The sequence below is a fragment of the Lissotriton helveticus genome, chromosome 5_1 (genome assembly GCF_964261635.1).
Source record: "Lissotriton helveticus chromosome 5_1, aLisHel1.1, whole genome shotgun sequence".
Classification (NCBI taxonomy): Eukaryota; Metazoa; Chordata; class Amphibia; order Caudata; family Salamandridae; genus Lissotriton; species Lissotriton helveticus.
In genome coordinates this window covers 1,506,290,217-1,506,362,305 of record NC_136065.1, presented here as the reverse complement: position 1 = coordinate 1,506,362,305, position 72,089 = coordinate 1,506,290,217, and positions in this window count along the sequence as shown.

Sequence of the window (72,089 nt, the reverse complement as noted above, 5' to 3'; positions counted from 1 at the left end):
ATGCGACGGCTCTGGCTGCGGCGCCAGGCGCTGCGACGATCTCAACCTTCGTAGCGGCGGGTTCTTGGAGATTCCTTCAAGACAGGAGACGCAGCACACTAGCAAAGTCCTTCCCCTCTCCTTGGCAGCAAAGCAACAGGTCAGTCCAGCAGAGCAACAGCAGGACAGTCTTCCATCTTCAGTTTCAGCTTTCTCCTTGGCAGAGGTTCCTTCTTGATTCCAGGATGATCTAATTTTCTGTTGTCAGGGGTCCTGTACTTATACCCCTAAAAGTCTTTGTTCTCTTTGTGCAAGTGTGCCCTGAGCCCGGTCTGAACCAGTTCTGGGTGTCTCCGGAGTACTTTGTTTTCCTGGCTTCTCCTTTCCTTTCAGAGTGAGGGGCAGGGTCGTCAGCCGCCCAGCAGGAGGTGGAGCCAGCATTGTGGAAGGCAGGCACAGCCCTATTCAGGCCCAGGTGCTAACTCCTCCCACCACTCCAGTTGCTAATGCAGTCACTCAGCCTAGGGCTGACTCAACCAGCCTCCTGGGGCATCCCCAGCCCCTGTCACTCTCAAACCAGACAGTCAATCCACAAAAAGGCCAAGGCACACAGAAAGGTCAGACAAGAGAACCGCAACTTTCTAAAAGTGCTGTTCTCAAACACAGGATTTAAAAACAACCTTTCCTAAAAGATGTGTTATTAAATTCTGAGTTCAGGGATACTAGATACTTAGGTCCTATCTTGTTCCTATGGGAAGAAATGCTGGAAGCCACTGTGGCCATCATCCCCCATGTTAATCTATGGAGCAAGATAGCCTTACAATAGTGAAAAACGAAAATGGCTGCCATTCACTATCAGAGCATGTCACCTGCACTAGTACATGCTCTACCTTTTACATACACTGCATCCTGCCCAGGGGGGTACCTGTCACAAAGCAAGGCAGATTGACTAACCTTGCAATCCTGATACAGCAGGAGCGATGTCGATGCTCTATTCGTCCCTCCCCGAATGCGGTACCTCTAGTGAGTATAAATAACAACACTCCTCTAAGAGGACCTCACACAGGGAAGGGGAAAAGTGGAGAAATAAAATATAAAGGCTGACAGCCAGAAACCATCCACAGCAAGGGATGACAGACTAGGCACCTTCCGTAGATCTGTATTAAGTTTCCTGCAGAAAAGACATAAGCAACACACGTCAATCCAACCCACCCCTATCTTCTATAATTAGTGAGTGAATTTGTATGTGTGTTCTATTTCACTTACTTGCATTGACTGCCACTAATATTCAAGAAAAGTCATGTGAAAAAAGATAAAAAGAAAGCAAGAAAAAAGAAAGCAAAAGAATACCCGTGAATTAAAGTTCTGGTGGGCTGTACAGTATAGCCATTCACAGGTAACTAGTCTTTTGAGTGGTAGCCAACTGGCTTTCAAATCATAGTCCTTCCCGCTTATAATACAGTTCAGGTTGGGAGATCCAATACGTGATATACAAGCAATAACTCTTGCTTTGTGACTCTCACGTGTTAACAGTTCTATCAGTGTAACTGCACAACACAGTGCTCGACAGGAACCTCCGTTCCGTAATCCCAACACAACGTACCGATTGTCAGAAGAGAAGATGTTCGAGAGAAAAGCGTCTCTCACCCGCTTTTCTTGTTCCTTCTCACGATACCTTCAAAAGCACTCCAAGCGCTAATTAATCCACAAACAATCCAGAGGAAAAAGCGCGGCTCCTTCTCAGCGCGGCTCCTTCTCAGCGCGGCTCCTTCTCAGCGCGGCTCCAAGGGAGGGGTTAAAAGTTCACAGTACGCCGTGCTCGACGACATCGGCACAGTCGCTATTGCTTCCTCTGTAAACATCGACGATCCTTCTCAGGCAAAACACGAAACAATCTAGAGTACACTACAGGTGACAAGCACCGGATGCATGGCAAGAAGGAATGATATAGAACACAGAAACAAAGTAGGAGAAAGGAAAGACAGACCTCCTATGTGAGCATTCTGGGAAACGTAGTTGTCCGGGAAATGAGCCTAATTCATGACAGAACCCCCTCACTACGACCGCCGTCCCGGCGGTCCACCAGGTTTAGTGGGATGCAAGACGTGGAACCGCCTCAACAGGCCAGGGCAATGTAAATTAGTGTGTGGTTCCCATGAACGTTCCTCGGGCCCATATCCTTTCCAATCTATCAAGTACTGCAAGACACCCCTTACTCTCCTGGAATCCAGCACAGCTCGCACCTCATATTCAGCCTCCCCCTCAATCTCCAAAGAACAAGGTCTACCAACCACCCTGGTACCCTGCATATATGGTTTCAATAGGGACACATGGAGCACAAGGTGGATGTGCCAGGAAGGAGGTAGTTGCATCTTCATAGCAACGGGATTAACCACTGCAACAATGGGATAGGGGCCAACAAATTTGGGCTGCAAGCGTGTATTCCCCTTCAACTTCAAATGTTTAGTACTCAACCACACCTTATCTCCCAACACATAACCTGGCTCTGGGGTTCTTTTCCTGTCTGCTTGTTGCTTATCACGGTTTCTGGCTGTCGCCAAATGCTCTTTAGCATCTTGCAAAACGGTAATAAGATGTGTATGATGCTGTTGAATAGAGGGAAGGGGAGACATACCAGGTTGTTCAAAAGGCATGGAGTTGGGATGAAAACCACTAAGGCAATAAAAAGGTGAGCATCCCAACGAAGAATGAGTAGCACTGTTGTAGGCGAACTCCGCCATCCACAACAACGTTCTCCACTCCTCATTCTGCTGTAATGTAAAACACCTTAAATACTGTTCCAACGTTTGATTCAGTCTTTCGGTTTTACCATCCATTTGCGGATGGTAACTTGTTGACAAACGGGCATCGATACACATCATATTACACAGAGCTTTCCAGAATTTGGAAGTAAACTGTGCACCCCTGTCTGTGATAAGAACAGAGGGAACACCATGTAACCGCACCACGTTCTGCAGAAATACTAAGGCCAGTTCTCCTGACGTGGGCAACTTAGTTAAAGCAATAAAGTGACCCATCTTGGTTAAATGGTCTATCACCACTAAAATGGTGTTGTTGCCGAAACTGATAGGCATTTCCACAATGAAATCCATGGAAACAGTGTGCCATGGTGCAGGGGGTATCGGTATAGGACGGAGTAAACCACTGCTTCGTTGGTGCGTTGTTTTCGCTTGAGTACATATAGGACATCTGACAATATACTCTTCAATGTCCTTTCGCATTGACTCCCACCAAAAGTGTCTGGAAGTAGTTTGGAATGTCTTTTGTACTCCCATATGTCCACTCAAAGAAGAATCATGAGTCCACTGTAGGACTAAAGTCTGTAATTCTTTTGTTGGTACATACAACTGCTTTTCTCTGAAAAGCAGTTTGTTCTTCCAAGTTCTTAGTAGCGGTTCTTTCAGTATCCAAGAATGGGCATCCAGGTTTTCGGTTTCTTCCTCCACTTGTTTTAGGAAATCAGCAGAGCAGGTGATTGCTGAGACCATTGGAACGAATGAGGACGTATGTAAGATGGAAGGAGGGTTCTCATTCTCCCTTTGTTGATGGCTGATACCTGATTCAGGTCGTGAAAGAGCATCGGCCTTGCCGTTTTGCGGGCCAGGGTGGTATTTAATCACAAAGTCAAAGTCAGAAAAGAAAAGAGACCATCTCAACTGGCGTGGTGTTAAAGCTTTTGCACTCTTCAAAAAGAGAAGATTCCGGTGATCAGTAAAGATCTCCACAGTATGTCTAGCTCCCATGAGATGATGACGCCATTCCTCACACGCTCTCTTTATGGCCAACAGTTCTTTATCGGTGATACTATAATTAATCTCACTTGCAGTCAGTTTCCGTGAAAAGTGTGCCACCGGGTGTAATTGGCCTGTATCAGGATTTCTCTGTGATAAGATGCCTCCAATAGCATAATATGATGCATCTGTCTCCATCACAAAGGGTTGGCTAGCATCCGGATGTCGCAAGATGGGCGCAGAGACAAAACAGTTCTTTAGAGCTTGAAAGGCCTCTTCAGCTGATTCTGTCCACAGGAATGCCACTCCTTCCTTTAAAAGATGGGTCAATGGCTGTATGGTTCTTGAGAAGTCTTGAATGAACCGACGATAAAAGTTTGCAAATCCCAGGAAACTTTGTAAGGCTTTTACACAGGAAGGGGATTCCCACTGGATGATGGCCTGAGTCTTTTTGTGGTCCATCCGCAAACCATTTGGTCCAATGACATATCCCAGAAACTCAACTTCCGTGGTATGAAAGAGGCATTTCTCCAATTTGGCATAGAGTTCATGTTGGTGCAACCTTTCCAGTACTTCCAGAACATGCCGTACATGATCCTCCGGGGTGGGAGAACAAATCAGAATATCATCTATATAGACAATACATGATACGTCAAGTAAACCCCTCAACACCTCATCCATGAAGAATTGAAACGCCGCAGGGGCATTACACAAGCCAAAAGGCATGACTTGGTACTCATAAAGCCCATATCTGGTGCGGAATGCTGTTTTCCACTCATCTCCACGGCGGACTCTCACCAAATGGTAAGCACCCCTCAGATCAAGTTTAGTAAATATCCGGGCATCTTTCAACTGAACCAACAAGACCGGTATCAGAGGGAGAGGGTACCTGTTCTTCTTGGTCACACGATTGATCGCTCTGTAGTCAATACAGGTGCGCAACCCTCCTTCCTTCTTCGGGATAAAGAAGAGAGGAGATGATGCCGGGGAAGTAGAGGGGCGGATGAATCCTGAGTCCAATAGCTTCTTCAGATATTGTTGAAGATAGATGTTTTCTTTCTCAGTCAGTGCATATATCCTACTGCAGGGAATACTAGCTCCAGGTTCCAACTCGATCACACAATCGTACTCTCTGTGTGGTGGTAACTTGCTAGCTTCCTTCTCACTAAAAACTACTCTGTACCGATTGTAGATCTCCGGATGAATAGTTACAGCATTTACGCTCGAGATTCTCCCTCCTTCTGCTAAGGAACTAGCAGGTGTTTCCATCCTTATTTCCTCATGTACACATTGCATGGTACAATGAACAGCACAGTAGTCCGAGCTAAGAATGATAGTACGGGCTGCCCATCGTACCACAGGATCATGTTGCGTTAGCCACGACATTCCCAGAATCAATTTAAACTGAGGAGCATCAATTAGATCAAAAAAAATATGCTCATAATGGTTTTGTCCCACTTGCATGATTAATTGGCGAGTATGATAACACACTGGGCCCGACGTCAAGTCTGATCCATCCACGGCCTTTACGACTTCAGGTGTTTCTTTCCGAATGCATGGAACTCCCAGCCTCTTGGCATATTGTAGATCTATAAAATTGCCTGTAGCACCAGAATCCAGCATTGCGTGTACCATCACAGGTGTTGTCTCTGGCCATTTGATCGTAACGCACAAGTTCATATGGGGTACTGAAGGTTGCATGGTGTTTGCAACAGCATGTAAGACCACTTTCTCCACATCCTGACTCAAACAAGGGGTCTCAGGCTTGTTTGAGCATTCTCGTTTCCCGAAGCACTGAAGAAATTTGCAACTACTGGAACATTTCTTGCCCCCTTGGTCTTGGATGTTCAATCCTTAATAAAGTGCCCGGCCTTTCCACAGTACATGCACAATTTCTGATTACGTCTTCTTGTTCGTTCTTCTTGACTTAATGGACCCCGCACTCCTCCTATTTGCATAGGTTCAGTTGTATCTGTAGGTACTGTACCCTCCGTAACAGCTCTGGATCTAAAGAAAGGAAGGCGCATTTCGTTTCGATGTTTATCTCCTTTGCGTTCTTGTAATCTATGATCCAGCTGTACTGTCAGATCAATTAACTCTGCACAAGTCGTCGGCATATTCACCACTTGGGCCAGCACATCCTTTAACTCACCCCTCAATCCTTGATAAAACAAGGAGACTCGTTTTTCAGGTGGCCAATCAGTTTCGACAACAAGACGGTTAAATGTAGTAATATAGGACAGAAGATCCTGTGAGCCCTGTCTGAGCATAATCAGTTCTCTATCTAGAGACAACATGTGAGCCTTGCGATCAAATAATTTACGCATTTCCTCGCAAAACTTATAAAAATTGTCTAAAACCGGATCTTTTCTCTCAATCAGAGGAAACGACCAACTAGCAGCATTACCACCTAAATAGGACAACATAAAAGCTGTTTTAGAATGGTCGTCCTGAAAGACAGCGGGTTTGCACATGAAATGCAATTTACACTGTCCCAAAAATGTACTATACTTTTTGGGATCCCCCAAAAACCTCTCTGGTGGTGCCAACGGTAGTTGCACAGGTTGGATAACCTGAATAGTCGACGGACCTTGCATTCCTGGTATCCCAGAGGTCTGAGTCTGTACAGGAGGGAATAAGGTCGCTTCTTTAATGTAATGGGCTCCCTTTACACCACTGGTACTAGCCCTAGCTGCTCCTGCCACCTCCTGTCTAAGTATACTCATATCGTGCCTCAATCCTTGATTCTCCCCTCTAATGGCTTCTACTTCCACCCTTAAAGCGGAAATAGCGTCCAACACGGACACCAAAACCGTATCCGTATCCATCGCTCAGGCTGTGTGACTACGTGGGCTTGTCACTCTGTCACAAAGCAAGGCAGATTGACTAACCTTGCAATCCTGATACAGCAGGAGCGATGTCGATGCTCTATTCGTCCCTCCCCGAATGCGGTACCTCTAGTGAGTATAAATAACAACACTCCTCTAAGAGGACCTCACACAGGGAAGGGGAAAAGTGGAGAAATAAAATATAAAGGCTGATAGCCAGAAACCATCCACAGCAAGGGATGACAGACTAGGCACCTTCCGTAGATCTGTATTAAGTTTCCTGCAGAAAAGACATAAGCAACACACGTCAATCCAACCCACCCCTATCTTCTATAATTAGTGAGTGAATTTGTATGTGTGTTCTATTTCACTTACTTGCATTGACTGCCACTAATATTCAAGAAAAGTCATGTGAAAAAAGATAAAAATAAAGCAAGAAAAAAGAAAGCAAAAGAATTCCCGTGAATTAAAGTTCTGGTGGGCTGTACAGTATAGCCATTCACAGGTAACTAGTCTTTTGAGTGGTAGCCAACTGGCTTTCAAATCATAGTCCTTCCCGCTTATAATACAGTTCAGGTTGGGAGATCCAATACGTGATATACAAGCAATAACTCTTGCTTCGTGACTCTCACGTGTTAACAGTTCTATCAGTGTAACTGCACAACACAGTGCTCGACAGGAACCTCCGTTCCGTAATCCCAACACAACGTACCGATTGTCAGAAGAGAAGATGTTCAAGAGAAAAGCGTCTCTCACCCGCTTTTCTTGTTCCTTCTCACGATACCTTCAAAAGCACTCCAAGCGCTAATTAATCCACAAACAATCCAGAGGAAAAAGCGCGGCTCTTTCTCAGCGCGGCTCCTTCTCAGCGCGGCTCCTTCTCAGCGCGGCTCCTTCTCAGCGCGGCTCCAAGGAAGGGGTCAAAGTTCACAGTACGCCGTGCTCGACGACATCGGCACAGTCGCTATTGCTTCCTCTGTAAACATCGACGATCCTTCTCAGGCAAAACACGAAACAATCTAGAGTACACTACAGGTGACAAGCACCGGATGCATGGCAAGAAGGAATGATATAGAACACAGAAACAAAGTAGGAGAAAGGAAAGACAGACCTCCTATGTGAGCATTCTGGGAAACGTAGTTGTCTGGGAAATGAGCCTAATTCATGACAGTACCTTGGGCCTTGCATAGGGGTGACTGATGTGCACAAAAAGGGAAGGGTTAGGCCTGGTCAGTGGGGACTATGACCAGGAGGACATGGCAGTTTCTAAACTGCACTCAGGCACTGCAGTGGCAGGCCTTAGACCCCATTTTAGAGCTACTCCTGTTGGTGTCACAATCAGTGCTGCAGGCCCACTAGTAGCATTTGTCATCACCAGCCCTGGCACACCCAGTGCACTTTACTAGGGACTTCAAGGTGATACAAATATGCCAATCAGGTATATCCAATCACAATATCAATTTACATAGGGAGCACTTACACTCTGGCACTGATCAGCAGTGGCAGAGTGTCCAAAGCATCTAAACCAGCAAAAATGAAATCCAACACAGCATCAAAAATACAGGAGGTAGAGGCAAAAAGATAGGGGAAAACCACACCAAAGATGCCAGGTCTAACAACTCCTTTGTGACACTTCTCAATGTTTACATTTGATCGCAATTTAATGCATCCTCACACAAATCAAAAATCTTTGCCAAAGGGCTAAAGATATTCAACAACCTATCCTGACAACACCTAAGGCCCTTGTTCAACCCCTTCCCTTGGTCCCACCCTGACTTATTAAAACTATTCCATAATTTTTGGGTCCAGCTCAGGTGTAGAAGCAACCTTATTACCCATGGATGATCTTCGGCACGCAGATCGCAGCCAGTTTCTTACTTCCTTAGGCACCCCCTGCTTAACACAATACTCCACATACTCACCAGCAAGGTTAGCTGGAGTCCACTCAGGGAACAATGGATGTTGACTAAGATGAGCATTAAACATAACCTCACCCAAAGTATCCATTAATCCTTCTGTTTCCCTCTTTTTTTTTTACCTATTTCCCTTCCTATCGTCTTCTGCAACACCTCATCCTGATCAGACTTCTCCAAATCTGAGGAACCACTCATCTCCATGTCGCCACTACCGGGTGACTCATCACAAGCCACAGCCTTGTGACTCTTCTAAGTGGCCTTTATAGCCTGTCCTCCAACTTCATATGAGTTGCCTTTTCTTCTTTCCTTGAGGAACATCATGTCCTTTCATTATAGGGTTTTTATCCCTGTTTCCATTTAAATGCTTTCTTTTTTATGTCACTTTACATCCTTCTTCAGACATAACTGCTTTCACATCAAGCTGATGTACTGACCAAAAATCCTCATCCTTGGTCCTATGTAATATATTCCTCAACGTAAACAGGAGTCTCTCCAAACAATTGTCTAACGTCTTGCCTAACTGCGATGCTAAAGCTAAAAAAGCTTTGTCTACGCATGCTTCCATCAAACCCTGTTCCTCTTTAGTGTTATGCTACATCCTTCACAGCTTCCTTAATCAAATAAAAAGCAACTAATTATTTTGAACACCACTCCGCAGAATAACTGTCTTCAAAACCTTTGTGCTCACACTCTCCCTGATGGCGTTGATAGCCGATTCAACATTACAAGCATCTCAAAATATTGCGGCTACAATCTCCTATCTACTTTATATGGTCCAACCAAACCAAAATGGCTGCTGGTGTCAGTCCAACACCACCTAAGGCAAGACTAATAGCCCACATGAGTTTTGCAAAAGAACTAACTTCACGTACCGGAGAGAAAAGGTTATGCGCATCTCGCTGATACCCCTCAAAGCGTACAGATATGGTGAGAGATAAGCTGCGTAATTAAATTAGGCCTGTGTGCAAAGATCTGTATGCACAGCACTGTTTGTAAAGGTTTGATTTACTGCCTTGCAAACGAAGGCTCGTACAAGCAGCGCTGTTTCTAAATTAAACTGAATAAACAGCTTGCGCTTAGCTCTCACGCATGCCTTACCTATTCCCTAAACCACATCACCTAAATCAAACCATCTTGTCTTTACTGAAAAACTTTCCCTAGCCCATTTTTGTTGGCTTAAAAAATATATTTTGTAAAAACTTCTACTGTTTAAATTTGATCTCAAGCACCCTCCTTTACTGATATAAATCACAACATTCACTCATTATAAAGTGACCTCTCTCAACTTATCTATATCTCCAAATTAAATTCTTTCTTTAGAAATATTACAAATATTAAATAAATCCTCATTACACCCTATTAAATGTGCTCCCCTATGCAAAGTACTTATCAGTGCATGAGTTGCAACAAAGAAGGAACATTGCTGCTTGTTTGGGTGATTTATACTTGATTAGAATGTTATGAAGATTCTATTTTTACTGTTAAAGTTCTAGATGCTGCTGCTAATAAGAGGTATGCATAATATTGGCTTCTGTGCCTTGCCAAAAAATATAAGACTTCGTTATGTACAACAGAATGCTTGGCCTCTCCGATTTTCCACTCAGGCTCTCAAATGCAGATAAATTCACTCAGCATGATCCCCTTTCTAGTTGCGGCTGCCCAGGCAATTTGCAGTTCCTTTGTGCAAAAGGCATCTTACGCTACATTTATCACCACCTGCCTGTGGCTACAATTCAGCCCACTCCAAGCTACTGAGCCGAGGTACAGAGAGGGGCTACGAGCTTATTATTCCAAACAATAATGGGAGTTCATGGCAACAAGAGCTGAGGAAAGATTCATTCCCAACACCCTGTCTTCTTAGGATTATTAGAAACGGCAGAAGAGGAGTTACATTTGCAGAAACGGGGGTGGAGAGCAAACACATTGAAAGTAGTTCTATCTGTACCAAGAACCTAGCAAATGAATCGATAAAACATATTATTGAAAAAGGTGTAACTGGCAATTTTGAATGCCTCCCACCCACCTTTAATTGCATAAGATATCAAGCCATACGTATGTAAAAACAATTCCATCGGGCTTTGCAAGTGTAACCTGTGATGGTGATGAGTTTTCTATAGTACACATGATCATAAGGGGTCATGTCAATTGCATAACATACTATATTGTCACTTCCTCACATAGGACAGTGAAAACCTACATATATATATGTGTGTGTGTGTATATATATACATATATATATATATATATATATATTACCTACTGGCGGTTGCCAGTAGGTAGTTATAGTTAGGACCTAGTTTCCATAGGAAATCCACAACATTCTATTTGGAATAACTTTAGTGCCGGTGGACAACCCTTCGTGAATTTCTGCAAGAAAATGGCCTGCTCGGTTCTGCTCCTTCTCTGAAAGTTTGAGGGTGATTCGTCAAGTGGGGGCTGAGAAAAAAGGGGGTCCCAAAACGTGTTTTCCCCATGCAATTTTCCATAGGGACTACAGCCCGACCGGCTGAACGGAATTACATGAAATTTGGTAGAGAGGTAGAGTTCTGTTCGCAGATTGTGCTTTTTGTTAAATGGTGTAAATCCGTTCAGTAGTTTCTGAGAAAATTGCAAGTAAAATCATCGCAATATCTAGAGTCGGAGTTCAGTACGTGTACTGAAATCTGTTCAATTACAAGCGCGAGCTGAATGCTGATTGGCTGTGAACTGTCTGTCAACACTCGAAACCAGGAAGTGTTGGTGGCCATCTTGTGCCTCGCTAGAACCGAGTCACAAGAAAACAGTAAAACAAAGTTGAGAAATAAGGGAAGGGGGTAGGGTAGAGATATTCTGACCCTCTAGGCTTGGTCAGGGGGTCGTACATGGATGTTTAGGCTCTATTTTTTTTTAAAGAAAAATCGTGGTGTACGCGTATGTAAATACCTACAATTACGAGCAGGAGCTGCATGCTGATTGGCTGTCAATACTCCAAACCAGGAAGTGTTGGCAGCCATGTTGTGTTTCGGGAGAGCAGAGTCACAAGAAAACAGTAAAACAAAGTGAAGAAATAAGGAAAGGGGGCAGGGTAGAAACATTCTGAGCCTATAGTCTTGTTCAGGGGGTGGTACATGGATCTTTAGGATCAATTTTTTTTTTTTTTTTTGGCGAGATACTCGTGCAGTACTTGTACGCGGTGGAAAAGGTGAAAAAAAATGTAGCGGTGGAAAAGGTGAAAAAAAAGTAGAAGTCCGTTTTGTTCATTAGGTCCCGGGGGGTAAATTACGGGGGCAATTTTTCTGCAAAATGGGGGCTTGTAAGGTGCCCCGAGCACTGGGGAATGGCACTCCTCTGGTTTTATTTTGAAGAATGCGGGGGGAGGGGTTACGGTCCTACTCCCCGCAGTCTTGGTGAGCGGCACCCCGCGGGTCTTTTTAAAAAAAAAAAAATGTTTTGAGCTCTCTCTCTCTCTCCCCGTTCACCTCGCGGGAAACGCCACCTTTCTGGGGCAGTGATATGTAAAATGACCCTCCAGCTCCGGGTATCTGCATTGTCTGGAGTGTTTTATTAATGTTGGGAGGGTGGGCTTGATAATACGTCCTTGTAAATTCCCATATGTTCTGGTGCTAACATGGGGTTCTATGGGAAATAACAAGGCCGTATTATCAAGCTCATTATCGCCGTTTTTTCGGCAGTTTCTTGCCAATAAAACGGCGATAATTGTAACACCGGTCCTTGATAATATGCACCTAAGTTTACTGGTAAAAAAAAAGAGCAATGGGCCATATTATCAACAAAAGGTAATACATTATCGTCGCTTTTATTGGCAGGAAAATGCCGATAAAGCGGAGATAATGGGCTTGATAATATGTACTTGTGAATAACCATAGCAGCCTAGTTTAGGATCAGAATCTGGGCTGCTATGGGAATTTACAAGGGCTATGTTTTTTGTTAATGTTTGGAGGGTGGGCTTGATAATACGTCCTCTTAAATTTCCATAGAATGCTATGTTCTGGTGTTAACATGGGCTTCTATGGGAAATAAGAAGGCCGTATTATCAAGCTCATTATCGTCATTGTATCGGCAGTATCCTGGCAATAAAATGGCGATAATTTTAACACCGGTCCTTGATGATATGCACCTAAGTTTATTGGTAAAAAAAAGAGCCATATTATCAACAAAAGGCGATACATTATCGTCGCTTTTATCGGCAGGAAACTGCCGATAAAACGGTGATAATGGGCTTGATATTATGCCCTTGTGAATAACCATAGCAGCCCAGGTTAACACCAGAACCTGGGCTGCTATGGGAAGTTAAAAGGGCCAATTATCAAGCATTTTATCGCCGATAAAAGCGACGATAATGTATCGCCTTTTCTATGTAAAGCTTTCCTTTTTTTTGGTGTAGCAGTTGTACTCTCTTCGCATGGTCAGCGTTGTTTCGAAGTTCACGTTTTCTTTTTCTTCAAGTTCAACAAGCAAACCTTTCTTTATATCAGTTAGTAAATCTGTCGCTTTCTTTTCCCGGTTCGTGTGATTCATCCGGTGCTGTACTTTTGTACAGTATTAATAGACATATTTTTTATATATTTATTTAAAAGGCAGTGCCGAGGCGCCAAACGTTGATTACGTACTCCGTCCACCGCCATTTTAGTAGTTTCTCACCATTGTATTTATTATATCAGTTAGTTAGAACTCAGTAGTTTTCAATCCTAGTCTTGAATATCTTACTATAGTATTTCAACATTATTTTTATTGTGGACCGTCATACCCCTCCCCCACAAAATAAAAGAAGTATGTAGTTTTTTCTAATTAACTTTACTTAAACAATACAAATAAACCAAACTCAATTATAACTATAGTAGAACTGGCAAAATAACTTAAACAATGTTATAAAGAAATTGTGAAATGGATTCCAAAATGTGTTCGATTGGTAATCTGCAAAAGAAAAAGAAAATTAGAGTTTAGAATTATGTAGATGTGAGTAAATGAGCTGAAGCATTAGAAGTTGTGGTAACTCTACAGTTTTACGTGTGAGGTGTGACTCATATATTCCTGTTCTGTTATAGTGCCGCGTTCAAGTGGTGTCTATAGGGAAGTGCCTATTGCGTTACTGACGCCCGTTATGGCGACTTATTTCTTATGCATTCCTATGAAGGATTTGTAGATCTAGGTCTCTGTGCTTACCGTTGTATAAACCTATCTGCTGTCACTGCTCGGAAGTAATTATAGATTTTGCAGAGAAGCTGCTGTACACTACGCACTCTGGGCCATAATATCAAGCCTGGGTGACAAAATTATTGCAACTGTATCGGCAGGAAAGTGACGCTAAAGTGGCGATAATGAGTTTGATAATATGCTCTATGGAATCTATGGAATTTCAATCGAAGGTCATGTCAGATGTCCTTCACATGTAACATGAGTTTCGATTGGAATTCCATAGAGCATATTGTCAAACCTGGCGATAATTTTGTCGCCAAGGGTTGATAATATGGCCCTCTCTCGTTCACAAATAAAGCTAACACTACAGTTTTACGAGTGCAGTGTGCCTGGTACATTTTATTTGTTATAGTGTCGCGTTCAAGTGGTGTCTATATGGAAGTGCCTACTGCGTTACTGACACCCGTTATGCCGAATTATTTCTAATGCATTCCTATGAAGGATTTGTAGATCTAGGCCTCTGTGCTTATCGTTGTGTAAACTTTGCGCCCAAACACATTAGGGAGTGGAGTTCACAACTTAAGTTGGGCTGATCTTCTACACGTCCAAGCAGACAGCAGTGTCTGAGTTTAAGAGAGAAAGAGAAATGATGTCACAGAGTGAGAGAGAGAGAAAACAACATTAAAACTGTGTCGCAGAGTCTGGAGTTGAGATTTTTTGTTGAACCAGACGCAGATTTATTAGCTCCTTTCTTCACTTTACCCATGTTAAAAGTGACTCTAAAGTGGCGTAATAAGGTTGATGATCTGTTTGTCAGACTGTTGTAACCTATCTGTTGTCACTGCTCGGAGGTCATTATAGATTTTACAGAGAAGCTGCTGTATATTACGCACTCTGGGCCATAATATCAAGCCTGGGTGACAAAATTATCGCCACTTTATCGGCAGGAAAGTGTCGCTAAAGTGGCGATAATGAGTTTGATAATATGCTCTATGGGGTACAGCGCCGCCTCCTAAAAGTGACTGAGTGAAATGTATAACATTTCCTTCTGTCACTTTTGAGCTTATGCTGCGTTAAAACCTTGCACATGCTTGAAGCAGGTGTAAGGATTGATACAGCTTTGTGAGCATAGGGCCCCAGAGCATTGCTGGAGTTGTGTTATACTTGCAACCAAAGTCAAGCAATAATTAATCCAAACATTACTTTGCAAAGAAAAGAAAATATAATCTAAAAAATTAAATACATATAAATATTTATATTAAAAATATAAGAAATTAGTATAAAAAAGACATAATAATTAATACATTTATAACTTATCATTTACAAAACCTTTGAAATTCTCTGAAAAACCATAGGTTTCACAAACGTTATAGTTAGGAATTAGAATTTAAAAAACCTTGCAAATTCATTGAAAAAACCATAGGTTTCACACACGTTATAGTTAGGAATTAGCATTTAAAAAACCATGCAAATTCATTGAAAAAACCCTAGTTTTCGCACGTTATAGTTAGCTCAACATTTCTCTCATACAAAACCTTTGAAATTCCTCCGTTATAGTTAGCTAAGCTAATTATAACTTGCGCGCACGCAATGCACTGCTGATGACGTTACATATAACATCACTCATGACATGGTAAGTGACATCACTCATGACATCACTGATGACATCTCAAATGACATCTCTGCTGAGAGGTCGAATTTAATAAAATCTGCCTAGCCTGAGTACGCTGTTGGGTCCATCTCTTCATTGCGCCGCCAGGAGGTTTTGAAGATTGTTTTTTGCATATATATATATATATATATATATATATATATATATTCACTGAAAAAACCATAGGTTATAGACCATATATAGTTAGGAATTAGCATTTAAAAAACCTTATTTTACTCACACAAAACCATTGAAATTCCATATATAGTTAGTTGCACTAACTATATATCGCGCACCCGCAATCCACTGCTGATCATGTCACATATTACATCATTCATGACATGGTCAGTGACATCACTGATGACATAAAATATATGTATAAAACTGTTCAGAAAAATTCAAAAAAAGTAAAAAAATGTTCAGAAAAATAATAAAAAAAATATAAAACAACAAAAACAATTTAAAAAAAAGTTCTTTTCAGAACTACCTCCCCGTTATTAAAAAATTGGTACAATATTTGCAACTGTGCCAACCTCTATTTCTCTTAGTTCGCTTCCCAGTTCGCTCCCCGGTACGCGAACCGGAAGCGAACCCAAAAATGTTTTTTAAAAAAAAGAACAGTAAGTATAAGGGAAGGAAACAGACACTTATGTTAAAAGAAAGACAGCTATAAGGGAGTAAACTAGAGATACTATTACCCATAATCCACTGCTGATGATGTCACATATTACATCATTCATGACATGCTCAGTGACATCATCAGCAGAGGATTGCGGGTAACAGTATCCCTAGTTTATTCCCTATAGCTGTGTTTCTTTTAACATAACTGTCTGTTTCCTTCCCTTATACTTACTGTTCTTTTTAAAAAAAAAAATTTAGATCAGTCAGAAACAGTGAAAGTAATGAAATATAAAAGACTACGTAGAATATGAGCACTGTATGCAACAACGTTGACACTTACAGAAGCCTCACCTTCTCCATGCCTCCTACACAGTTCTACATGTACATCATAAATGCAAACAGAACAGAATTAATTATACATGTTAAATGGTTTATTTTTGCTGTTCTCAGAATGTATCAAATTTCACTAAAACAGTGACTTGAAGGTATTCATCATATAACAGCGGGGAAAAAAAACACAATCAAAATGATTGTGTTTAAAAAACCCATACAACATTAGAAATCAGAATTCAGAACTCCTTAAAGTTAACTTACTTTCCATGACGGCCAAGGATGTCCTATGAACAGCTTACACTCTGTTGTGCTGTTATTATTTTCAACCCGCCACTTTCTGAAAGAAAACCTCCATCGTTTTCAAAAACATGTTACATCCAATAAATGACTTCTTGCTCTCTACCACAAGATTCCACAATGCCAAATCTTGTCAGAGCCATGTATAACTCTTGGATTTCTTGTTAGCCAATCCCGTCTTTTCGCATTTCCACAACTTTCAGAATTAAAATGTTGAAGATCATTTACACAATCCTGGACTAGTAATATCTTCCCCTTCTTGCTCAATCATGTTCTACATTTCCTATCACACTGATACTGCTTACTATGAAGCAGACTTACACTACCTTTATGACTAGTACAATTATTTAATTCTCTACATCACTTTTAATCACAAAGCAATGTAAAACAGTAGACAGCATTGCAGACTTACATTCCCTCTACTCCATGTTTTGATTCGCTGCTTCAATTAGCTTATAAAAAGAAATAGTTTTTCTGAACTCATTCAAAGTGCACATATTTCTCAATAACGTCCAGTGTTATGGTAAAAAGTTATGTCTCTGTACTACACTTATCTTCAAGGCCAAATAGTGTAGGAGCCATGAGAACTTCTTGAAATTCCTCAGAGCACATCCCGAGATTCTTTCCCTAAAATTTTGGTTTTAAAAACACCAGGTAAGAGTTTTTAAGGTCATATGGCAATTTTTTTTTGAAAATTAAAACAGAATCATTGCAGAATGACCAGCCATTTCTACACTTTAAATAAGCTGTATAATGTCCTGATGTTATTGAAGAACCATCATGATATATAATTGCTACAGTTACAAAAGTCCTTCCTGATATTGACAACTGTGAAGCCACAACATTTTTAATTAAAGTTGTCAATTTTGTTCCATCAGGCCTACATCGTTGGAACATTAAAATGACATACTGGCCATATGTTCGTATAAATAATGTGGACATCATTTCAGATTTACATTGGCTACACTCCATGTTGTGATCAGCTGCTTTTACTAGCTTATTAAAGGAGACTGATTTACTGTCTGGCAAAGTTAAATATATAAATCTTTCTGAGTCTACACTAGTAGTACTTGATACCCTACAGTTCTCGCAGTCATGCTGCCATTGATAAGAAAGCCCAAACAGGTGATCTACATCTACACCTTCATCATGCAATACATCAAGCATATACATTAAAAACTCCTGACAATCTTGCTGACTATTTTGAGAGAATTGTGTTTGGCCTGAACATCTGTCTAACAGATTTCGAATTTCAGACACACTTTCTATGTTTGTTCTATCAGTGCTACATTTCTCTAACACAGAATTTAACAAACTGCAAAATCTTTGATCAGAATTGACCACAATCTCTTCTTTTACATTTTGTAGAGAAAACAAAACATTAATCACTACATTAGCATAGCAGTTGACACCAGAACTGTTTTCAAATTGAAAACCAACAACATCTTCAACAGAATCCTTTTTGTTTCTGCTTATAATTTCAGGTTCATCGACTTTTCGTCTTTTTGCTACAACCTCCCCAGTATTGGTCACATTTCTTCGTTTCCGGCCTACCACACGTTTCTCAAACAAAGGATACTGAGGCAAATGTGGCGCATACTCTCTTCTCAACCTATTGTATTCCTTAACACAATCTAGATCCGCACAAATGTTTGTGACATCACTCTCAATCAAGTACAATCCCGATAAAGTCCTAACTCGTGACAATGCCACATATGCCATACCCTCCTTGAACACAGAACTGCCAATATTCACCAATGCACAGTCTACACTTAAACCTTGCGATTTATGGATTGTCACCGCATATGCCAAGCAAACAGGAAACTGCTTACGACGAACATATAAGTCTTTTACAAGCAAAAATCTAGCAGAACAACGAGCAATTAGCTGTACTTCCTCAATGCCATCAAATTTAATTTTTAAAAATTCAATTCCATCTCTATTTCTGTATTTCACAAAATCAACAACATTACCCATTGATCCATTTACCAGACCTCTTTCAACATGTAAATTCCTTCTTAAAATTATACGGCAGTTCAAGCACACATTCAGAGTCTTTTCAAAACCCGCAGTTTTAGATATACTCTTCTCTAATGAATCCAATTTTGTTTTCAGATTCTCAGACAAAATAATTGTTGATCCCATATGCTCTACTCTGTCAATAGCTTCCAATTTCACAATCTCTTGCTTTTCTAAATGCAACATTTTGTTGTTGAATTTGGCACATTCTGCAAGAGTTGGCATCAAACATATTCCAGATTTTTTCTCAGTAACTTTCTGAAAAATATTCTCAGGCACAACATCTTCGTCTGGATATAAATTTGTTAGTAATCGTGCATGTAAAGCTTCTTTCCCATGCTCGGTCACTTTTCCAATTCTAACATCTTGTAGAATAGTCTTGTAAACTTCATCCTTTGCCTGACGCATATTTTCATGCAGTTCAGCATAATTGAAGTTTAACCATATATTGACGTTGCCAATACTCCCTAAGCACTTCCTGGTATCTTCATGCGTGAGCATTTTGAACACAGGTTGCCCTTTCACTGGTGTCAGCTGCAGAAGATCTCCGAAAACAATGATGTGTTTGCCACCAAATAACACATCATACTCTGTTTTGAGAACTTCTTGCATTCTCAAATGCACAAAGGCAAGCATGACATTGGAAACCATGCTTACTTCGTCAATGATAAGAAGTTTCATTTTCCTCAAGACTCTTGAAACTTCAAAACAAGCATCTCCAGATAGCTTGTGATATTCTAATTTGTTGTCATGCTCCACTGGCAGCATCAGTAAACGATGTAAAGTAATCCCTTTAATGTTATGTGCTGCCAGTCCAGTTGGAGCGGTGACAACACAAGACAGCGATGACTCTGTCCTTTCCTGCAAATAACATGAAATTGCTTTAATAAGGAAACTTTTTCCAGTTCCCGCTTCTCCACTCACGTACAGTCGGACAGGCTTCAACGACGTACATGAGCACTCTTTCTTGTCATGACTTAATCCATGATCAATTTGCATGGTAAGTTCGTCATATATTTTCCTCTGCTCAACGTTGAGTTGTCTTTCCAACTCTTCTAAGTTAACCGCATCCTCCTGAGCATGTGCCATGGCTCTTTCCACTTCATTCATAGCAGTGGCAGCTTCATTTTCGATAAGAGGTCCTCCTAGTGGATCCTGACTCAATGAAGCAGAACTCTGACTGTCCTGAGAACTGTCTCTGGCAATCTCGGCTGCAATCGTTGCTTCCTGCTCAATTTCCACATTCAACATTTCTACATATTTGGGAAAAGCAGGACATTCTATGGTCTCCTTGGCAGCATTGAATGAGTCTTCGTAACAAAGGAAATCTCCAAGCAGTTCCTCTTCTGCACGCCAAGGCTTAAAAAGTTGCAAAAGTGCTAAATAGAAAAACTCCTTTTTTTCAGGAGATTCGCCACTCAATTTTCGATGGTTTATCAAGTGGCATTTTCTTTGCTTGACCAGACATCCCTCACTTCCTATTACAGCATACACTCCTTTCTCAGTATCTTCTTTGATGTTCCTCTTGAATATGTAATTTTGCAGAACCTCATACAGACAAACATTCTCGAGGTGACTGCTTCGATTTGGATAATATGTATCCAACATGTTGCTCTTCAAAATGTCGGTACTGTTTGGCTCCTTTTCCGCCAAATACTCAATTTCCCGCACAGGTTTCAGAACTCGATTACGCGTTGCAGCAAGACCAACACTCGCCCAAACGATACTCCTGGACTTGGCATAGAGACTTGCTGAAGACAACCGGTCAGAACATTCGTAAGCTCCGATTTCTCGATGCGACAACATCTTCAGACTGAAACTGTACAACTTCTTGCTGAGGCTCTTTTCATGGGAAATGTCCTCCCACATATCCTTCAATTCTGTCTTCTCTTTTTTGGTGATGTAAGATGTCACATACCGAGCCACAGCCATACAGTTATCAGCCACAAACTGTATATCCATGTTAGCATTCCACATGGACAAAATCACCGGGTTGTAGTCGTTAATGTACTTAGACTCTTCGTTCCTCTTCAAATTGTATGTGTTTTTAGGTGATTTCTTCATCACATTATGTCGCAGCGAAGACATCAAACTGTTCACTCTTCCTTTAGAAATCACCGATCGTGGAAAGCCGAAACGACATTTGGTGTAGAACTTGTCTTTGTTCCGGAATTTACGACGACAGTACTTTCCACATCGATGGCTTTGGAAACGTAGAACTTTTTCTCTTAGGCTTTTTTTCTCCTTTGCGTTTGGAACAGCACACGTAGAATACTGTTCTATGAAACTCATCACTGAGTCGTCTGCATCCGTTCCAAATTTAGGTGCATCCTTGATCCACAGCAACATATGTATATGAGGAGCACCTCTTTCTTGGTACTCCTTCCTCCAGAAGAAATCCAACACCTCTCCAAGAGGTGGATTCTTCTTATTCATGATGAAAGACATCATACCTTCAAATCTATGATTGAAGTACCTACATACATTGACTGGATCCAAAGAGCACAGTTCTCCGGGTGTCTTGAATTCGATGTTTTCTACGTTAGCATTTGCCTCTCGTAGAAATTCAAGTAAGTCTTCCCAGCCATACTCAGCACAGCTCAAAGTGAGGAACCATGTGGGAGTTCCTAAGTTCCTTAGCATACATTTTAAATCACCATGACGACGGTACCAGTACTCATTAGTACCACGCTGACACGCCATGAGATTAATCAGGTGAGAATCCAAAATACTGTCTTGGACATTGACTTTATCCATAAAGTCACTTGCCGAGATGTTTTGCATGTGTATACCACTTTTCAAGATGTGGTTCACTGCATATGACAGTCCAGACAGATCGCTTTCAAACAGGAGATGAAACAAATAAGGAATGCATTGTCGAAACCTAGGATCTCCTGCATACAATCGCAAAGTCCGGTATTCAGAAGCAGGAATTTGATGAGGTCGCTCATCATATCTTCCTCCCTGACCTGTTGGAAAAAGCTGTGGGAAACACCGAGCTTCCAAACTTTCCTCCCAAACACTAATGGGACTCCCTTTCGCTTGTTTCATTTGAAACAACTCAATAGCATTCCCCATGACTTCCTTGGAATGCAAAGGATGAACACTATAATGTTCATATATTTCTTCACTAGTACAGGGTTCTACTTTCTCAATTTGACCAGCACACAAATCGTTATCCTCTTCCTCACTTACTTCCTCTTCTGCAACATATACATTTTTATAGTACTTATTATATTTTTTCAAATACAATGTTGCCCTTTTGACTTTCCTAACATCTACTAAATCTTGCCATATTTTCTTATTCTTTGTCGGAACCCCATTAACTAAGATAACAAGAGGTTCCTCTTCCACTTTTTCTACTCCAATTGTGTTAATGTTTTTCTTCAAATCTAGAGGCAAATAAACAACTCTTCCCTTTAATCCTCTCTGTAAATCTGATGGAGGCAATTTCCCTGTCTTTGGCTCCATTCTTACAATAGCCTGAAAGGGATGGATACTTTGAATCAAAATAGATTCATAAGTATTTAAATCCTTCAATTCAGAAGGAATCTCAACCAATTCCAGATTATTATGAACTGCTCTAGCAGGCATCTGGTTTTGATTTAATTTGTTACAACAATAAGTACACACACGTTGATCCAATCCCAAATCAAAACAATTTTCTACCATCAAGTATGTTGTAAAATCCTTCCATTCACTATTATTTTCCCTTTCACTTTTTCCATATAAATCCACTAACTTAGTCTGATTCTTATAATAAGTGCGTCGACAACACACACAAGTGAAATTTGGCCTCTCACTTGATTTCACCTCAAACGTCGCAATTTCCCTCTGGAAATTATCTGTACTGGAAACCTGTACACTATCTTCCACATTACTCTCTTCTTCTTGGTCAATTTCAACATTCTCCTCTTTACTTCCAAAGTAACAAAACTCAATTTCTTCACATATATTCTTCACATCTATTTCAGAACCATGCAAAAGAGCAGCGCATAATTGTTTAAGCATAATTGCTGGACTCTTAGCATAATACAACATTCTAACTAATTTCCTCACTTTATTATGATGCACTGTTAGCATCCTGAAATGATGAAAAACACTCTGGCATACTCTCCTGGAAAGACAAGCCAGTGAATGACCATGCAAACCTATCACTTCTCTCACTCTGCAAGGATCTAATTCTTGCAACAACTTCATTTTCTGCTTCAAACTGTTCTTACTAAATGACCGTATAAAATCACAAAGCAAATTGATGGAATCCTGTCGTACACTGCAAATACTACTACACTTCCAGGTGTACACAGGACCCTTAGGACGTCTCCCTAAAACCTCATTACCTAACACCTCTTCTATCTCTGTTCTCACAAGTTTTTCTTGTTCAACTGGACAACCATCTTTCACTTCATAAGCTCGACCACTGGTGTCAACTGCATGCACCAAATCATTATCCTGGAAATAACTCTCCTCATTAAAAAATGCCTCAGAGCTTGAACTATGCATCCATTCTCCAGAAAAAACTTCACAAAAATTACTACGATTAACTATTCTCTTCCATCTACTATTTCTTTTGAAATCATAAATTACCTTGTTTAGCTTCCTAATTCTATTGATTGTCAAAATAAATAACTTACGTTTAATTTCAAATGCCTGATCAATAACTTTCTCAACTATTTTTTTTCTCTTATAAAAAACCACTTTCTGCTGACCTTTCTTAATATTTTTTAACAAATTCCCAATTATCCTGTTGCGGAACATTCGTTTACGAATATCCCTAAACTCTTGTTTCCTTCTACTTTCATGCATAGAGTTATCTCTTACTCTAGCAGTAACATTTCTCATTGGCCTTTCCTTACCATTTGAATTCTTTCTCCTTCTCTGAACTGAAACATTTTCTGTAGTAATATTTTTTTTACTACACATATTTCTTATGACTGTTTTTCGACTCTTACCCGGTGCTTTCTTGGCGACTTGACAAATCTTTTTGTTAGAGGACTGCTGCATTATTCCATGGTCCTGCTGTCTTTGACGTTTTGCAGCCTTTCTTACTCTTTCTTTGCTAGGCATCCTAAAATCTTGAAATAATCTGCAGTTGAATCTGTGGTAAAATATAATAAAAAATGTTATTAACCACTATTACCCAACAGTAAATTAATAACAGTCATCAAAAACTTAACACACTACTTAAGTATATAATATACTGAAGCCTATCTCCAATTTTTCACTGAACAAGACTCATCTCTTCTTAACCTTGGATAAACCTCACCTACTCTGTGTCCCCTGCACATAATTAAATGTAAAGGGGCAGATTTATATTAACTAGCACATCCCCAGGGATGCACCAGTTAACGTGCACCACTGCTCTGCCACCCACGGTGTGCCGCATTTACAATCAGATAGGACAAAGCTACATCAAAACCCTGCGCCTGCTTGAAGCAGGCATAGATCTTGACGCAGGTAGGCTGAAAGCTAAAGCAACAACTAAGTATCGTGTGCAGAAGTTACAAAAAAGGAAAAATGGCGTTTAAACCAGTAATGAGCCCATGCTAACGTAACACAGAGTAAAAATATCCAGGATCTACATCAGTTTGGGGTTCACGAACCTGGCAGGTACAAGGCACTGAGGCTTTCCACCGTGCATGTCTCATCCCAAATCATATGTTGTTTGTGAATGAAACAATTTCCCAGACCAAATGCTTTGGATTGGCTACTTCTAAAAAATTAAACACCCCTACTATCCCGGAGTTAGAGGAATATGATGGTTGGAGTAATTTTACTCGTTGTCCATTAAAGATTTACAGGCCCTACTCCGTAATTCTTCCTTTAACATTTCCAGTATAAATCCAAAAGGTTGACTGCTTTGGCAACGTGCCTTATCCACGGTTTAATAACGCTACCTTTTGCTTTATATAAGTTTTCAAATTGTATGAAATATATACCAATAGGTCGTTATTAACCTTTAGGTAGTGGTTTTCTTCATGAGGTCTGGTCGCTTCCATACACATACAGATTTTCAAAGATGATCAAGAACTTTATCTGAATGGGGAGGAATGCACTGAGACGCCAGATCATTCACTAATGTGTAGGCACATACAGTTACACGGTTCATGCAACAAACACCGACCAAATATGGCTTGCGTGTTGCAAGGCACACCAGTTCCTGCTATCATCCCCACGTTCAAGTTCTTGGAAAATGGTAGTTATTTGATGCTCAATAATGAAGATTGTTCTGGGTTAATTAAAAGTATTCATTTTATCGTAACAGTAAATGAACGGGTTATTTGCTGCAGAAATGTTCTATTTCCTCCCACACATGAACATAGGGAGTTTTCAATCTGGCCACAAATACCAACCTTGGGAGCACATTTCAACGGCATGGCAAGAATAAGAGCTCTTTTGTCTCAGAGAGAGGTGGCCTTGAGTTCGGCCCGTGAAACTTTCGTGCTTCACATAGCGAACACCCGTACAGAGGTGCAGACCCTTTAAAATACAGATTCGACTTTGCATTTCAGCAAGATTACCCATTCATTTCCATGCAGCAGGAGGCCCATAGGAATGAAGGTGCAATTTGCGATTAGCAATTACCTCATCGCAAATTACGAATTTTTCCGACGGTGCAGGGGTGTCTCAAGAACACCCTGCTGCACCCCTGAAAAAGAAATTTGGGGTCATATGGCGCACATAAATTTTGAAAACATTCCTTTACCTCAAAAACGATTTTCAACTCATAATTTGAAAACACTGCACATGGGGAAATGACTTAAAATGTCCTTAAGACACATAAAAGCATTTTTTGATTGCCTTTGCAGCATATTTCAGTCACCTTTAACATGCCTATGTAACGGAAACTTTCAAAATCTAAATTTGCCATGCACAGGTGGGAGCATATTTACAAGCAATTTGCTCCACAGACAAACTTCTTACATTGAAATGGGAAAAATAACATCAGAGACTCTCAATTACCTTATAAAGAAGCAGACACCATTATGTCCTTCTCATCAATATTAAAACCATTGCTTTTTCTCAAAAACGATTTACAAGTCATAATTTGAAAACACTCCACAACTCCTATGCACATAAAAGCCCTGTCAGTACTAATACTTCACATTTTCTCCAATTACAATTTCTCAAAGAAACAAAATCTATTTGTGAAACACTTGAGACAAAGCAACATTTGAAAAACACAACTTTCTTCATAATTTTCTCCTTAAAGCACACTATTTTCTATCTAAATTAAAGAAATTTTTTCTCACCTTAGCAAATACTTTGAGTTTCAAAACAGTCTCAGAAACACACCAATTTGTCTTCAGCAGAGCAAAAGGTATGCACTCCAGAGTCTGCAGCTATCAAAAGCACAGAAATGCTGTAATTCCTCACACAGATCTCTCATGTCACCCAATCAAAACTCTTCCCTCACTTTTTTTCAAAGCAAAACCCTTCCCCCCTCTGCCCCCTCTCTGCTTTTTCTGCATAGCAACCACCTCTTGCAAGACCTCTCACTCAACAATGTTGCAATTGAACTCTGAACTCTCAGTGCACCTGCATATCCAGAGCATTCTTTCATTTAATGATTTTTTCTTCGCCACTCAAAATACATCTTTCAACGAACTCATCCATGCACACTAACTTTCTGTTTTCAGCAATCAAAATCCACCAATCACTCTTACTGCTTCATTAACACAGAAACTCCTCAGTTTTTTTCATTTTACACTCTCATTTTTTCAACTGCCATTTCATTGCCACACTTCATCTGACTGCAGGAGAACCTTCTCTCGCCATGTTTTCTGTCTGGATTGTTGGACATAGCTACATCTATTGGGCTCAAAGGTACGCTGAAAACAGGAATTTACCTAACCTCAATTTACAAGATGTGGAAATTAAGTGGTTTGGCCACAGAGGATTAAAATGTCACCAATTGATACCATTGGTGAAAACCTTTATGCATTTGCCAAAACCTGACCTGTTAATTGTGCACTGTGGAGGTAATGATTTGGGCACTTTGACTGGGGTAGGTCTGGAAATGCTTTTAAAGGACACCTTTGAGCAATTGATGGCACTTTTTCCTCAGACTGCCTTGGTATATTCAAATATATGCCAAAGACAGAAATGGAGGTGGTCGAATCAATTTTGTCCACAAATTGAGAAATCGAGGAAGCATGTAAACAAATCTGTTTCAGCTTACATGAGAGACCATGGAATGGGCTCCCTGTACAACAATAACTTGCGTTACTACATGCAAGATATCTACAGAGCAGATGGAGTTCACTTCTCAGATGAGGGCAACAGAGTTTTCACTCTGAATTTAAGACTGTGCATTGGTACCTACTTATAAGTACCTAAATGTACCATAAACCCAAAAGCTCTTCTCAGAGCTACCCTACATCTGATCACTCACAATTATTATTTTACTCTAACTTTTTTCACTAATTTTCAAGAAAGTACGCTCCCCAGACCGCTTCCCGGTTCGCGAACCGGGCGCACTCCACGCAAAAAAACTAAAAACTAAAAAAACTGTATATTTTTTTTTTGCCCTGCGAGACCCTTTCAAAGCCTCCACATCAAACCTAGGGGGTCAGGGAGGATCTACTATGCCCCCTATGGTCATTTGCCCCTTCGCTTTGGCCTCCTCTTGTCTCTCGATCCTACCGAGAGACAAGATGGCGGCCGCTACGGACTGTTTGGAATGTTGACAGACGCCGGAGAACCAATCAGCTTCGCAAACCTCCGTAACGCGAAAAGTACGCGAAGCGGAGCGCTGTTACAGATATATATCTTTTTTTGAACGTTAATTTCTCAAAATCCACTAGAGCACATATATTGAGACCTAGCAAAGGCACATCGGGCTACCAGTCCCTACAATTTTGCCAAGTTTCGTGCAAATCCATTCAGCCGTTCGATTATTATTATTTTTTTTTTTTTTGCCCCGCGGGGCCCTTTTAAAACCTCCACATCAAACGTAGGGGGTCACCGAGGATCTACTATTCCCCCTTATGGTCATTTGCCCCTTCGCTTTGGCCTCCTCTTGTCTCTCGATCCTACCGAGAGACAAGATGGCGGCCGCTACGGACTGTTTGGAATGTTGACAGACGCCGGAGAACCAATCAGCTTCGCTTCACAAAGCTCCGTTGCGCGAAAAGTACGCGTCCTGGGCCGCTGCCAGGTCCGCTGTTACAGATATATATCTTTTTTTAAACGTTAATTTCTCAAAATCCACTGGAGCACATATATTGAGACCTACAAAAGGCACATCGGGCTACCAGTCCCTACAATTTTGCCAAGTTTCGTGCAAATCCATTCAGCCGTTCGGGCTAAAAGTGAGGCCAACCGCCCTATGGAAATTAACATGGGAAAAACGCGTTTTGGGACCCCCCTTTTTTCTCGGCCCCCCCTTGACGAACCCCCCCAAAATTTTCAGGGGCTGCTCAGAAACAAAATGTGCCATTTTCCTGAAAATTTCAGCCAATTCCGTCCACAAACGCCAAAGTTATTAGACATAGAATTTTCAAAAATCCCATAGAGAAAAAATCCTAACTATATATACCTACTGGCGACCGCCAGTAGGTAATATATATATATATATATATATATATGGAAATATATATAGTTAGTTGGACTCACTATAACTTGCGCGTGCAATGCACTGCTGATGACGTCACATATTACATCACTCATGACATGTAAATGGTCAGTGACATCACTGATGACATCTCAAATGACATCACTGATGACATCTCAAATGACATCACTGATGACATTATCCATGTAAATGTGCGTTCCTGTAAATTAAAAATGTGTTTAACATATTGTAGAATGAGTGTATGTATGAGTGTTTGGATAATGGATTTAGTAGGTGCGTGACTGACTGTATGAGTGGGAGATTAAATGTGTCTTACTGAATGCATGGGCTAGTGACTAAACTGTTAGAATATGTGCATCATTATGTCTGTTGTTGTGTAAGGTGCTGCATTTATTGATTAGTAGCTATACGACTGGCTATATGGGTTAATGATTGGTAACCCAAGTATTTGTATGTGAGGGTGAGTGTGAGTGGAGGTGGCAGGAAAGTGTGTGACTCTGTGCTTAGATGTGTGAGTAGTTGATTCACTTGGTGTATGGGTTCAAGAGTGCATGAGGAAACAGCTGTATAGGTGTTTTACTGTGTGCATGGGTGTGTTGGTGACTGAATGGATATCTCAGTGCTACATGTCCAAGTAAGTACATATGTAAAACACAGTGCATGTGAGAGTTGTCAAATATAAATGACTATATATAACAGCCTGTGATTGAAGTGACTGTATCTATCAATATGTACTTGTATCAGTGATTGTAAAAGACAGTAAGTATGTGTTAGTCTATGTTTAAATAAGTAAGGTTTTGTGTCTATAACTGTATAGTTGTGGAAATGGGAGTGTGATTGATTCTTTACATGACTGACTAGGTGTGTGAGTAACTCCATGGATGAGTGGTAGTGTGTGAGTCTCTGTATAGGTGTATGAGTGCATATGTTAGTCTTGTATTGATGAGTGACTGTATGTATGAAAGATTGTATGGGTGAATGAATGGATGTGTGTGTAGACCTAGAAATCAGTGAGTGCGTATGTGGTAAGTGGTATTACTGTGTCAATGGTTTCAGGAATGGTAGTTTGTATTTAACACTGGGTGTATCATAGGTTAGATTAGAGTGTGAGGAGGTGTATTGTATTATCGCATGGATGATGTCATCAGTGATATCATCAGTGATGTCATTTGAGATGTCATCAGTGATGTTATTTGAGATGTCATCAGTGATGTCATCAGTGATGTCACTGACCATGTCATGAGTGATGTAATATGTGACGTCATCAGCAGTGCATTGCACGCGCAAGTTATAGTGAGTCCAACTAACTATAACATGGGAATTTCAATGGTTTTATGCGAGTAAAATTTCCAGCTAACTATAACTGGTGTGAAACCTATGGTTTTTTCAGTGAATTTAATAGGTTTTTTAAACGCTAATTCCTAACTATAACTGGTGTGAAACCTATGTTTTTTCAGTGAATTTCATAGGTTTTTTAAATGGTAATTCCTAACTATAACTGGTGTGAAACCTATTGTTTTTTCAGTGAATTTCATAGGTTTTGTAAATACTAATTCCTAACTATATATAGGCCCTCAAACCTATGTTTTTTTCAGTGAATTTGAAAAGTTTTTTAATAGCAAATCTCTATAGGTATGAAATATAATATTTTTTATAATGAATTTTATATTGTATATTTATGTAATACTATTTTTTTTCTGTATATTATTCCCTTTTTTTAAATTTTTTTGCCTTGGTGCGCGCCCGGTGCACGTACCGGTGAGCGCACCGGTAAGCGTAGTGTTACGGCGCGCCCCGGTGCGCGTACCGGTGAGCGTCCCGTTAGCGCTATTGCCGCGAACGAAAACATCATTGTGACGTATCGCGTAGTCGCGTGATGCGTCTTATGACGCACGGCGTAAGCGCACCCGGAAGCGCCCGAGCGCATACGATCGCGCAACGTAAGCGCCCCCGGGCGTGCGTCCTGGGCGCGTAGCTTAAGCGCGTCAGGTCATGTGACCTGAAAATAACACTTTTCATTGGTTCAGAACACTTTTGGTTTCCAAATGATGAAAGCCTGGGTCATGTGACCTGAAAATAACACTTTTCATTGGTTCAGAACAGTTTTGTTTTCCAAATGATGAAAGCCCCCACCTTTTTTCTTCATTCTCACTTTGTTCTTTGAGTGAGGAAGACCTGTTTCTATTCATTGAAAAATGGCTACAGTAGCAGCAGCAGCTGGAGCAGCTGGAGCATCAGCACCACCACCACCACCACCACCACCACAAGGACCACCACAACACCACATTGGTGGTGAAGAAGAAGAGGAGGAGGAGGAAGAGGAGGAGGAGAGAAGGCACTTCCTGCCTGAAGACAATCCCCCTTATAAACCAAGAGAGCACATTGTGTGGGAGTTTTTTAAATTCCCAAGATGCCAGAAGAAAGTCAATGCGGCAAAAGTGACTTGTCTGATCTGTGGGACTGAACTTTCCAGGGGGAACCCTACAAAAAAATATTCTTTTGGTAATTACACCATGATTCGCCAGGATCCTAACAACTATTCTGCGGCAGAGGTGAGAGAACTGTCCAGAAACCTTCCCCAATCTTCCAGAACCTCAACAAGCAAAGAACCCACTCCATCGGGTCCAGAGACACGGGAGATGGTCCCTAACATCCAAACCAAGTTTGGTGGATACAAAATCGTTTGTATATTTTGTGGAAAAACAATTACCTATGGTCAGCAAAGTATTACACTCATCAACCATGCTGGTGATAACCACAAGTGCCCAAAGAAACCTTAATTTTTTCCAGATTTTTTTTTTGCTCCAGTTGAGCCGTTTACAATTCCCTGTTTTTGGTTTCTCTCCATAAAAAATACAAAAGAAATATAAAATTGTTCATAAAAGCCAAAAAAAGTAAAAAAAAATTCAAAAAAACAATTAAAAAAATATAAAACAACAAAAAGAATAAAAAAACAGTTCTTTTTAGAACTACCTCCAATTTATAAAAAAAAACTACATTTTTAAAAAACTCTGTCATTCTTTTTTCTCCAGGGTACGCGCACCGGTACGCGTACCGTGGTGCGCACCCAAAAACATTTTTACAAATATAAAGAAGGAGTGAGCATGAGGGAAGGACACAGAGAGAGTGATGTTAAGAGAAAGAGAGCTAGAGGGAGCAACACAGAGGGACTGTGTATTACATAGTAAGACAGAGAGAAGGTGTAATAGGGTGTAAGTGAGAAAAGGAAAATGAATAAGGGCGCGAAAGAAGGGAAGAGAGAGGAAGAAGACTAAAGTAGAGGTACTGGGAGAATGTGAGTGGGTCTTTAAACTAAAGGGAAGGACAGTAAAGGATGGGGAATGAGGGGTAGTGACGGAACCAGAGTAAAGGAACAGCGGTGAGGGAGGGTAAGAAAAGAGCAGTGAGTGTAAGTAAAGCGGGGTGAAAGAGGGTGGATAAAAGTGAATAAGGGTAAGACATAGGGAGTGACAGAGAGAAAGGACAGAGAGAGTAAAGGAAGGAGTGACTGAAAGGGACTGAGTGAAGCAGCAAAGAAAGGTAAGTGAGGGAGTGTGGGTGAGTTGTAGGGAGTGAGCATGACGAAAGAGTAGTGACAGAGTGAGGGGACAGAGACAGTGAGGGTAAGAAAGACAGAGTGAGGGAACGGGAGTGAGGAACTGTGAGGAGAGACGGACTGAGAGAAGGAGTGAGAGGAGTGGAGTAAGTGAGTAAGGGAAAGGGAATGAGAGAGGGAGCGAAGGAAGGGAACAGAGGGTAAGGGAAGTAAAGCAGGGGGACTGAAAGAAGTTTAATGTGGTAGGAGAGTGAAGGAAAGAGGAGTAAACATGTAGGATAAGAATAAGTGAGGGAAGCAGAGTAAGGAAACAGGAGTGAGGTAGGGTGAGAGAATAGTAGTGAGGTTAAAGCAAAGGGTGATGACAAACTACATTTTTTTAGTCACACTTACCATATAATTAATGTAAATTTAATTACTGTTTTTACTACACTTTGTATCTGTGAAAGAGAGAAGAAAAAATAAGTTATAATTAATAAAATATATATTTTAAAATAGAAGAGACAGGTCAAGAGTTTAAAAAACATAAAAGTGTACTAAGAAATAAAGTGAGAGTGAAGGACACAGAAAGGGAAATAAACTAATGTAGAAGGACAAAAAGAGGAAAAAAGAAATAGAAGGAGAGCAAATTACTAAGAGTAAGGCAGATACATTCAGTGACAGAGAGGAAGAGAAGAAGAGAGAAATGAACTGAAGGTAAGAAAGATACTAAAAGAATGTGAGTTAGCAAAACTAAATCAGGAAAGAGGAGTAAGTAAAAAAGGAATGACTGAGAGGGAAAGGAGTCTGATTGAGGATGCATTTACAAGAATGAGGAATGGAAGATGACTGAGAGTGAGTAAAGGGGAGTTACAGAGTGAAGGGATGAAGGGAGAGAGGATAATATAGAAGGATTGAGGGAAAAGAAGTGAGGAAGTTAGTAGACACAGGGACTAAGGGAAGGACTGAGTGAAGTGGAGTACAATGAGTGAGGAAAGGAAAATGAGTAAGGGAGCAAAAGAAGGAAAGATAGGGGCAGTGGTACTGAGAGAATGTGATTCGGTGATGAAAGTAAAGAGAAGGACACTGAAAGATAGGAAATGAGGGGTAGTAATGGAACCGGACTAAAAGAAATGGGGTGAAGAACGATGAGAGAGGAGCAGTGAAGTTGTTGTAAGAGAAATGATAGAAGGTAGATAAACACAAGTGAGCATATCACAAGGAGAGTGAGGGACTGAGGACATAGAGGTAGTGAACGGAAAATAGAGAGAAGAGGTCAAAAGAAAGGAGCAAAGAAAGACAAGTGAGGGAGAGTGGGTGAGTTATAGTGACAGAGTGCGACAAAAGAGGTAAGTGGGTAAAGAGGAATTACTAAAAGAGCAAAGGAGGAAAAGACGGAAAAAGGAAGTAAAGCAGAGAGACTGAAAGCTGAAAAGTGGTGCAAGGGAGAGAGGGGATGCAGATAGTTGAAATGGAAATGAGGGGTTGTGAAAGAAGTGGAGTAAACGAATGGGGGTGAAACAGAGGGAGAGAAAGGCAGTGTGAGTAAGTAAAGAGAGCTGAAAGAGAGTGGAAAAAGGAAAGTGAGTGTAAGACAATGGGAATACAATATAAATTACACAATACAAACTCTAGAATAATTTGTACAACATGTTAGATAGTTTATTTTTGCTGTTCTCAGAACATATTGAATTTCACTAAAAACAGTGAGTTCAAACTATTCATCATATAACAGCGGAGAAAAAAACACAATCTAAAAGATTGTGTTTAAAAAAAACATATAAACTTACAAATCACATATGTACACTAATCTTTGATTTACTTACTTTTCCTTTAGGCCAAATAGTACATCATGAAGGTCCTTTTTGTTGGAAAGTACTCTGCTTTTCTCTAAAACTTCCATTTCATCGACTTTCTATAAGAAAAGCTCCAAGAACTTCTGAAATATTTTTCAATGTTTTCATTTCCTCCTTGTGTTCAGTCATGACTCTTTGCTCAATCCTTCACTTTTCCTTAAGGCCAAATAGTGTCAGATGTATCAGTATGTTTTCAAATTACTCAAAACAAACTCTGAAATTACCGTTTTCCCGACGTTCTGAAAGAAAAGCTCATAGAACATTTTCATAATGTTTAAATATTCATATTTCCATCTCTGGCTCACTCATATTCAACATTTCCTATAATACTGATATCACTTACTATGAGATCCACTTACAGTACCTATATGACAACTCAATTTTTTATATTATCTTGATCACTTTTACTCTGAATATAATTTTAAACAGTAAACTATTTTTTATTACCTGCTCCCGTCTTCATAGGCCAATTACCTTTACTTAAATTTTGGTTCTAAAAACACTAGGTATGAATTTTTTAAGTCAAAAGGCAAACGTTGTTTGAAAGTCAAATGAGTATCATTACACAGCTGCCACCCTTTTTGACATTTTAAATAGCATGTGTAATGCCCTGATGTTGTTGAAGGGCCATCATGATAAATAATAGCTACAGTTGCAAGGTTCTTCCTGAAATTGATAACTGAGAAGCCACGAAATTTTTAATAGAAGTTGTCAATTTAGTTCCATCAGGTCTACATCGTTGGAACATTAAAATGACATACTGACCATAAGTTTGTATAAATAATGTGGACAGCATTGCACACTTACATTGGGTACACACCATATTGTGATCAGCTGCTTTAACTAGATTATTAAAAGACACTGATTTGCAGTCTGGTAACTTCAAATATATAAATCTTTCAGTGTCTATTCTAGTAATACTTGATAAACTACAATTGTGTCAGTCATGCTGCCATTGATAAGAAAGGCCAAAAAGATTTTCTACATCTACACCTTCATCTTCCAATACACCAAACATATACATAAAAAGTTCCTGACAATCCTGCTGAATATTCTGTGAAAATTGATTTTGACCAGAACATATGTCTAAAAGATTTCGAATTTCTGAAACACTTTCTATTTTTGCTCTATCACTGCTACATTTCTCAAACACAGAATTCAATAAACAGCAGAATGTTTGATCCCGATTTTCAACAATCTGTTCTTGTAGATTTTGAAGAAAAAAAACAACATTAACCACTACATTAGCATAGCAGTTGACACCAGAACTGTTTTCAAACTGAAATCCAACAACATCTTCAACAGAATCCTTTTTCTTTCTGCTTACAATTACAGTTTCATCTACTTTTTGTCTTTTTGCTACTACCTCACTGCAATTATTCTCATTTCTTCTTTTTCGGCCTACCACACATTTTCCAAACAGAGGATATTGAGGCAAATGTGGAGCATACTCTCTCCTTAACCTATTGTATTCTTTAACACAATCTAGATCTGCACAAATCTTTGTCTCATCACACTCAACCAAGTACAATCCTGATAAAGTTCTGACTCGTGATAATGCCACATATGCCATACCCTCTTTAAAAACAGAACTTCCAATGTTCACCAAAGCACTATCTACACTTAAACCTTGAGATTTATGAATTGTCACCGCATATGCCAAACAAACAGGAAACTGTTTTCGGCGAACATATAAGTCTTTTACAAGCAAAAATGTAGCAGAACAACGGCTGATTTGTTGTACTTCCCTCAATGCCATCAAATTTAATTTTTAAAAATTCAATTCCATCTCTATTTCTGTAATTCAGAAATTCAACAACATGACCCATTGATCCATTTACCAGACCTCTATCAACATTTAAATTCCTTCTCAAAATGATACGACAATTTAAACACACATTCAGAGTCTTTTCAAAACCAGCAGTTTTAGATATACTCTTCTCTAATGAATCCAATTTTGATTTCAAATTTTCTGACAAAATAATTTTTGCTCCCATATGCTCTATTTTATCTATAGCTTCCAGTTTCACAATCTCTTCATTTTCTAACTTTAACATTTTGTTGTTGAAGAAGGAACATTCTTGCAGAGTTGGCATCAAACATATCCCAGATTTGTTCTCAGTAAATTTCTTAAAAATATTCTCTGGAAGAATGTTTTCATTTGGATACAAATTTGAAATTAATCGTGCATGTAATGCTTCTTTCCCATGCTCACTTACTTTTCCGATTCTTACATCTTGTAGAATATTTTTATAATCTTCATCCTTTGCCTGTCGCATATTTTGAAGTAGTTCTGCATATTTGAAATGTAACCATATATTAACATTTCCAATGCTTCCTAGGCACTTCCTGGTATCTTCATGCGTGAGCATTTTAAACACTGGTTGTCCTTTCACTGGAGTCAACTGCAGTAGATCTCCAAAAACAATAATGTGTTTCCCTCCAAATAACACATCATACTCTGTTCTAAGGATTTCTTGCATTCTCAAATGCACAAAAGCAAGCCTTAGATTTGAGACCATGCTTACTTCATCAATGATAAGAAGTTTCATTTTCTTCAGGACTCTGGAAACTTCAGAACAAGCATCTCCAGATAGCTTGTGGTATTGCAATTTATTATCATGCTCAACTGGTAGCATCAGTAAACGATGTAAAGTAATCCCTTTAATGTTATGTGCTGCCAGCCCACTTGGAGCGGTAACAACACAAGACAGCGGTGATTCAGTCCTTTTCTGCAGATCAGTTGCAATTGCTTTAATCAGAAAACTTTTTCCAGTTCCCGCTTCTCCACTCACGTACAGTCGGACAGGCTTAAATGATGTACATGAGCACTCTTTTTTCTCATGACTGAATCCATGTTCAACCTGTTCTGTGACTTCGTCATATATCTGTTTCTGCTCAACGTTTAGTTGTTTCACCAAATCTTCTAAATTAACTACATCCTCTTGAGCTTGTTCCATAGCTCTTTCCACTTCATCCATGGCAGTGGCAGCTTCATTTTGGATAATTGGTCCTCCTAGTGGATCCTGACTCAATGAAGTAGAACTCTGACTGTCTTGAGAACTGTCTCTAGCAATCTCTACAGCAATTGTGGCTTCTTGCTCTATTTCTTCGTTCAACATTTGCAGATAATTTGGAAAAACAGGACATTCTATGGTATCCTTGGTTGCATTAAAAGAATCTTCGTAACAGAGAAAATCTCCAAGTAGTTCCTCTCCTGTATGCAATGGCTTAAAGAGTTGCAAAAGAGCTAAATAGTAAAATTCCCTTTTGTCTGGAGATTCGCAACTCAATTTTCGATGATTAATCAAATGGCCTTTTCTCTGCTTCACTAGACATCCTTCACACCCAATGACAGCATATATTTCATTATTGATATCTTCTGTGATGTTCCTCTTATAACTATAGTTTTGCAGAACTTCATACAAACAACTGTTCTCAAGATGACTACTTCTATTTGGATAGTATGTATCCAACATGTTTGTCTTCAAAATATCTGTACTGTCTGGTTCTTTCTCCGCCAAATACTCAATTTCTTGTACAGATTTCAAAACTCGGTTTTGTGTTGCAGCAAGACCTAGACTCGCCCAAATGATTGTTCGAGATTTGGCATAGAGACTTGCTGATGATAACCGATCAGAACATTCATATGCTCCAATTTCTCGATGCGAGATCATCTTCAGACTGAAACTGTATAATTTTTCACTTATACTCTTTTCATGTGAAATGTCCCCCCACATTTCCTTCAGTTCTGTCTTTTCTTTTTTTGTGATGTAAGACGTCACATATCGAGCCACAGCTATAGAGTTGTCAGCAACGAACTGAATATCCATGTTAGCATTCCACATGGACAAAATCACTGGGTTGTAGTCGTTGATGTACTTGAACTCTTCGTTTCTTTTTAAATTGTATGTATTTTTTGGTGATTTCCTCGTCACAGTATGTCGCAGAGAAGACATCAAATTGTTTACTCTTCCTTTAGAAATCACTGGTTGTGGAAACCCAAATCGACATTTTGTGTAGAACTTGTCCTTGTTTCTGAATTTTCGACGACAGTACTTTCCACAACGATGGGATTCAAAGCATAAAACTTGTTGTCTTAAACTGTTTTCTTCGGTAGTTTTCGGAACAGCACATGTTGAATACTCTCCAATGAAGCCCATCACTGTCTCATCCGAATCTGTTCCAAATTTGGGTGCATCTTTAATCCACAACAACATATGTATGTGAGGAGCACCTCTCGCTTGATACTCCTTTCTCCAAAAGAAATCCAAAACCTCTCCAAGGGGAGGATTTTTTTTGTTGGTAATAAAAGACATCATAGTTTCAAATCTATGATTGAAATATCTGCATACATTCACTGGATCCAAAGAACACAGTTCTCCAGGTGTTTTGAATTCTATATTTTGTATGTTTGCGTTTGCCTCTTGTAGAAATTGAAGTAAGTCGTCCCATGCATACTCAGCACAGCTAAGAGTGAGGAACCATGTCGGAGTTCCTAAGTTTCTTAGCATATATTTCAATTCCCCATGACGACGGAACCAATACTCGTTTGTACCACGTTGATATGCCATGAGATTGATTAGCTCAGATTCCAAAATACTGTCTTGCAGATTGACTTTCTCCATAAAGTTACTCGCCGAAACATTTTGCAGATGTGGTCCACTTTTCAGTATATGGTTCACTGCATAAGAAAGCCCAGACAAGTCACTTTCATACAGTAGATGAAACAAATACGGAATGCATTGACGAAACCTTGGATCTTCAGCATATAATCTTAAAGTCCGGTATTCAGATGCAGGAATTTGAAGTGGTCGATCGTCATATCGTCCACCTTGACCTGTTGGAAATAACTGTGGAAAACAACGAGCTTCCAAACTTTCTTCCCACACACTAATGGGACTTCCTTTTGCTGCTTTCATTTGAAACAAGTCAATTGCATTCCCCATTACTTCTTTGGAATGCAAAGGATGAACAGTATAATGTTCATATATTTCTTCACTTCTAGACACATCAACTTTTTCAATTTGGCCGGCTGAACAATCACTGTCTTCTTATGCAACTGTTTCCTCTGCTCCAACACATACATGTTTGTAGTACCCAAATTTTGACCAAATACAACGTTGCCTTTTTGACTTTCCTAACATCCACTAAATCTTGCCAGATTTTCTTACTCTTTGTCGGAACCTCATTAACTAGTATAACCAGAGGTTCCTCTTCCACTTTTTCTACACCAATTGTATCAATATTTTTCTTGAAATCTAGAGGCAAATAAACAACTTTTCCCTTTTAATCCTCTCTGTAAATCTGAAGGAGGCAATTTCCCTATCTTAGGCTCCATGCGAACAATAGCCTGAAAAGGATGCACACATTGAATCAGAATAGACTCATAGGTATTTAAATCCATCAATTCAGAAGGAATGTCTACCAACTCCAGATTATTATGAACAGCTCTAGCAGGCATTCTGTTTTCATTTAATTTATTATAACAATATTTACTAATACGTTGATCGGAACCCAAATCAAAACAATTTTCTACCACTCATTATTATTTACCTTTTCGCTTTTTACATATAAATCAACTGATCTAGTCTGATGCTTATAATGAGTTCGTCGACAACACACACATCTAAAATTTGGCCTTTCACTTGATTTCACCTTAAACTTGGAAATTTCCTGGTCAAACTTTTCTGTACTTGAAATCTGTACATTGTCTTCCATATTACCTTCTATTACTGTGTCAATTTCTACACTGTCCTCTTTTTCACCAAAGTAACTTAACTCAATTTCTTCACAAATGTTCTTCACATCTAATTCAGTTCCATGCAAAAGAGCACTGTTTAACTGTTTAAGCTTAAGTGCTGGACTTTTTGCATAATACCACATCCTCACTAATTTCCTCATTTTAGTATGATGCACTGCTAACATCCTAAAATGATGAAAAACACTCTGACTTACTTTTCTAGAAAGACAAGCCAGTGAATGCCCATGCAAACCTGTGTTTTCTCTCACTCTGCAAGGATCTAAGTCTTGCAACATCTTCATTTTCTGTTTTAGACTTTTCTTACTATATGTCCGTACGAAATTACGAAGCAAATCAATTGAATCCTGTCGCACACTACAAATACTACTACACTTCCAAGTGTACACAGGACTCTTAGTACGTCTCCCTAAAACTTCATCAGCTAACACCACCTCTGCATCTTTAGACACAAGTTTCTCTTTTTCAATCGGACAACCGTCTTTCACCTCATATGCTCGACCACTGGTGTCAACTGCATGCACCAAAACATTCTCCTGGAAGTAACTCTCCTCATTAAAAAATGGCTCACAACTTGAACTATGCATCCATTCTCCAGAAAAAACTTTACAAAAATTAGTCCGATTAATTATTCTTTTACATCTACTGATTTGATTTGAAAACATCAATTGCCTTGTTAAGTATCCTAATTCTGTTGATTACTAAAATAAATAAATTTTTCTTAACAATCTTCTCTACACTTTTCTTTTTCTTGTAAAAAGCAGCTCTCTGTTTACCTTTCTTAATATTTTTGAACAAATTTAAAACTACCCTATTGCGAAACATTCGTCTACGAATGTCCCTAAATTGGTTTTGCCTTCTATTCCTATACATACTGTTCTCTCCTGCGCCAGTATTAACATTTTTGGGGGGCCTCTCCTTCTTTTTCAAATTTGCTCTCTCCTTCTGTATATTCACATTTCCATGAACATTTTTTTTTAATCTACATATGTTCCGAAAAAAAGACTTAGTTGTCTTACCAGGAGCTTTTTTGGTGTTTTTGAAGTATTTGTTATAGGGGTGTGCTTTAATTCCGTTGCTGTTTTTGATTTTTTCTGCTTGGAATCTTTCCTTCTCCTCTGCCTTGAGGGCATATTTCCTTACTATTGAAATCTTGATTTCAATCTGTGGTAAACAAAATAAATAACACATTATAGACCACAATTACCAAACAACAAAGCAATGACAATAAGCAAACGATATAAACACTAGTTTACAACATATCTAAGTTTATACCACAGCAACTATGTAACTAGGAGTAAGACAGAGAAAAAGAGCTAGAGGGAGTAACACAAAGACACAGAGACAAAGAAACAGGTAGAGGGAGTAAAACATAGAGAAGGAGTAAGACAGACAGAGTGTATAATATGTTGTAAGACAGAGAAAGGATGTAATAGGGAGAGGGAGTAAGTCAATGAAAGTGAGAAAGGGAGTAAGTCAGAAAAAGGGTGTAACAGGGTGGAAGACAGGGAAATGGTGTAAGAGGATGTAAGACAGAGAGGGGGTGTTAGAAGGGGAGAGGATGTAAAAGAAACTAAAACAGAGAGAGGCTGTAAAAGGGAGAGTGAGAGAGTAAGTTTGAGAGAGGGTGTAAGAGGAAGTAAATCAGAGAGAGGATGTAACAAGGAGTAAGTCAGACCGAGGGTGTAATAGGAAGAGAGGAAGAGAATAAAAAAGTTAGAAAGAGGGAGAAAGGGTGTAAAACAGACAAAAGGTGTAATAGGGAGTAAGTCTGGGAGAGAATGTTACAAAGAGAAAGGTTGTAAGACGGAGTAAATCAGTAAGAAGATGTAAGAGAAAGTATGACTTACAAATTGCTGTAAAAAAGAGAGAGAGGGAATAAATTAGAGACAGGGTGTAAGAGAAAGTAAGTCAAAGAGAGAGTGTAAGAGAGTGTAACACAGAGTCAGGATGTAAAAAGAGACTAATACATTGTTGATAATGCTTGGTAAAGAAATGTTGGTGCATAAAGGAATTGTATTTTCTAAATGAGTGAGGTTTCAGTAGTGTAATGAAATGCTTATACATATGACCTGTGCTCTGTTTTGTAAATGTTATTTAAAAAAATAATTCGGGCACATGAATTGGTTTTACATTATTGACAAGGATTAGATAGTATCTGCATGATTAAAAAATATATTAGTACATTTCACAATCATGTCACCTGTGTTTCCTCAGATTAGTAAACAGATTGTGCAGATGAGGTAAGGCCTGTCCAGGGGTGCAGAGGAGGTAAGTCCTGTGTCCAAGAGTGCTGTGGACAGGACTCACCTCCTCTGACCCCTAGACAAGCCTCACCTCCTCCGTGTCCCCTGGACAGGCCTCAATCTATTGAGTAAAATAGATAGTAACAGGATGCAAATGAGGTGAGACCTGACCAGGAGTACAGATGAGGTCAGGCCTGTCCTGGGGAGCAGAGGTGTTGAGGCCTGTGTCTAAGAGGGCAGTGGAATGGACTTCATGAAGCCTCTCCCCCACTGCACTCTTAGACACAGGCCTCACCTCCTTTACACCCCTGGACAGGCCTCTCTCCCACTACACTCTTGAACACAGGCCTCCTCTCCTCTGCACCCGTGGACAAGCCTCACCTCATCTGCAACCCTGAACAGGCCTCACCTCATCTGCACCCCTGGACAGGCCTTACCTCATCTACACCCCTGGACAGGCCTCACCTCATCTGCACCCTGTTACCATCTATTATACCCAATAGATTGAGGCCTGTCCAGGGGGCACGGAGGAGGTGAGGCTTGTCCAAGTGTCAGAGGAGGTGAGTCCTCTCCACTGCACTCTTGGATACAGGCCTCCCCTCCTCTGCACCCCTATACATGCCTCACCTCATCGGCACAATCTACTTCCTAATCTGAGGAAACACAGGTGACATGATTGTGGTGTGAAAGGTTCAAATATATCTATTTAATCTTGCAGACACTATTCATTCCTTCTCAAAAATGTAAAATCTATTCATTTGCCCCAAAATCGTTTTTCCAATAACATTTAAGAAACAGAGCGCTCGTCCTATGTACAAGCATTCCATTTCACTAGTGAAACATTACTATTTTACAAAATACAATTCCTCTACCTTGCAAATGTTGATATCAAGCATTATCAAAAAAAATTACACAAACCAACAAGAAAGAAGCTCAATCTGCTTCCTAATCTGAGGTAACACAGGTGACATCATTGTGAAAGGTTCAAATATATTTCTTTAATTATGTAGACACTATTTATTCCTTCTCAAAAATGTAAACTCCATTCATTTCCCCAAAATAGTTTTCCACATCACATTTAAGAAACACAGCACAGGTCATATGTACAAGCATTCCATGTCACTACCGAAACTTCACAATTTTACAAAATACATTTCCTCTATGCAGCAAAGACTTTTTACCAAGCATTATCAAAAAACATGACACAAAGCAACATTAAAAAACCACATTTTGCTTTCAAATCTTCTCCATAGAGTATACAAGTCTCTATCTATATTAAATGAATCATTACTCACCTTTACAAATGCTTTGGGAGATTGAGAACAGTGTCAGACACACACACCAATATTTCTTTAGCAGAGCAAAAGGTATGCACTCCAGGCACTGCAACCATGAATGGCACAGAAAACCTCTAATTCTACACACATATCCCTCATGTTAACCAATTAAAACTCTTCCCTCTCTATTTTCAAACCAACACCCTTCACCCCCTCAGCCCTTTCTACCTGTTACCATAGCAACTCCCTCCTCACTGAGCTCTCAGGGTTAAAAGTTTATTCTATAATGTCGCAAATGAACTCAGCAAGGATGTTTGACCTCTCAATACACCAACTTATCCAGTGCAATGTTTCTTTAAATGACTTTTTCTTAACCATACAAATTACTTTCACAGAACAGAACCATGCACCCTAACTTTCAGTTTTCAACTATCTGAATCCACCAATCATTGCTTGTGATTCAAGAGCACTGAAACTCCACATTTTTTTGTTTACAAACTCCTACTGTTCCAACTGCCATGTCATTCCCACACTTCATCTGACTGCACCAGGACCTCCTCTCACCATGTATTCTGTCTGGATTATTGGACATAGCTACATCCACTGGGCTCAAAGGTATGCAGCTATCAGAAATTTTCACAACCTTGATTTACCAAATGTAGACATCAAGTGGATTGGCCAAAGAGGATTGAGATGTCATCAATTGATACCATTGGTGAAAACCTTTTACCATCTGCCACACCCTAACCTCATAATTTTGCACTGTGGTGGAAATGACCTAGGTACTTTGACTGGGGTAGGTCTGGAAATGCTTTTAAAGGACACCTTTGGGCAATTGATGACACTTTTTCCACAAACTGCCTTGGTATATTCCAATACATGCCAAAGACAGAAATGGAAGTGGTCCAACCAATTTTGTCCACAATTTGAGAAAGCACGGAAACATGTAAATAAATCTGTTTCTGCTTACATGAGAGACTATGGAATGGGTTCAATATACAACAATAACTTGCGTTACAACATGCAAGATATCTACAGAGGAGATGGTGTGCACTTCTCAGATGAGTGGAATAGAATATTCCTTCTAAATTTAGGACTGTGCATTGGAACCTACTTGTAGGTACCTAAATCAGCCACAGAACCCAAAAGCTCTTTTCAGGGCTACCCTACCTCTGATCACTCAAAATTATTACTTTACTCTAACTTTTTTCACTGTTTTTCACCAAAGTACGCTCCCCGGTACGCTTTCCGGTGCGATCCCGGTACGCTTCCCGGTGCGCGTACCGGGCGCTCACCCCGCAAAAAAAATTGGGGGCCTATATGGGCCTCCTAAGCCCCCCTCAGAAAACCTAGGGGGTCAGGGAGTGTCTACCGTGCCCCCTTTTACCCATTCCCAACGTTGTTTACCCTCCATCTTGTGTCTCAATCCTTCCGAAACACAAGATGGAGGACTTCCGTAGCGGTGCCGGTGCGCGTACCGGGGCGCGCACCGGTAAGCACTCCCCAAAAATGTTTGAAAGTTAATTTACATAAAAACCACTGGAGAGACTTTCACCAAATATAGAATAGGCCCTACTACATACCAGTCCCTACCATTTTCCCAAATTTGGTGGAATTCCATTGAGCCATTTGGGCTGTAGCCCTGTCTAAATATCCTGAGGTAAATGACATGACAAAAACACATATGAAAGTGTTAGAATTTACAACCAATTAAAATGTTACTTTTGTTTTGTATTTTTGTGTGCTGACATTTGATTGGTTATGTACATGAATATATATGAAAAATGAGAGGGAAACACGGCCATTTTGACTAGTATTACCTGAGGTACATTTCTAAAGGATTTTCACAGAAAACTTCAACTGCTTTCTGAAAGGTAAGTTGTTAATTTGTAAGGGGAACTATATTGTGCACTTTAAGTTAATTTAGAAAAACGTTTTCTGTTAGTTATTTACTGTCCCTCTGTTATAGTTATAGATTGAGATAGGCTTCTTTGTTATAGTTATGGATTGAGTTAGGCTTCTCTGGTATAATTATGAATTTACTTAGGCTTCATCACATGCACTTTTTTATATTTCTACTTCCTGCCTGATACCATACACTGCCCAAAGATAACTTCACTGTTAAAAACTCAGAAGTACCTCTCTGAACTTAAACCCAACAGTGCCCTAATTCTACTGATATAGTTATTTTTACTGCAATTTACAGCAAGAAAATGGAAGGTAAACAAGAAAACATCAATATTTCTTTCGAAATTACCGATGAGGAGATTCTTCAAGAAGATTTTGTTGACGAGGATTTTATGGATGAGTCTCTGGACCAACAATTTATTGACTGTTTACAAAATATTGAATCATGCAATTTTGAGGAGATTCCAGATCATCTGATGCTGGAAGTTTTATTAAACTATGAAAATTCTAAACAATAAATTTTTATTTAATAATTAAAAATTGTTTGAGACATTATTCATTTGTATATGTAATTCATGAAGTAGTACCAAAATGATTACAATATAAAGTGAGACTTAGAGTATACTGTGCAATTTTAAAACATCATAAGGGAGCAGGGTAGACTTCCCATGATCCCCTACGCCTTCTCAGGGAGTGCTTAAAGGGTCTGTTTCTGCTTTCCTGACAGACTATGGTATGGATTCCATATACCACAATAACTTCTGTAACAACATGCAAGATATCTACAGAAAAGACGGTGTACATTGAATTTAAGACTCTGCATTGGTACCTACATGTTGGTACTTAAATCACCCACACAACACAACAACTCTATTCAGAGCTACCCTACCTCTAAGCACTTTAAATTACTATTTTACTGTTTCACTTGGTTTTCCCCATGGTACGCTCCCCGGTGCGCGTACTGGGTGCTCCCCCGCGAAAATCGAAAAAAAAAAATAATAATAATTTGCCCCGCGGGGCCCTTTTATGGCCCCCACATCAAACCTAGGGGGTCAGGGGGGGGTCTACCCTGCCCCCTTTTGGTCATTTCCCCCTTTGTTTTTGCCACCTCTTGTGTCTCGATCCTACCGAGACACAAGATGGCGGCCGCACCGGACTGTTTGGAATGTTGACAGACACCCGAGAGCCAATCAGCTTTCCACTCGCGAACTCGCGTTGCGCGCTGGTACGCGCCCAGGTGCGCGTACCGGGGCGCGCTTATAGATATATATATTTTTTTTAACCTAAATTACTCAAAATCCACTGGAGCACATATCTTGAGACATAGCAAAGGCACATCGGGCTACCAGTCCCTACAATTTTGCCAAGTTTGGTGGGAATCCATTCAGCCGTTCCGCCCTATGGAAATTAACATGGAGAAAACACGTTTTGGGACCCCCCTTTTATCTCGGCCTCCGCCTGACGAATCCACCCCAAACTTTCAGGGAAGGAGCAGAGCGGAGCGGGCCAGCTTCTTTGAGAAATCTGCGAAAATTCGTCCACCGGCACCAAAGTTATTCCCAATAGAATGTTGCGGATTTCCTATGGAAACTAGGTCCTAACTATAACTACCTACTGGCGACTGCCAGTAGGTAATATATATATATATATATATATATATACATATATATATATATATATATATATATATATATATATATATATATATATACAATTACCACTCCGGTGCTTCGACCCACCCCAAGGAGAAACACACGGACTCCAGAATAACTTCCTCACTGCTGGGTGCAGTGACTTTCATTTAACCAGGTGCGAAATGTTATCAGACAGGATGACGCGTTTCGGCTGTAGCCTTGCTCACATGGTCAGTGACATCACTCATGACATCACTGATGACATCACTGATGACATCTCTGCTGAGAGGTCGAATTTAATAAAATCTGCCTAACCTGAGTACGCTGTTGGGTCCATCTCTTCATTTCGCCGCCAGGAGGTTTTGAAGATTGTTTTTTGCATATATATATATTTATATATATATGTATTGGACACAGGATGAGCACCATTGGGTTGTAATCATAGCAGCACAGGGCACTGAAGAAGGCGAGTGTGCCGAAATGCATCTGCCGCTGCTGGGATGTTTGAAATAAAGGGTTCCTGCACTGTTTTCCCCTGGTGGCCTCTGATCTTTTCTTCTTGAAGGGATTTTACCGGATTTGTTATTGCGCTTGCCAGATGCGCAATCCAGATGGCCCCGCAGCGATAAGAGACACGGAATAAACACTGGCAACTTGCTGCCTGCAGCATTTTGAGACTGAGGAATCAGTAATTCCGTTGACCGCCAAGAACGACAGGACATCGTATGTGGACTGAGGTATTTGATCTCGAGGGGGCGTGTAGTCTCGCATTTGACTGCCCCCACACACGAACTTGCCTGAAGGGACGGGGTGCTGCGGTTATGGGGGACTCAGAGAGGTTCCCGCTGTTTCACTGATCTACGGGCGACCCGACTCACCTGGGGCTGGTTCTAACTTACAGTTATCCCCACTCCCCCACGCCACCAGCTTTGCAGCGCCGGGACTGTGCCTGCTGGGACTTGGAGTTCACTGGACAAGGATTGAGCTCCTATTGGTGTGATGACATCATTAGGGGGAGGGGACACAGTTACCAGCGAGTATTTGACACAGGATGAGCACCATTGGGTTGTAATCATAACAGCACAGGGCACTGAAGAAGGCGAATGTGCCGAAATGCATCTGCCGCTGCTGGGATGTTTGAAATAAAGGGTTCCTGCACTGTTTTCCCCTGGTGGCCTCTGATCTTTTCTTCTTGAAGGGATTTTACCGGATTTGTTATTGCGCTTGCCAGATGCGCAATCCAGATGGCCCCGCAGCGATAAGAGACACGGAATAAACACTGGCAACTTGCTGCCTGCAGCATTTTGAGACTGAGGAATCAGTAATTCCGTTGACCGCCAAGAACGACAGGACATCGTATGTGGACTGAGGTATTTGATCTCCAGGGGGCGTGTAGTCTCGCATTTGACTGCCCCCACACACAAACTTGCCTGAAGGGCCAGGCTGCTGCGGTTATGGGGGACTCAGGGAGGTTCCCGCTGTTTCACTGATCTACGGTCGACCCGACTCACCTGGAGCTGGTTCTAACTTACAGTTATCCCCACTCCCCCACGCCACCAGCTTTGCAGCGCTGGGACAGTGCCTGCTGGGACTTGGAGTTCACTGGACAAGGATTGAGCTCCTATTGGTGTGATGACATCATTAGGGGGAGGGGACACAGTTACCAGCGAGTATTTGACACAGGATGAGCACCATTGGGTTGTAATCATAACAGCACAGGGCACTGAAGAAGGCGAGTGTGCCGAAATGCATCTGCCGCTGCTGGGATGTTTGAAATAAAAGGTTCCTGCACTGTCTTCCCCTGGTGGCCTCTGATCTTTTCTTCTTGGAGGGATTTTACCGGATATATATATATATATATATATATATATATATATATATATATATATATATATATATATATATATATATATATATATATATATATATATATATATATATATATATATATATATTCACTGAAAAAACCATAGGTTATAGACCATATATAGTTAGGAATTAGCATTTAAAAAACCTTATTTTACTCACACAAAACCATTGAAATTCCATATATAGTTAGTTGCACTACTATATATCGCGCACCCGCAATCCACTGCTGCTGATGTCACATATTACATCATTCATGACATGGTCAGTGACATCACTGATGACATCACTGATGACATCTCAAATGACATCACTGATGACATGACTGATAACAACATCCAGTGATTTTTTGTTTCTGTAAAGTTTAAATATGTCTTACATATTGAAGAATGAGTGGATGTGTAAGTGTCTGGACGAAGGATTTAGTAGGTGCATGACTGACTGTATGACTGAGTGATTAAATGTGTCTCACTGAGTGCATGGGTTAGTGACTAAACTGTCTTAATTTGTGCATCATTATGTCTGTTGTTCTGTAAACTGCTGCATGTGTTGATCAGTAGCTATATGAGTAACTATATGGGTTATTGATTGATTGTCCAAGTATTTGTATGGGAGACTGAGTGTGTGTGTGGCTGGCTGGGAGGTGTGTGACTCTGTGCAGATCAATGTGTACTTATATCAATGATTGTATAACAAGGTAAGTATGTGTTAGTATATGTTTGAAAATATAAGGTGCTCTATGTTTAACTGTATAGACAAGAAAATGGAAGTGTGATTGATTCTTTACAGGACTGACTAGGTGTGTGAGTAACTCCATGGATGAGTGGCAGAGTGTGAGTGTCTGTATAGGTGTATGAGTGCATATGATAGTGTTGTAAAGATGAGTGATTGTATGTATGAATGATTGTATGGGTGAATGAGTGAATGTGTGTGTAGACGTAGGAATCAGTGAGTACATATGTAGTAACTAGTATTGGTGTGTCAATGGTTTCAAAAATTATACTCTGTATTTAACACTGGGTGAAACAGAGGTTATATTAAAATATGAGGAGATGCATTGTATTGTCACATGAATGATATCATCAGTGATGTGGTCATTGATGTCAAATGAGATGTCATCAGTGATGTCATCAGTGATGTCATTTGAGATGTCATCAGTGATGTCATCAGTGATGTCACTGACCATGTCATGAATGATGTAATATGTGACATCATCAGCAGTGGATTGCGGGTGCGCGATATATAGTTAGTGCAACTAACTATATATGGAATTTCAATGGTTTTGTGTGAGTAAAATAAGGTTTTTTAAATGCTAATTCCTAACTATATATGGTCTATAACCTATGGTTTTTTCAGTGAATTTTCAAGGTTTTGTAAATGCTAATTCCTAACTATATATGATCTATAACCTATGGTTTTTTCAGTGAATTTCAATGGTTTTTTAATAGCAAATATCATAAGCTGTCGAATGTCAAGTACGTGGTAAGTGAAAACATTTTCGTGTTTATGCACACTGATCTGCTTTGAATGGTGCCCCCCCCCTCATTTCTATTAGGAGTACTCTCTCTTTGCACATAGTGAAGGGTAGTTAACGCAGGCCTTTGCCCCCGTTGTAATACGTCGTGCCTGCTTCTCTCTCCATTTGATTGATTGTTATCCAAGTATTTACTGTTTTAGAATTGGTTCTCTTTGGTTCATTCTCTATTTACAAACAAACACAGAGTCGCAATACTCTGTTTAGTCTTTGCAGATAAAGAAAAATCGTGTAAAAAAAAAAAGAAAAGGAATCGAGCAAAATCAGTAGGCCACTAACGGGATCTCTTTTTGACCTCGCTAAAATAGAAACATTAGGAACAACCCCTCATGACAAATACAAAACTAGTGAAATGAACTGAACTCCACACAATGATGGCTGCAAAACAGCTCGGCTCCGCCACCCACCCCGCCCAAAATAACGATAAAGAGCGGCTGCCATGATTGGTTGCGGAATGGCCACGACGGAGCTACGAAATGGTACTGCTCTCATGCTAACCCCAGCTTCAGTCTGAAACATCCAGAAACACTGTAGACTACCAATTCGATCAGTTCCGGTAGCGCCCCAATGTAACCCGGTAGAGAAGAACTAGCCCTCCCCTCTTTGACTGATGGTTCTTGTTGCCTGTCCCTTCTGTTGTCATTTAACAGAACTATTTAGCCTGCTGAAAGGGGTTGTGTTCCGACCGCTGGTTGTTGGAGACATTTTGACTATATTCTGGACCTGCGTTGTCGCGTAATGCGTCATATGACGCGCCGCGTTAGCGCATCCGGAAGTCATCCGGGGCGCGCAGCGCGTAACGTAAGCATAACAAGTCATGTGACTTGTTAATAAAACTTTTCATTGGTTCATTTTACTTTTCTTATTCTAATGATGAAAGGCTTGGTCATATGACCTAAAAATTACGCTTTTTATTACTTCCGAACATTATTTTTTCTTAAATATATGTTATAATGTTCCAGGCTAATGTACTTTCCCGGAAAATTTACAACTGTCCTGCAAGTAAAATATATTCTTTTTTCGAGAAAAAGAGCGTTTCTTCGTCCCATGACGGAGACGTTGAGCAAAAGAGGGTCGACCTGCTGTCTTAGTCGCCGATACGCCTGAATATGAGATTCTTATCGATCACTTTATGTTGCAGGAATAGAAAACACAACAGCCCTTGACCATTTATCTTTACTGCGTTCCTTCGTATTATACCTTTTACCCTTCATGTAATTGGTCTGCTTTATTTCACTTGCCTTTTAATGATTCTAAAACAGTGACTATTATTAAAAACTTTACCAATGTATATACTACTACCATGTTTTCTTTTAAAAACCTTTATTGTGAAAATTTCATTATACAAATACGAGCCTATAACCACGTGGGCCTGCCACGGAGCAAACTGTAATCGTATATGATGAGTAGACATTTACACTGTAGAGGAACGTAACGGGCGGGCCATTAGGTTGCAAGAACTAAGGTGTCTAACAGTTACGGAATCGGTGGACGTACATTTTATAATTAAAATACGACAGGGCCAGTTACAATAAAATTATCTAGATTTACATTTGCGGGCAAGTACCATGGGTGACGTTAATTCGAACTTTCAATAGTACAGTAATCAATAACACATCAGAACTTAATATCAATAGGGATGTCGAAATATTCAATCAATTCTCGTCCCCGCCCGCCATGTGCTTCAAAACTGCATACGTATCTCGTGATTTCAAGGTTCTGCAACCAGTACACAACAAGGAGTTACGAGTCCCATTTATTCCGGCGCCATTTTGGGAGAGGACGGGCAGGTCCAGGATATAGTCAAAATGTCTCTACCAACCATCGACTATGATGATGTTCATATGCTGTATTTATTAGAGTAACACTCATCTGTCCACATGAAATTAATTTGCCACAATCTAAACATGTCATTTTAATCTTTCCAAAGTTCTTCTAAATATTTGGGACCGTTTCCCTTGCCTCTGATGCTGTCAGTGCCACTTCTTTGATGAATGTACTAGCAGGTCAGGGGTTCTCCTCCAAATCTCTCTTTTATGCAGCACTATAATTAATTGGTGCCACCTCTCCATATGACGATGCATTGTATAGTTACCATAACTATATTTTTTTTCGGTTCCTCTGGAGAGTTCATCGTGGCAGATGAAGCGTGTAACGTACCGGGCATTTACCTTTTTTTGCATGTACAGGAAAGGAAAAAAAAATCGAGCGTCCGAGTTCTAAGGTGTCCCAGGGCCATTTTAGTGGACCAGGCCCAAATCCAAAGAACAGGCCGCCATTTTGAGAGTCCTGTTGCAGCCGCCTGTCGCTGTAGCATCAAGAGCAGCCGAAACTCAGCTGAATGGCAACTAAAACGGTAAAGGGGCGCCCCACTACAGCAGACGAGCCTCCACCTAGGAAGGCCCGTTCACGCCGCCCCCCCCCCCCTTCGGGCACCCCACGCCGTTATTCGGAGCAGTATTGTAGGATGGCCACACCAGTGCGGCAACTTGCTAGACATCACCTCGGTGGTAACCGAATCTCAACGCCTTGTGGTGTCTTCTATTCAGAAAACATTGTTATGCTGCCTTCGACCTATTCGCCGCAAGTGCGCACACAACTCAACTGCATAGCTTGCTAGACACCACCTCGATGCCATCCGGATCTTGGAATCTCAGCGCCTTTTGGTGTCTTCTCTTCAGAAAATATTGTTGCGCTGCCTTTGGCCCCATTCGCACATCGGTCCGCTACTGACGCCATCTCACAGGCTAATGGGGCGCCCCACGCCGACTTTCAGCATTGTAGGATGACCACACCAGTACAGCAACTTGCTAGACATCACCTCGGTGCCATCCGGATCTCGGCGCCCCACTGCAGATGAAGTGCCTCTCAACTATGAAACCACCACGGTGACATCCGGATCTTGGCGCGTTGTGCTGCCTTCGGCCTATTCGCACATCGGTCCGCTACTGACGCCATCTCACAGGCTAATGGGGCGCCCCACGCCGAGTTTCAGCATTGTAGGATGACCACACCAGTACAGCAACTTGCTAGACATCACCTCGGTGCCATCCGGATCTCGGCGCCCCACTGCAGATGAAGTGCCTCTCAACTATGAAACCACCACGGTGACATCCGGATCTTGGCGCGTTGTGCTGCCTTCGGCCTATTCGCACATCGGTCCGCTACTGATGCCATCTCACAGACTAATGGGGCGCCCCACGCCGAGTTTCAGCATTGTAGGATGACCACACCAGTGCACCTTACTAGACACCACCTCGGTGCCATCCGGATCTTGGCATCTCAGCGCCTTGTGGTGTCTTCTATTCAGAAAATATTCTTGCGCTACCTTTGCCCCATTCACACATCAGTCCGCTACTGACGCCATCTCACAGGCTAATAGGGCGCCCCACGCCGAGTTTCAGCATTGTAGGATGACCACACCAGTACAGCAACTTGCTAGACATCACCTCGGTGCCATCCGGATCTCGGCGCCCCACTGCAGATGAAGTGCCTCTCAACTATGAAACCACCACGGTGACATCCGGATCTTGGCGCGTTGTGCTGCCTTCGGCCTATTCGCACATCGGTCCGCTACTGACGCCATCTCACAGGCTAATGGGGCGCCCCACGCCGAGTTTCAGCATTGTAGGATGACCACACCAGTACAGCAACTTGCTAGACATCACCTCGGTGCCATCCGGATCTCGGCGCCCCACTGCAGATGAAGTACCTCTCAACTATGAAACCACCACGGTGACATCCGGATCTTGGCGCGTTGTGCTGCCTTCGGCCTATTCGCACATCGGTCCGCTACTGACGCCATCTCACAGACTAATGGGGCGCCCCACGCCGAGTTTCAGCATTGTAGGATGACCACACCAGTGCACCTTACTAGACACCACCTCGGTGCCATCCGGATCTTGGCATCTCAGCGCCTTGTGGTGTCTTCTATTCAGAAAATATTCTTGCGCTACCTTTGCCCCATTCACACATCAGTCCGCTACTGACGCCATCTCACAGGCTAATAGGGCGCCCCACGCCGAGTTTCAGCATTGTAGGATGACCACACCAGTACAGCAACTTGCTAGACATCACCTCGGTGCCATCCGGATCTTGGCATCTCAACGCCTAGTGGTATCTTCCATACAGAAAATATTGTTGCGCTGCCTTTGGCCCCATTCGCACATCGGTCCGCAACTTAGACATCACCTCGGTGCCATCCGGATCTTGGCATCTCAGCGCCTTGTGGTGTCAGTCAGAAAATATTGTTGCGCTGCCTTTGGCCCCATTCGCACATCAGTCCGCTACTGACACCATCTCACAGGCCAACAGGGCGCCCCACGCCGACTTTTACCATTGTAGGATGGCCACACCAGTGCCACAACTTGCTAGACACCACCTCGGTGCCATCCGGATCTTGGCATCTCAGCGCCTTGTGCTGTCTTCTATTCCGAAAATATTGTTGCGCTGCCTTTGGCCCCATTCGCACATCGGTCCGCTACTGCCGCCATCTCACAGGCCAACGGGGCGCCCCACGCCGACTTTCAACATTGTAGGATGGCCACACCAGTGCGGCAACTTACTAGACACCACCTCGGTGCCATCCGGATCTTGGCGCGTTGTGCTGCCTTCGGCCTATTCGCACATCGGTCCGCTACTGACGCAAACTCACAGGCCAACGGGGCGCCCCACGCCGACTTTCAGCATTGTAGGATGGCCACACCAGTGCTGCAACTTGCTGGACACCACCTCGGTGCCATCCGGATCTTGGCGCGTTGTATTGCCTTCGGCCTATTCGCACATCGGTCCGCTACTGACGCCGCCTCACGTGCCAACGTATTTTCTCCGCATTTTATACCCTATGCCGCATAACAGGTCATGTGACTTGTTTATAAAACTTTTCATTGGTTCATTTTACTTTTGGTTTCCTAATGATGGAAGGCTTGATCATATGACCTAAAACCAACACTTTTCATTGGATGAAAACTTTTTTTTTTTCCCAAACGATGAAAGCCCCACCTTGTTTCTGGATGTTTCAGACTGAAGCTGGCGTCAGCATGAGAGCACCACCATCTCGTAGCTCCGTCGTGGTCATTCCGCGAGCAATCATGGCAACCGCTCCCCACCAGAAGCCTACAGGAGTTGGGGGCCCCCAAAACTTTTGATGAATCCTCAAGGCGGAGGGGACGCTTTCGAGAATGGGGTCCAAGACCTAGCAGACAAGCGTCCGATTTCCAAGGTGTCCCAGGGCCATTTCAGTGGACCAGGCCCAAAAAGGAAAGAGCCTGCCGCCATTTTGAGAGTCCTGTGACAGCCGCCTATCGCTGCACCGCAAGAGTGGCCGCAACTCAGCTGAATTGCGGCTTTTGACACAGTGGACCAAAAACGGACGGAATGGCAACTGAAACGGTAAAGGGGCGCCCCACTACAACAGATGACACTCCACCTGGAGAGGCCCGTTCACGCCGCCTCCCCCGGGGCGCCCCACGCCGTTATTCGGAGCAGCATTGTAGGATACCAAAACCAGTGCGGCAACTTACTGGACATCACCTTGGTGCCATCGTTCTGCTGCCTTGGAACTATTCGCACAACAGTTTGCTACTGATGACCCACCCCCCGCGACGCCCCACGCCGGAAATCTGGACGTTGTGCTGCGTTGGGACTATTCGCACAGCCGACCGCTACTTCGTTGTTTTTCCCTAAAAATGTTTATATGTTATTACTATTTTTGTTTTCTTGTATATATTTATAAGTTATTAAAGTTTTATAATCTTACTACTTTGTCGGAGTGCTATATATTTTTAATGTGACACATAATTGTAAAAACTTTGATGTACAAAGAGTCATCCCTGGAATCTTCCGCTTCAGGCTCGGTCCCCTCCCCAATCACAATACAGGATGGTTTTCAGATAATAGGAACGCGTCTGCTGTGACGGATCTCATCGAGTGTGGGCCTTGATCTACTATAACTCCTTTGAAGAGGGGTGATTCTTTACAGCTGGGGCCATAAACTACATCTGCAGGGCTAGCTGATACCCTAGGACCAGCCTGGACAATCGGACACAGAGGAAAAGGAGTGTCAGAGGGTGCGGTAGTGAATAGGGCGAAAGGGAGGTGTCGGGCGGGCACAGGTTGTGATTCTCAGGGAAGAGCAGCGCAGATGGGGGGAGGTTTATTACCCATGCATAAGACAGAGAGCGGGGGTGACCACTGCCTGGGGGAGATGCTTGCGAGGGTGGGGAGCCATGCTATGGATCGACAGCGTGCACAGAGTGGGTCTGGTCAAGGCATCTAAAATGGCTGCCGTGCACGACAAAAGTGTGGCATTTGAAAAAAGACAAGATGGCGCAGACAATGTTTTTCAACACTTCCTGATTTCCTTCGAATCGAACGTTAACAGACGTTGGGGCATATTACCAAAGTTAAGCGATATTTATCCCTAACGATGCTTAGCAACGATTTTTTTTACCGCTAAGCATCGTCAGAAATTATCGCAGATAAACCTTGCTATTATCAAGGTTTATCGCAAATACGATAATAAACGACCGCAATGCATTAATATCGCTGAAAACTCAGCGATATTCATGCATTACCGAGCTAATGCTCTTAGCCATGTTATCCACCTCCCATTGGATAACATGGCTAAGAACTGCTCAGGGCAGGTGCTAGCTTTTGGAGATATTCGCGCTTATCTCGAATATTTCCAAAAGTTGATAATAGGAGATAGCGATGTTAGCGACTGTTTCCAGTCGCTAACATCTTGGCATGCCCACTTTGCATGTCATTAGTGATAAATATCACTCACATGCAAAGTGGGGCCCAAGATGGTCGCTATCTCCTACTAGCCGTCGCTAACTGGTGTTAGCAACAGCTAGGTAATACAGATATAATTTTATCTCCGCGAAGCGGAGCGCTGTTACAGATATATATCTTGTTTTTGAACGTTAATTTCTCAAAATCCACTGAAGCACATATATTGAGACCTAGCAAAGGCACATCGAGCTACCAGTCCCTACAATTTTGCCAAGTTTCGTGCAAATCCATTCAGCCGTTCGATTATTATTATTATTTTTTTTTTGCCCCGCGGGGCCCTTTTAAAACCTCCACATCAAACCTAAGAGGTCAAGGAGGATCTACTATGCCCCCTTATGGTCATTTGCCCCTTCGCTTTGGCCTCCTCTTGTCTCTCGATCCTACCGAGAGACAAGATGGCGGCCGCTACGGACTGTTTGCAATGTTTATAGACGCCGGAGAACCAATCAGCTTCGCAAACCTCCGTTACGCGAAGCGGAGCGCTGTTACAGATATATATCTTTTTTTGAACGTTAATTTCTCAAAATCCACTGGAGCACATATATTGAGACCTAGCAAAGGCACATCGGGCTACCAGTCCCTAATATTTTACCAAGTTTCGTGCAAATCCATTCAGCCGTTCGATTATTATTATTATTATTTTTTTTGCCCCGCGGGACCCTTTTAAAACCTCCACATCAAACCTAGGGGGTCAGCGAGGATCTACTATGCCCCCTTATGGTCATTTGCCCCTTCGCTTTGGCCTCCTCTTGTCTCTCGATCCTACCGAGAGACAAGATGGCGGCCGCTACGGACTGTTTGGAATGTTCACAGACGCCGAAGAGCCAATCAGCTTCGCTACGCGAAGTTCCGTTACGCGTAAAGTCCGCGAACCGGAGCGCTGCCCGGTCCGCTGTTACAGATATATATCTTTTTTTGAACGTTAATTTCTCAAAATCCACTGGAGCACATATATTGAGACCTAGCAAAGGCAAATCGGGCTACCAGTCCCTACAATTTTGCCAAGTTTCGTGCAAATCCATTCAGCCGTTCGGGCTAAAAGTGAGGCCAACCGCCCTATGGAAAACTCAATGTTAAAAACACGTTTTGGGACCCCCCTTTTTTCTCGGCTCCCCCTTGACGAACCCCCCCCAAATTTTCAAGGGCTGCTCAGAAACAAAATGTGCCATTTTCCTGAAAATTTCAGCCAATTCCGTCCACAAACGCCAAAGTTATTAGACATAGAATTTTCAAAAATCCCATAGAGAAAAAATCCTAACTATATATACCTACTGGCGACCGCCAGTAGGTAATATATATATATATATATATATATATATATATATATATATATATATATATATATATATATAGAGAGAGAGAGAGAGAGAGAGAGAGAAAAAGAGAGAACCCACGTGGCTGGCACTCCTACCCAAACTCCACAAAAATGCCAGGCACCCTCCAGGGAGACGCATTGTGTCGTCAATGGGCTCCCTGTTGGAAAATACCTCGCAATATATCGATCACTATCTTAGACCTTTTGTGATCGCTCTCCCTGCTTATCTTAAAGATACAACCCACTTTCTAAAAATCATTGAAGGAATCCACTGGGAATCCTCGTACACGTTAGTTACTCTTGATGTGAGCAGCTTATATACGTGTATACGCCATGATCTAGGACTGATAGCGGTGGAACATTTTCTAAAAACAAGATCAATCTCATTTTCTAGCCATTCGAAAATGTTGAGAGAATTGATCCATTTTTGTCTAACTAATCATTTTTTAAATTTTCTTATTTTTGTTGACAATATGTACCGACAGTCACAGGGCACAGCGATGGGCACCTGCTTCGCCCCCAGTTATGCCAACCTATTTATGGGCTGGTGGGAGGAGCAGGTGTCCACACAATTCACTGAATTTAACAACGAAGTTGTCCTGTGGCTTAGGTACATCGATGACATTTTTATGATTTGGAATGGGAGTATTGAGACAGCTAAGAAGTTTGTGCGACTTCGTAACAACAATAAACTGAATCTGGTTTTCACAGAACATATTCATAAGACCTGCATTGAGTTTCTTGATGTATTAGTTGAAGTTCATGGAGAGACCTTATATACCAGCCTTTTTCATAAACAAACTGCTGGCAACAGCCTCTTAAGTGCTAGGAGTGCCCATCCTCGGAGCCTAGTAGATAGTATACCCTATGGGAAACCACTACGGGCAAAGAGAAACTGTAATACCAACTTTGCTTATGAATCGAAAAAGAAACAATGTTCAATCGTTTTAAGGAACGAGGCTACAAAAATAAAATGATCAAGCAGGTATGTAACAGGGCGGATGCCACTATTAGGAATGAACTGCTGAACCCCAACCGCACCATTGATGAGAATGACAAAGTTAGATTCATCACGACTTATTCAGGACAGGCCCATGACACTGGCATGTTCTTTTAACAGACCATCATCTCAAACCTTATCTGAATCCCAATCCTCAGATTACATTTCGCAAATGCAAATCTTTAAAAGATGATCTCAGACACAACTCTGTAACCAGCAAAAATTCAACCAAAGGAAATACTGGCTTTAGATGCTGTAGAAGCTGCAAAGCCTGCCGGAATAGTGTGGACTGTGATATTCTCACTGTCCCCACATCCGGCAGAGAATTTACTATCCGTAAATCACTAATATGTAACACCATGTACTGTGTCTATTTCCTTATCTGCCCTTGTGACAGGTGGTACATAGGCAGTACAATACATAGAGCGAAAAAGAGAGTGATGGAGCATCTTAGAGCCATCAAAAACAACAATCAACAGTATCCTGTGGCTCGCCATTTCTATGATCATCACTTCCAAAATAAAAATTTGGTGAGGATGGTGGTCATAGATATGGTAGATTTGGGAATTCGTGGAGGCAATAGGAAATTGACTCTACGCAAATTAGAGTCAAGATATATAATTGACTTCGAAGGCATGGCTCCGAATGGGTTAAACTCTAATGAAGAATTGGCTGTACACCTTGCTGAATGAAATTATAAAATATAAAACTTATAGGAATCATCTGCAGTTGCCTCTCAGTTGTCTGATTTCATACTTTTAATCTTTTTATAGGCACTTTTGACGGAGTGGTTTGGACCATGGCAGTGGAGCAGATTTAACTTCTGACTATTTACAAAACCATACTTAAAAATTGAGTGCTTGTTGCCAAGTATTGTTGATTTCAATCTAACACAGGCCCACTGGGGCATAGAAGCAAACTTTGCCAGCCTATATCAACATGTAATTATTTGTAATGAATTGACTCTTACATTTGCCCACTTGGGCGTGGAACTACCGAATGATTTTGCCCACTGGGGTAGGAAATTTTAGTTAGCGCGGGTGCGATCATACACTAATCTTGTTGCACTGTAAACGCTGCATTTGGTTCGATGAGATCTGTTTGAATTTTCAAAACTTTATCAAAATTGTTGTTTTATATTGATCAACTTGGAACCTGTTCTTTACAAAATATGGAACTTTACCGGTATTGCAGCACTTTGGTAACATTTGCGCTACTAACATTTACATGTCTGCTATTTGTTTTAATAACTTTTGGCACTCGTTCGCTATTTTTAGCATTTGACGCACAAGTACCCAAATGGATGTGACAATGTAAATAGGCACTAAAAGCACTTTATACATTTGTAAATACTGTTTATCTAGCAATTTAAAACAAGATTATTACAGTTTTCCATTTGTTCTAACTCTGCCACCAATGGCCGCCATGAATTTTCACTGTTTGTATACACAAGGGGATTAGTCCTATTTCTATGTTGAATAATGAATTAAAAGGACACTTTTGGTTTTTCACGGCTGAAACGTGATCAAGCCGAAAGGTGTAACTCGTTGTTTCCTGCCAAAATTAAACTTCGTGCACCAGCAACTCTAGTGTGTTGAGTATGTCTGTTCTGACGAATTGAATACTTTACTTTTCGAATATATATATATTTATATATATATATATATATATATATATATATATATATATTGAAGCTCCGCAGTCCGAAAACCAACAAGAATCAGCACTCACAGCAGGTTAAACCTTTTTCTTCGATTTATTGCGCACAAATTCAAATCAACAGACGCGTTTCAGCACTTGCCTTCGTCAGTGTATAAATATATATATGTATAATATATATATATATATATATATCCATCCAGAACAGGAAACCCATTAAGTGAGAGCCACAAGGAATTGCATCAGCATACTCTTTATTTAATCGACAGCTTGCTGGCAGGCCCCTCGCCCAGAAAGCACTTCCAAATTAAAGTGCCAAACGCGTTTCAGGAATGTAGAATCCCTTCGTCAGTGGCGAAAGTCAATTTCAGGAATGGCAGCATAGTTCGTAGCGCACTGAACTTAATTGTACCTGCTTCAGTGGGCGTGTCCAGTGCTCTGGCCTTATGGATATTGTAGTGCCAAGATAGATCCCAAGTGGGTGCGCACATTGCTTAGACATCAAGACAAGTAAAATCCCTAGTGGGTTGAAGCAGAGTCTGAGCGGGCGCATGCCTTGCTTTACAGATGCCGATTTGAGGGTCAAGCAGGTCGCTCCCTGCAAAGCACCAACTTGCACTCCTTCCAAAGTTCCGAAAATCAAGTGACCTCAGAACGGACCTGCAAACAGCAGAGGGCTTTCTCCTACGACCGGGTCGGCCGTTATAAATCCATCCAGAACAGGAAACCCATTAAGTGAAAGCCACAAGGAATTGCATCAGCACACTCTTTATTTAATCGACAGCTTGCTGGCAGGCTCCTCGCCCAGAAAGCACTTCCAAATTAAAGCGCCAAACGCGTTTCGGGAATGTAGAATCCCTTCGTCAGTGGAGAAAGTCAATTTCAGGAATGGCAGCATAGTTCGAAGCGCACTGAACTTATTCGTACCTGCCTCAGTGGGCGTGTCCAGTGCTCTGGCCTTATGGATATTGTAGTGCCAAGATAGATCCCAAGTGGGTGCGCACATTGCTTAGACATCAAGACAAGTAAAATCCCTAGTGGGTTGAAGCAGAGTCTGAGCGGGCGCATGCCTTGATTTACAGATGCCGATTTGAGGGTCAAGCAGGTCGCTCCCTGCAAAGCACCAACTTGCACTCCTTCCAAAGTTCCGAAAATCAAGTGACCTCAGAACGGACCTGCAAACAGCAGAGGGCTTTCTCCTACGACCGGGTCGGCCGTTATAAATCCATCCAGAACAGGAAACCCATTAAGTGAAAGCCACAAGGAATTGCATCAGCACACTCTTCATTTAATCGACAGCTTGCTGGCAGGCCCCTCGCCCAGAAAGCACTTCCAAATTAAAGCGCCAAACGCGTTTCGGGAATGTAGAATCCCTTCGTCAGTGCAGAAAGTCAATTTCAGGAATGGCAGCATAGTTCGTAGCGCACTGAACTTATTCGTACCTGCCTAAGTGGGCCTGTCCAGTGCTCTGGCCTTGTGGATATTGTAGTGCCAAGATAGATCCCAAGTGGGTGCGCACATTCCTTAGACATCAAGACAAGTAAAATCCCTAGTGGGTTGAAGCAGAGTCTGAGCGGGCGCATGCCTTGCTTTACAGATGCCGATTTGAGGGTCAAGCAGGTCGCTCCCTGCAAAGCACCAACTTGCATTCCTTGCAAAGTTCCGAAAATCAAGTGACCTCAGAACGGACCTGCAAACAGCAGAGGGTTTTCTCCTACGACCGGGTCGGCCATTATAAATCCATCCAGAACAGGAAACCCATTAAGTGAAAGCCACAAGGAATTGCATCAGCACACTCTTTATTTAATCGACAGCTTGCTGGCAGGCCCCTCGCCCAGAAAGCACTTCCGAATTAAAGCGCCAAACGCGTTTCGGGAATGTAGAATCCCTTCGTCAGTGGCGAAAGTCAATTTCTGGAATGGCAGCATAGTTCATAGCGCACTGAACTTATTCGTACCTGCCTCAGTGGGTGTGTCCAGTGCTCTGGCCTTGTGGATATTGTAGTGCCAAGATAGATCCCAAGTGGGTGCGCACATTCCTTAGACATCAAGACAAGTAAAATCCCTAGTGGATTGAAGCAGAGTCTGAGCGGGTGCATGCCTTGCTTTACAGATGCCTATTTGAGGGTCAAGCAGGTCGCTCCCTGCAAAGCACCAACTTGCACTCCTTCCAAAGTTCCGAAAATCAAGTGACCTTAGAACAGACCTGCAAACAGCAGAGGGCTTTCTCCTACGACCGGGTCGGCCGTTATACATCCATCCAGAACAGGAAACCCATTAAGTGAAAGCCACAAAGAATTGCATCAGCACACTCTTTTTGCAGGTCGCGATTTTTTGGGGAAAAAAATTTGGGGGGGGGGGGCATTGGGGGGCATCTCTATTTTATTTTAATCTATTTTATTTTAATCTCGAGGTTGCCCACCCCTCGTTTTGCCCCCGAGATCACCGCCGCGGCCCGAGCCGCCTCAAGATGGCCGCCGCCTGGTTGTGGGCAGGGCCGGGAGGACGTGGTTTCGCTTCCCCCTGCCTGGGGGAAGCCTTCGATGTGCCCGTCCGGTCTCCCATGCCGAGGGGGAGACCGGGCAATGCTGCTGCCGGCCCGAGGAAGAAGTGTGGGCTGGTGCGGGGCTCCGGTGTGCTGAGGGAGCCCCGGGAAAAGAGGAGACGCCGCCCGTACCGCAGCAGGGCCCCCATGGTGTTGGGAGAGACCCGCAGGTGCCGGCAGAGAGGAGAAGGCGAGCCACAGGAGAAGAGCCCCGCCGCACCTGAGGAGTGCCTCCTCCGTACCGGTGAGTGCGGGAAAGTACTGTGCGGCCCAACCGGCAAACTGCAGGAATTGCCCCGGGCTGAGATTAAAGGCATGCAAAAGTCATGAACGTGCCTCTTGCATAGTAATTCCCCCATAGTCTGACAGCCCCCCTCCAACCACTGTCTTGTATTCATAATGGTTTGGATCTGTCGTAAGGGCCGGAACCACCACACTGGCAACAGTTTGGCATATGAGGGTCTGCGCAGTACACATATAACTGTCATCTCCCAGGTTTTTTTTTTATCCTCTAGCTTTTACACTTCAACATCCTTCTCACGCGGACTCTGTTTTACAGGTCTTCTTTTATTGTTTTCCGCTACTTCCCCCTCCACACCTGTCTTTTTCCTTTGTTACATACATCTTTCGAGCTCTTCTGTACTCCCCCACCCCATGTTTACACCTTCTATTCCTGCTGCATCACTCACCAATGACTTGACCATCGCCCATGCCCCCGTCTCCTGACACACCCATATCTCTTGTTAGTTTTTGGAACATCACATTAGTTAAAAGTATTGGGCAGCAAAAGCAAACCTCCTCCCCTAAGCACTTTTGTAAGGGGGTTCAGCAGCTGTAGAATTTTTTTTTAGCTTGATGGTGTTCAATTCTTATAATAAAAACGCAATTTTAGACTATTTGCTGCAATGTTTCACTGTCTTGTTAAAAGTTGTAATTTCAAAATGGTCAGAGGGACGGTCGTCCATATACTGTCTTTTAAGTTGATTGTTTATTTTTTCATACAGGATACGTCAGATATCAAGATGTTCTAATTTGTTGACTATAGTTGCAATTGGGATCTAAAGATTTCGGGTTACACATGTATTTATTGTTTTATTTCCATTGCCAAAATCAATATTGAAAATAAGCTATTTATCAGCACCAATTTGCAAGGCATGGTAATATCCATATAATCTTACTGTTATCACTAGAGTATTACATACTCTTTACCCAGTATATGGTTTATATGTGCGGCATTTCAAATATGTTCATAACTACAGTATAGTGTTATTGGTAATTCGCATCCCCTTGCCTTCTCTCTGTGCTCTGCTTCATTTCGTTTTTTTACAGTGAGCATGGGTCAAGCACTTTAAGACCTTTTTAAAATGATCACCAAATAAATCGCCTGGTTTAAAGAATTGATCATGCCTTAAAAAGGATTATAACGTATTGCTTTGAATAGAGGTAGTGGAATAACCTAAATGATTGGAATTTAAAGCATAATGTTTCATCAGATAGTGTAATGGAGCTGAGCCAGTTTGAACTGTACAAGACTCAAATGCTGTTTCAGAATTATGTCCCTTGTGTATGAAGGAGATAATCTGTGTGCAAGATATTCCTGATTTGGGAAGTGTGCAAGCAAGATTGCAGTAGATACTGAAATTGACCATGCAGCAGTGCGCTGTTGTAATGAAAGGAAAGCAAAAGAGTATTGAGAATTTATTAGGATCCTGAAGACCAGTGAAAGTGGCAGCAACCCACAGACCGTGTTCCAGCAGTAGAAGGTTGTTGCACTGAGAGGTGTTCAGATCGATGTAACCTTTGATCTGCTTGTTTAATTTCTGATCAGGAATGTAGTTAAAAGGCTCCTGAGAGTATTGCAGAGGATGGTTTATGTATTGAAAAAGGGGTTTCAGGAAAGGTGATAGGTAAGCCATACTGAAAGTTAGTAATGTAGCATTTGAATTTTTTCCTGTGCATATATCATCAGATTGCTGAGAAGTTGTTGATAGAGTTGGCAAGGGTAAATATTGAGTATTAACCCTCTGAGGTGGACAAATGAATGTAGATTGTATTCTGATGACGATCAACGCTTATTTTCTGCTGGTTTTTGATGAAGTTGCCTTGTCCTGGAGCGAATTAATCTGAGTGGGTGGAATCAATCTGGCTGGATGGGGAGACCAATAATGGGGATGAAGGAGGCATACAAATTGTTCGAGGTGCGCGAGTGCCTGGGATCGCCTGAGGCATGCTAGCTAATACTATTCTTGTAAAGAGGTTGGGGGAGGGGTTGTGTTTTGGTCTTCTGGTGGAAAATATGAATGTCTGCAAAGATCAATTTTATATTTGGTCCTACTTCTAATGTGTACAGAATTTCATCTGGTATAACCACTATTCACATAACAAGGTGGCCAAAAATTGTATTAAAAACTGTCTTTGTGAAACTACAGAGGCTTTTGCATATGGTTCTCTCCAAGTAGCCAACTTCCTGCTCCCTATATTCCTTTTTAGGTTGAGCCTACAGAGAGCATAGTTTGGTTTCAAAAGACCCATTGTGGGCTTACCAAGATCTTAGAGTCTAACAGCCTACCACTGTTTATCATTAGTTGGCTTTGTCACTCTCAATTGCTTGCTTCTTATTCAGCGGGTTTACTTGCCCAAGCTTGTTTATCTTGTGTTTGACCTTCCTATGGAACATTTTTACCTTCTCCCTGACATGCTGGCTTCTATCCTTCCACCGCTCACGTTTAGAGAACTACTTTTTTCTTTTGCGATTAGGCATTCCATGAAGGTGCAGCTTTCTCCATTTTCTACGCCTCTCCCTTCCTCTCGAATACTTAGCCCATGTGCTCTGTTTGCTTTCTCCTCCTTGTTGCAATCTCCCTAACGCGCTTTTTTGTCACCAAGCACCCTGCCTTCCTCATGTTACATTCTTGCTTTGCCTCCATCCTGTGTTGCTGTCCCGCATGTACTGCTATTCCCCATTCCTGCCCACTTATATTTGTTCCCCAAACCACTCCTCCATTGCCCCCACACCAATAGTCTTTTATTTGTCCATTTGGGGGAGAACCAGGCAGCAATTTGCTGCCAGCTGCTCCACACAAAAAAGTGCTTTTGTTCTACATTCTTTTCATTAAAAAAAGAGATGTTGGTCTACTTCAATTGGTAAATAAATATATATCTATATATATTCACTGAAAACACCATAGGTTTTACACACGTTATAGTTAGGAAGTAGCATTTAAAAAACCTATGAAATTCACTGAAAAAACCATAGGTTTTACACACGTTATAGTTAGGAAATAGCATTTACAAAACCTATGAAATTCACTGAAAAAAACCATAGGTTTGACACCAGTTATAGTTAGCTGGAAATTTTACTCGCATAAAACCAATGAAATTTCCACGTTATAGTTAGTTGGACTCACTATAACTTGCGCGTGCAATGCACTGCTGATGACGTCACATATTACATCCCTCATGACATGGTCAGTGACATCACTCATTACATCACTGATGACACCATCCTTGTGACAGAGTGACAGACCTCCTTTCACTGTAATGTAACCCTTGAAACACATATTCAATAATAGAAACTAAAATTTTCAAAAAAATGGAGATACCCATACCAGTAACAACAACCAATTCAATAATTCCACCATCTATATACACATCCACTTATTCACCAACAGTTCTATATAGTCACTCATACATATACTCACTCATTATATGTAGTGATACACCTATACATCCTGTTACACACCGACAGTCATCTAAAACATACTCTGACACATACTCACACATGGAAATTAAATATTAAACATCCATTTATTTGTATATACAGCTATACACACACTACCACTTTACTTCTAAAGAAACTTACACATACTTACTCTCTTAAACAATCACTTATAGAAACACATACTAATTTAAACAGGAACTCTTACAATCTCTTACTCTCACATATACTCACTTATATACATTAATATTCACATACACTACATTAATACTTATGTAGTTACTGATAAAGACACTAGTGAGACACTCATTCACTCACTAACACACACATATACACACTCATCCACCCATACAGTCCTGCACATATGCTGTCTTTAAAACACATACAAAGAGAGAGTCAGTCATTCATGCATCTATGTGCTAGGTAATACCCCCACCAAACCATACAAACACTCATACTGATACTAAGAAAAACATCTAATAACCAAATACATACACATGTAGCTACTCACCAACCCATGCAGCAACTTATACACAAAGTGAAACACTAATACATATATTTAAATATTTAAACATTACTCACTAATATATGTATTCACTAAGATACACTTAATAAGCTAGTTAACCAATCCATGTAAACACTTATTTAAACATTTATTCTTCCATCAACTTTTGCATATACATATATAACACATAATTATGTTTTTTAAAATACACACATTCACTGGATGGTGTCATCAGTGATGTCATGAGTGATGTCACTGACCATGTCATGAGTGATGTAATATGTGACGTCATCAGCAGTGCATTGCACGCGCAAGTTATAGTGAGTCCAACTAACTATAACGTGGGAATTTCATTGGTTTTATGCGAGTAAAATTTCCAGCTAACTATAACTGGTGTCAAACCTATGGTTTTTTCAGTGAATTTCATAGGTTTTGTAAATGCTATTTCCTAACTATAACGTGTGTAAAACCTATGGTTTTTTCAGTGAATATATATGTATATATGACCGTCCTTTTTTGTTGCACGTTATGTTTGCACTGGTGTGTAAATAATAAAACGCTAAAACACTACTGCTGCTGTGCCGTGTCCTTTGATCCGTAAGAAGTGGAGAGAAGAAGCTGTGGCAATATATATATATATATTCACTGAAAAAACCATAGGTTATAGACCATATATAGTTAGGAATTAGCATTTAAAAAAACCTTTTTTTTACTCACACAAAACCATTGAAATTCCATATATAGTTAGTTGTACTAACTATATATCGCGCACCCGCAATCCACTGCTGATCATGTCACATATTACATCATTCATGACATGGTCAGTGACATCACTGATGACATCACTGATGACATCTCAAATGACATCACTGATGACATCACTGATGACAACATCCAGTGACTGTATGTTTCTGTAAAGTTAAAATATGTCTTACATATTGAAGAATGAGTGGATTTATAAGTGTCTGGATGAAGGATTTATTAGGTGCATGACTGACTGTATGAGTGACTGATTAAATGTGTCTCACTGAGTGCATGGGTTAGTGACTAAACTGTTTTAATTTGTGCATCATTATGTCTGTTGTTCTGTAAACTGCTGCATGTGTTGATCAGTAGCTATATGAGTAACTATATGTGTTATTGGTTGATTGCCTAAGTATTTGTATGGGAGACTGAGTGTGTGTGTAGGTGGCTGGGAGGTGTATAACTCTGTGCATAGATGTGTGAGCAGTTGATTCACTAGATGTATGGGTTCAAAAGTGCATGGGAAACAGCTGTATGGGCGGTTGACTGTGTGCATGAGTGTATTGGTGAGTGAATGGATATCTAAGTGCTACATGTCAAAGTAAGTACATATGTAAAACACAGTACATGTGAGAGTTGACATATATAAATAACTATGCATAAGAGCCAGTGAATGTGTGAGTGGCTGTATGGATCATTGTGAACTTGTATCAGGGATTGTATAAGAGAGTAAATATGTGTTAGTATATGTATAAGTAAGGTGTGTATAACTGTATAGTTGAGGAAATGGAGGTGAGATTGATTCTTTGCATGACTGACTAGGTGTGTCAGTAACTCCATGGATGAGTGACAGTCTGTGAGTGTCTGTTTACACTGAGTGTATCTAAGTTTTTATTATCGTCTGAAGAGATTCATCGTATTATCACATGACTAATATCATCAGTGATGTCATCAGTGATGTCTTTTGAGATGTGATCAGTGATGTCATCAGTGATGTCATCGGTGATGTCATTTGAGATGTCATCAATGATGTCATCAGTGATGTCATCAGTGATATCATCAATGATGTCATTTAAGATGTCATCAGTAATGTCATCAGTGATGTCATTTGAGACGTCATCAGTGATGTCATCAGTGATGTCATTTGAGATGTCATCAGTGATGTCATCAGTGATGTCACTGACCATGTCATGAATGATGTAATATGTGACATGATCAGCAGTGGATTGCGGGTGCGCGATATATAGTTAGTACAATTTTCAAGGTTTTGTAAATGCTAATTCCTAACTATATATGGTCTATAACCTATGTTTTTTTCTGTGAATTTCAATGGTTTTTTAATAGCAAATATCAAAAGCTTTAAAATGTATTCTTCTTTAAATCAAAAAATATATTTTATATGTTTATTTATAAAACATTTTTTTTATTATTATGTTTTGGTTCGCTCCCGGTCCGTGAACCGGGTAGCTTCCCGTTAGCTCAATTTGGTGCCGCGACTCGGTACGCGAACCGGTAAACGTTCCGTTCGCGCAACTGCCGCGTTAGAAATCAACATCGTGACGCGTCACGGAAGCGCGACGTATCGCGTTGTCGCGTAATGCGTCTTATGACGCGCCGCGTTAGCGCACCCGGAAGTGCTCCGGTACGCGAACCGAGGCGCGAAACACAGCTCCCCGGAAGCGATCCGGGGCACGGCCCGCAGCGCGTAACGTAAGCGTAACAGGTCATGTGACTTGTTAATAAAACTTTTCATTGGTTCATTTCACTTTTGGTTTCCTAATGATGTAAGGCTAGGTCATGTGACCTAAAAATAACACTTTTCATTGGTTTAGAACAATTTTTTTCCAAAATGATGAAAGCCCCCACCTTTTTTCTCACTCTGACTTTCAACTTTGTGAAAGGAAGACCTATTTTGCTTAGTAGAAAATGGCTTCAGTAGTAGCTGCAGCTGGTGCACCCCCACCACCACCACCACCACCAAGGAAGAGAGGACCACCTCCACAGTTCCTTCCCAACACAGAGGAGGAAGAGGATGAAGAAGAGGAAGAGGAAGTACAGCCAAGACAGTTTTTACGTGAGGAGCCCCGGATATCTCACCACAAAAATAGTTTTATTTGGCAGTTTTTTTCTTTTCCTCAAGGACAAAAAAAAGTGAATGCTCGCTATGTGACATGCCTCATATGCAAAGTAGATTTATCTAGAGGCACAAATAAAAAGTATAGTTTCGGCAACTATACTATGCACCGTCATATGCAGAGGTGGCATCCACTGAATTACAGCATGGCAGAGATGCGTGACCTCCAAGACAACCCACCAACTCATGTGGCCAGTACATCGGCACAGGTAACTCTGTCGGGGCCAGAGGCACGGGAAACAGTGCCAAACATTCAAGAAAATTTTGTGCACATGAAGATAGTGTGTCTTTATTGTGGTAACTTACTCTCATGTGCAAATATGAGTATCAATTTGATAAACAGAGCATATGAAAACCACAAGTGCTCAAAACGCCCCAAAAAATAAAATTTTTTTTTGCTCCTGTTGAGCCCTTTCTAATGCCTGTTTTTCGTTGTTTCCCCCCAAAAAACCAAAAAAAAATAAAATTGTTCAAAAAATACAAAAAAAACAAAAAATGTTCAGAAAAATACAAAAAAAATATAAAACAACAAAAACATTAAAAAAAAGTTCTTTTCAGAAATACCTCCCCTTTATAAAAAAATTGCTAGAATGTTTAGCACTCTGGCAACCTCTATTTCTTTTGGTTCGCTTCCCGGTTCGCTCCCCGGTACGCGAACCGGGAGCGAACCCAAAAAATTTTTTTAAAAAAAGAAGAGTAAGTATAAGGGAAGTAAACAGAGAGTAATGTTAAAAGAAAGACAGCTATAGGGACTAAACCAGAGATACTGTTTAATAGATCTATTTACCGAAGAAAAGATGGAAGAGGGTATAATTGTGAAAAACAAAATAGATAAGGAAGTGAAAGAAAAAAGGAGAGTAGAAGAATAACAAAGAAGAGTTTCTTAGAGAATGTGAGTGAATGTTCAAAGTAAGATTAAAACTTGTGGAATAACAGAGAGAAAAAACAGAAAGCAGAAAAGAAGAAGTAACAGAAAAGGAATAATTGAAACAGCAAAGAAATGTAAATAACATGGGGGCATATTATCAACATAGGCAATAAAAGTTTTGCAGCTTTTGTTGGCAGAAATGTGTCGCTAAAGCCGCTTTTGCGGCAGAAAACTGCCGCTAAAGCCGCTTTTGCGGCAGAAAACTGCCGCTAAAGCCGCTTTTGCAGCAGTTTTCTGCCGATAAAAGCAGCAATAATTTTATTGGCTGTGTTCATAATATGCCCCTTAGTGTGCTTCAACTACACAGAGAAAGCATAATGAACAAGTAGTGAAAGAGTGATCAGTCAGAGACACTAAGAGTAATAGAGACGGAGTGAGTGAACAAGAGTGAGGAACTATGAGAAGAGAGGGACTGAGAAAAGGAGTGGAAGGAGTAGAGTAAGTAAATAATAGAGAAAGGAATGAGGGAAGTAGCAAAGGCAGGAAAGTGAGGGTTAAAGAAATGAAGCAGTGGAACTAATAGTAGTTAAATGTGATAGAAATGTAACGAAAAGAGTACAAAACATTTACCTTATAATTGTCGTTAACATAGTCACTTGTTATTTTTATACTTTCAATCTGTGAAAGAGAGAACAAACATTTGAAAAATATTAAAACATGTATTTAAAAATTAGAAAAGACAAGGGAAAAGATTGAAGGACAAACAGTTTTTCAACAACTTTGACACTTACAGAAGCCTCTGCTTCTCCAGGCCCCCTACACAGTCCTAAAGATATACATTTTAAACTAACAGTATCTTGATGCAGATGAAGTGAGGCCTATCTTGGAACATGGTGCATCTTTTGCACTGCTGTTGTCTCACAAAAGTGATGCAATGGCAGCGCAAAAGAGGTGCACAATCATCATAAAACTGTTCCTAACATTTTAAATGATTATTTCAGGATGGTAATAAGGTGTGTCCTATCCAGACGTTTGTTTCAGGTGAGGCCTACTCAGGGTTGCAGATGAAATTTAGGCTTGT